This window comes from Vitis riparia, chromosome 19 (assembly GCF_004353265.1).
Source record: "Vitis riparia cultivar Riparia Gloire de Montpellier isolate 1030 chromosome 19, EGFV_Vit.rip_1.0, whole genome shotgun sequence".
Taxonomy (NCBI): Eukaryota; Viridiplantae; Streptophyta; class Magnoliopsida; order Vitales; family Vitaceae; genus Vitis; species Vitis riparia.
In genome coordinates, this window is record NC_048449.1 from 9408901 (window position 1) to 9479192 (window position 70292).

Below are 70292 nucleotides of genomic sequence, written 5' to 3' on the forward strand. Positions count from 1 at the left end.
ACTTTATTTGTAAAAGCACCTCAAAGTGCTATTTGATTTTCTAAAACCATAAAGGGCTTGTTTGACATATGTTTTGAAGAATAGTTTTTTGCTCTTGAGAATAGATTAAAAAAAATGAAAAAAAAATACATTTGATAATCAAAAATAGTTTTTTGTTCTTAAAAACAAAAAATAAGGTGTTTTTAGGAATGTCTTTTAGATATTTTATGTTATTTTCACTTGTTTTCTGAAGATTGTTTTAAAAAATAATTATATAAACATGTAAAATAAGTAAAATAAAGCATTAGAAATAAAAATTAATTTTAAAATATATTTAAAAATATTAAAAATATGTTAAAAACATTTCACGTTCATATTTTTGTTTTATAAAATATTAGAGAATGGTTTTTCAAAATTATTTTAGAAAACAAATATCAATCAGGCCAAAATTTCCAAGGAAAAAAGGGAGAAGAAAAAATAAAGGCAATTGAAAGTGAACGGGGTTGGCTCACTCAACGGATAGTGTCACCGTTTCCGTTTCCGTTACCGTCAGATGTAACGTCGTTTCAACGGTTGGCATCCCACAAAATCTACGTTCACATGGGAGATATTCCCCCACTTCCACCTCCACCGTGAACTCGCAGCGCTGATTGGAGGATCTATGTGGGCCCCACACAGTAGTGAAATCTGACGGTGCAAGTTGCATGGCGGCGAGAAGGAGCGTTCTCTCTCTTCTCTCACTTGTTATTCTCTCTTCTCCTTTATTGACGTGAGTCATCTCTCTCTCCCTCTCTCCTTTTTCCCGGAAAATTCTCTCTCTAGAATTCATGTCGGACAACGGTATGTTCTTTCCCTTTTTGCAACCCTAAATTGCTAACTTTTTCGTTTACTGAATTTGATCTATCAATCCCTTGTTTTATTTCTTTGATTTGATCTTTGCTTGATTATTTATTAGTTTCGCGTATTTGTGGAGGAAAGGATTAAATTTTTTGAATGGGGCTTGTTATTGGGATTGATTTTGAGCTGGGTTCTGCATATCTGTTGTTGAATCAGTTGTTTTTCCGAGTTTAATCCAAGTATTCGTTCTAAAGATTTAAGGTTTTCGGTCTCTTGAATTGGTTGAGCTGTGTGTGATTTTTGATGTGTTAGACGTTCTGGTTTTGTGAGTTTAGTCTACATGATTGTGTTGTACTCCTGAATTTGATAAATTTCCAGGTCTTTATATTGGGGAATTTTTCAATAGGCTTGATTTTTAAAATTGTGTTCCGTGGAATTAGCATTGTTCATCTTTGTTGTTAGGTTAGCAACTTTAATTGCTTGATGATCCCATGATTATTGAGTGCTGATCTTTGCTGCTACTATGATCAATGTGAATAGTGTTGTCTTGGGATGGTGCGCACAGTCATTGTTCTATGTTGATCCGGATTTTATTAGGCATATTCTCTCCACCACTAAGTCTGAGTAGGCAGTGGAAGTTGGGTAATCAGTACAAGCTCAGCTCATAGGTTTTTTAGATATATGGGCACCCTTATATATTGTTGATTTTGTTTTTTTGGGTGGTTGGGGGTGGTTTGAGTTTCAATACTTTTTTTTTTTATTTTATTTTTTATTTTATGACATAGGGTTATTCAAAATCTTGGGAGTTTGAATTGCAAAAACTTGGATTTGTATTGGACAAAGGATCTCCAAAATTCTGTACAAAAGTAAGGTTAAAGGGGTGCTGTCACAAAATTAGGAGAAAACATTTCTTCCTTAATTGCTTTTGGTTTGTTTTGGTTGGAGCTTCATTTATTATAATTTTAATGAACTTGGAGTTTCTCAACCTCTTTTGGACGATATTTAATATTTTAACATTAAGGCTTCCTTTAATGAACATTTAAGGGGATTCAAAGATATTGGTACATGATAATCATTATTCATTTCTTCTTTGCTAATAGATTGTGCTAATCTATATGCTTGGTGAATTTGATGACTAAGGCTTCATCCTAAAGTGTGCACAATTTTTTTCTGATTTTGTCTGGATCAGAAAAATAAGTCATAATTCATTTTACTTTCTGTTTTTTAAAGTTCTCTGAGATTACCCTTTCACTATTGCTTAGTGATAACTTTTGGGATATCCTGAAGGTATTTTAACCTTGGAAAAAGACATGATATTTATGATATCCACCAAAAACATGAATTAATGATTCTGATTATCTAGTAGATTATATCTTTGCCTTTATGATCCTTATTGCTGATGGATAAGATGGTTCTGGACTTGATCATTTTTGTCTATTAATCTGACAAAGTGACTGATCTGAGGCTACCGATTTCAGATTGTTATGTCTTTTGTTTATTGGGTATTTGCCTCATGGTATCCATCTATTTTTCTGTGGTCCAATGAGTCTCCTTTTCAGTAATAGCCTGCTCCATATAGACTTGTTTCATTAGAGCCTGTTTCAGACAGGCATAATTCAATCTCAACATTCCATTATCTTTCATGGATAGATTGGAAATACTATAAATTTATCCTGGAGTTCACATATTGCTGCCTTTTATATAGGAGAGACTTTTTTTAACCCATATTCTTCTATGTCATTGAGTTTTCACTTTTGTGAATGTGCACAACATTTTATCAGATTATCAGCTACTCACTAAATGCTCAGTTTTATCATGTAAAAATTTGAGCAATAAGATCACTTGGAGCGATTTTGCTGATTGGTTAGGATCTCATTGAGAAAGAGAGAGTTGTTTTTATGTTCTCTCTTATGTGGCTTTGCCTTTTTGTACCCATAGTATATGTCATGTGTACTCATTGCTTTTGCCATATGTATACATCTTTTTTTACCTATATATAAAAGAAAAGACCACTAGGCGTGAATTTAAATTATTTCTTCTTGTGAAGTCAGGTTGAGTTATTTCTTTAATCTATTGCTAATTTTCATGGTGAAAGTAGCATTGAGTTGGAAATTGAGTTTCAGGAACCTTGGGAATCCAAATATTTCTGCGATTAATTGAACTTGAAATAGCTCTTAAAATCGTTATGGGATTTTTTTTATATTTTTTGTTTTTAAATTCTTCAACAGGACAACGGTAGACCACTGCCAAAATTTGGTGAATGGGATGTTAATGACCCTGCTTCTGCTGAAGGTTTTACTGTGATCTTTAATAAGGCTAGGGATGAGAAAAGAACTGGTGGCCAACCTGAGTCACCAGCAAATGCGGAAAATAATGTTAAGCAGGGAGTGGAGCCTAGCAAGCCTCAAACTGTAAGTTCTTTGATTAGTTGCTTAAATTTGGTGCTTATTGTTGTGAAAATAGTAGTATGAAAACAATTTAACTTCATCATCTAATTCTGCCTGGACTATCAGTTCAGGGATAATCCTTAAATGGAAAATAAACCAACTCATCCTAAATCACTACGTCTGTTTCAGTAGTTAGGTTCTGTAACTTGGAGAGGAAAATTCTAAAAGAAATGAAATATGGAAGATTTGGCTGTTCTATCTAATATACAGGTTGCCACTTTGGATGCCTCTATGATTGGATCATAAACTCCTTGGTCTATTTTGTCTTGTGAACGTATCTGACCTTAGAGGCCACACTTCATTGACCATCAAAATAAATATGCACCAATTGAAATCACCTGCCAGGTGCAATTTATATGGCTGTTTTATGCATTGGTATGGATGTGGAAAATGTGAAGTTCTTATGCTATTATTCATCAATAATGGTAAATTACTGTCACCAGAGCACAAAAATTGTAGCAGAATTGAGGGGTGGGTAATCATTTCTGCTATTTTTTTTTCTTTGCCAATGTATATTTTTGTTTTCTAACATTAAAATGCATTGATTTGCAGAAAAAATGGTTTTGTTGCTTGCAAGCCCCCCATGCAGAATCTTGACAAGGCGAGTTGGCCTCCTGTCAAGAGTTTCAATACAAAAGGATGTTTATATGTAACAGGCCCCACCATATTTTCCTAAAGATCAGAATTGTAGAGCTTGAGAAGTGTCCTTATGGAATTCTTGTTGTGTGCTGTAGAACTGTGGTGTTGTGGGAAAGAGTAAGAGTATGGATGAAAGAAGACAAACGATATATTGTATCAAATATGTACTGATTTGGTGGCTGTGATTAGAAGCTGAGCTATTTGTTTCTGTCTCTTTCTTCTCTCCTGCTATGAGCTGTAGAGAGATTGTTTGTGACAATTTTTTCCCCATTATTGTATTAGTGGAGTGCTTTTGGCTTTCCCATGTGTTCTGTCATCTTTGCAGCCCTCCACATTGCCTGCCAAGAGCCATCCTCCTACCACTGCTCTTGCACAGCCTCCATTGAGCTAAGTAACAGACAAAACCCAGTTGAGCTAATGTTGTATTCTATAAGACCCAAGTCTTTAACAGCCATCCCACTGTCCTAAAAAAATGCTTTCTAATGTCATTAGCCTCAACACAATTAGACCTTGGAGTCGAGATCACCATATGGGGGCATCTGTCTGGCACATTTTTTAACCATAAGGTCAGCTGGGTCGGGAGTCTTAAATACTATGTTGCCCTCACCTCATTTTGGCAGGAGTTCCTTGGAGCTAATATATAGTTCTATCTGGTATACAGGCTGCCACTTTGGATGCCTCTATGATTGGATCATAAACTCCTTTGTTTATTTTGTCTTGTGGACATATCTGACCTTATGTACCAATTGAAATGAGACGCAAGGAAAAGTTTCCAGTCATTAACCTATTTGGACATGGCTATCCTTGGAGCTAAACAGCATCGAATATCAGAGGTCTCAACAACCATGATACAGACAGCAATTAGCCATGATACAAATAGCAATTCTTCCCATTTTTCCAAAATTCCTGAGAACAATTTAAAATGGGAACCAAGGTACCATCTCCAGCCATAACAGACTTGTATGGTGAGAACATGCAGGTAACCACCTTGATGGCTACTGTATGGTTTTTGCCTTTTCCCTCAAGAGGACTTCTGCAACTTTAACATTTTGTTATGGAAAAGATATAAGCCAAAATTTTACTGCCATGACTTCAATAACGTGTGATGTGTAATATGGGGGGCTATCAATATGAGAAGCCAAGCCGCAGCAACCACAATCATGGGCAAAGTTACTCAAGCAACTATAAAAACCATTATCATTCAACCATCAAATAGGCAAATAGTATCCAAGGCAAGAGCCTAAAATTGCATTTTCGGGCACCAAAATTCTACAATCTATAAATATTCTATGGCAGCACTGAACCTAAACTCTAGATGTTCCAAGCTTCCGTTCAAACAGGCGTCGTAGAAGGTAGACTTGGAGGATACTAGCCCCAATAAGTGCTGCTGATTCATAGAAGGCTTTGTAAACTGCTCTCCGGCTCATTGCATCATTTACTGCAAAACAGTTGGAAGAGTGTCATTAACCTTCAAAATGGTCTGGTTTGGACAAATTCTTTAGGTTGATGGCACAAACAAATTTCATGAACAGTATCTGCGACTAAAATAAACTAAGAAAAAACTTGTACTAGGTTTCTTTAGTGATTTTCTCAAGCTGTTAACTTAAGTTAAATTTCAGCACAGCTTATTTACAGTAAATTTAATCTCAGTTTCTCCCGTGTTGAAACAAAGCTTTGCACTTGCTGAGCTAGTGTCCCTTTGAAAGTTTTGCTTAGGTGGATTTTTTATTTAAATAATATTATTTTTTTAAAACAGCACTTTAGAGAATATTTTGCAAATATTCAAAACCTTTTAAATTGTCTTAAAAAAAAAGGATTTTATATATAGAAATTGTCTTTTCAAAAAATGATTTACATGAAAAAAACAATTTTTTGATAATTGATACTCCATCTTCCATCTTTTATTTTGATCCTATTTCAGGTAAAATTGTCTTTTCAAAATAGAATTTTAGTATGAGCACACTTTAAAAATTTGCATTTTTCAAAAGACAATTTTGGAAATAGATTCATAACAAAAGAGACATGTTTGTGCAAAAAAACCCTGCCTAGGCCCTGGAGGATACCAGTCAGCTCATGTGTAGACTGCAACTCCAAATGATTTGTTCAAAAGATTTTCATATCTGAAATAACAAAGACTAGCACATATTTTTCTGTTTGTATTGCCCTCAAAAGATCTCATCTAAAAGTTTGTTGAGGGGAAAAGGCATCACCCACGAAAGGAGGGAAGCGGACTGTTGGAATTGGGAGCATTACAACTGGACCATGCTTCCCTCAGTTAAAAGTAATATCATATTAAAGCATATAAAGTTATAGCAGACTTAGTAGTACCTCTAGCCTGGCGTTCAGTCTGAGCCTCAAGCCAATGCTGTTCAAACTGAATGTTGTAAAGTGCTTCCTCTAATTTTGATATCTGTTCTAATAAAGGATTAAAATGCTCTGCAGATATGCACAACAGTTATATGAAGTCAACCTCCAATATTTCTCAAGGGCTAAGCAAGGAACAGCGAGATAAAGATCACTAAAGCATCACTCACCATCTTTTGCATGCTGATCATAGTATGCAAAATGACCAGTATATACGTCGAAGTCTATGGTTTCATGATAAGGAGACTTGTTAGTAAAGCAGAACTGATGAAGTCCTTTTTCATGAGCCATGAACTCAAACTTCTCACTTGTCTTGTCACGGTAATCTTGAATTTGATTACCAGAAGGTCCCTTCACCTGATGATTCAAAAAATTTGCAAAATAAATGGTACCTTTTACTGGGAAGACAAAGAAGCATTGAAAAAAGACACGAGGACAGGCTAACATGCTATCTAGAAAACCTCTCTCTCTCTTTCTCTCTCTATTCCCTTTTTGTTTAGTTATCAGAAGAAAACTGTGTGTATGGGACAGATGCAGAAAACTACTCTTTTCAACTATTATGAATAAAATAAAGAAGCTAAATGAATGTTTTTCCTTCCCCTTGCAGACTTATTTTCTTTTCTACTAAGCTTTTCAACGAATAATTTACATAGTGAAGGAAAATAATTATCTATCAAAAATCTGAATAAGGAAACAAATAAAGAACTCAAAGGGCAATGCTAATGAAAACAGCTCAAAAATGCATATTTTTTAGAAGGTTTACCATGCTTTTAAGTCCACAATTGAGTTATTATCATAGCTGTTATATCAAGTTCATTGCTAAGTTTTAGTTTTCTACAATATTGTTTTTTTAGTAATTTCTTTGTAGGTTTAGCTTCATTTAGCGTAAATAAGGATAAAGAAACCATGGAGGGCTCAGTGAACTTTTGGAGCTTATTTGCGAGGCCACAATCACTGAAAGTTGAATAAAGGGATCAAAAGGTGAATGGAGTTGAAAGGTTATGAAAAAGTGTATGACCAACTTCATTTTGCACGGCGAAAGTGCACTTTGCAAGGTGAACAGTGTCTCTGCATGGGGGATACAGTTGCAGGGAGTTTTCAAAATGAGGATACAATTTGCATGTGCATGTGAAAGCATGTTTGGCTCAAACTCCAAGAAATCCAGTTGGTGAAGGTTCCAAAGCAGCCAATAAGCCTAAGTCATGTGTCCCTATTCATGGAAGACTATAAATATTTGTAATTTTTATTTGAAATTTTTTTTTGGGAATTCTCTAGTTAATCTCTACATTTTTATTTCAGCATTTATAGACTAGTTTCTGAGGACTTGTTTGTGCATGGGGGATACAGTTGCAGGGAGTTTTCAAAGTGAGGATACAATTTGCATGTGCATGTGAAAGCATGTTTGGCTCAAACTCCAAGAAATCCAGTTGGTGAAGGTTCCAAAGCAGTCAATAAGCCTAAGTTATGTATCCCTATTCATGGAAGACTATAAATATTTGTAATTTTTATTTGAATTTTTTTTTGGGAATTCTCTAGTTAATCTCTACATTTTTATTTCAGCATTAATAGATTAGTTTCTAAGGACTTGTTTGGCAACTATTCTCAAAAACATATTTTTGTTCTTTAAAACAAAAAACAGTTTTCTAACTTTGAAAATATGTTTGACAAACTTTTGACCGAAAAAAGTTTTTTGAAAATTTGTTCTAAAAATAAGTTGTTTTCTAGAACACATTTGAGGTGTTTTCAATGGTTTTTTTTTGTTGAGTGTTTTGAGTAACAATTAAAAATATAGAGAATAATATGAGAACTTTTGAAATGTATACAAGTATAAAGTACTTCCATGGAGAATAAGTTGAGAAAAGAGTTTTTCATATTTGAGTTTCTAAACATAATTTCTTCTGAAAATAATTGAAAATGATTAAAACTATGAAGAATAATTTGAGAACTTTTGAATTGTATATAAGTATAAAGTATTTCCATGGGGAATAAGTTGAGAAAACAAATTTTCATATTTCAGTTTCTAAACAATTTTTTTTTTGAAATTTTTTTTTTTTGATAGATAAACACACAAGGATAATATTAGATAAAGGGTGCTTCAAAGGCAACCCAGAGCATACAGGGGGTATACAATCGTCACCTAAAAACAGGAAAACAAAAGGGAAAATAATTGAAAATTGTTTTTACAAACTATTCTCAAAAATTGTTTTTTGAGATCTATTTTCGAAAATGTTGTTAAACGAGCCCTAGGTTTTCTACTCTTCATCTTTTCTCTTTTATTCTCCTTCCTTTTCCATCAAACCAAATATGAGTTTTGGAGTAGACACTGTATTTCTGGAGAAAGACTGAGATAGTACACAAGGATCATGGTTTGATTTGGCTCAATTATGGGAATTATTATTTTTTTTTAGGTCAATTTTTGTCCCCATTGGGACTTGAACTTGGAACCTCCCACAAAGCCCCCCCATCCCTTTACCACTTGAGCCAAGCCTCAAGGGTAGCTCAATTATGGTAACTATAGTTGAATGAAATTATATATATTGGTATGATGACTAACTAGTTGGTTCAAGGAATACTTGTTTCACTCACTGATATCAATTTAGAGTTGTCATTAGTGGTATTACTTGTTGATTTGAGATGAAATCAAACTTATTGATTTCGAAGATTGAAACTCAACTTTGATTGATTTGTAATATGATTTTACCGAAAAATCATATATGAATGATTGCTCGAGTTACAGTTTCTCATCACACTTGATGAAAAAATTACTTTTAAAAAAGTCCATGATCACCATGATACTTGTCTGTTGGATTAAACCTGAATATGGAATCTTTTAATTCTGAGAACTGAATCTCTATTTTCTTTACACTAGTGTTCATTTTCCTTCTATTTTTGTACCGACCAAACATTCTAATTCTCCTCTTGGATCACATTCTTCTCAACCCCTCCATACTTTGACTCTCGATACCTGTTTTTCCATGGGATCAACCTGAATCTCTATACTACAATTTAACCTATTTCTTGCTAGCTCGAATTAGAGATTGGCAAAAAGTATAGTTTTAAAAGGTGTAGGGCACACCTAAGGCGCGAAAGTCTCCTACAGCTTAACCGCAAGGCGCAACATAAGGCGCATACTTGAGTGAAGTGAAATGAAACCTAGGATACACATCAATTTTGTAAAATATGATTCAAAATTGAATCTGATCAATAAAAAATTTAAGATTCAAAACATTTAAAAGAAGCATTCAATAAAAAAAGTTATGAAATTATATAAATTTCAGTATATAATTAGAAATTTAAAAAATAAAAGTGTTTAAAAAGGAAGGGTAAAGCTGACAAGGCACACCTTTTCAATAAGGCACATATTTGGGCAAGCAAGGCGCTATAACTAGGGAGTGGTGGTGCCTTGAGCCTTAGCACCTATGGCAACAAGATGTTCATTGACTGACTAGACAGTTGTGACAACTTTGAGTATATAACAAAGATCTGAATAAAAAAGAAAATAAAAGACTGAAAGGAATATTCTTAAGTGACTCTACGGTTATGCTAACTAAACAGTTGGGACAACTTTAGTTATTCTACTTCAATAAAGTTATCAAGCAAGGTGCTGGGGAAACCTTTGCTTGTGTTGCAAAGCAAACCACCACTTAATTAGCACTTTTTCCAACAAGACCTCAAAAACTGTGGGTACATTATTATAATGGATGATTTAATCTCCAATAGTTAATCCTTTCAAGGAAAACTCATGTCACCCCTCCTATGCAATTAGATCTCTATTTCATGTACAGAATGAAATACTTCAGGAGTTCCATCATTTCCACTTCATCAGTCCCTAGTTCCACATGCTTGGAAAACATATAAAAAGAAAAAAAAAAGAAAAAACAATACAAGCCCTCTTCCTAAGATCTATTTGCTTTCTAGAACTTCTGCAAGTATGAATAGCTGACCTTATTGCTTAATGTATTGTCATACTGGAAATGCCACTACCGAAACCATACAAATCCCAATAAACATTATAAACCACTATAATAAACTTCCCTTGGGTTCAAGTTTGATCATTATGCTCCAAAAAGATCATATGTTTACAAAGTAAAATTGAGATAGCACAGGATACATCCCAATGCTTAATGATCAAATGACAGGTTGTATCCAGTCGCTTGCAGACTGAAAATAAATAAATTCAAGGCACCACAAGAGTATGAAGAAGTGAAGAGCTAAAAATAGAAAATCAAAAGTATATAAGCTTAACTTGTGATGCTAGTGACTACTTCCATAATTGATCAGTAGCCGATAAGCTTGCACCTAATGCCCTAAAACAATTTCTGAAGTTTATTTTTCCTTAAGTTGATCGTAGATTAATTTGGGACCCACAGTATGAAAGTCGGATGCAATGCAACACAATAAGCAACAAAAATTTATATTTCCAAATACAGTTATAATATGATTTCTTTAAGAGCAAGAAACCTCACAAAAATCGGTTATCATGCCACCCAATTGACAGAGAAAACATTACCAGCATAGCAGAGAAAAAAATATCAAACAATTAAAATTGGAGAATTCAACAGAATCCGAAAACTCATATGAAGAAAAGTAGGACTTACAACAAGATCAACACCATCTTTACTATAATGCCATGAAGCATCAACCTTAATCACCACAAATGATGCGTGAATTGTATCCCCTTCATATTCAACATTATGGGAGAAGCATTCTTCTCTATCAATCACAAACCTAATCCCACATACCGCTTGCACAGACAAAAGCACCAAAATCACAATGAACCCGAACTCAGGCGCCCAAATTTTCATCTGCACATGGGAATCAATTTGGAACTTTTCATGAATCCAATACAACAAAAAACCTAGTAAAATCAAATAAAATAAACCATAATTCCACAAAAGATCATTAATTAATGTCATATAATCAAAGTCTCTGCGGAAAATGAACACCTTTATATTTTCCCCCAAATCCAACTCAAAAAACGAGAATAAAATTTTCCCTAATCACCCTTAAACAAAACAAATGTCCGCAGGACCTATTTTCATCGGAAACAAACAGAGAAAACTTTCTGACAAGATATTAAAACTCAGGTGTAAAGGGAGCACCTTGTTTATTTTCCCCAAAACAAACGGGGAATTGGGAATATGCAGAAATCGTTCCCCTCAATCAAACTGAAAAAACCAAATACAAAATAAAAAGGAACGAAATTTCCCTAAAGTTTCAACCTTGAACAATAAATTTTCCCCAGAAAAGTATTTTCCTTGGAAACAAACAGAGCATAAAATCGAAAGAAGCAAAGAATTGTGGAAAAGAAGAAGATGGGAAATAGAAACAGAAGGAAATTGAATTCATTTTTATTTTACCTCCGAAGATTTTCCCGAGGAGGAAATGTCCGTTTTGTTTGACTCTCGAGGTCTAGCTTTGCTGTCGGGGAAGGAGGGTTTTACAACTTATAAGTCCAACTGACTGACTTTTCTTGTGGGCCTCAGACCATGATATGGCCCACAGAGATTGGTGGATTCTCGTGGGCTTTTTCATGGGCCTAGTGGCCCATTTCGAGTTCAATAGCTATTCCGAATTAATTACATAATAAATTTGATTCATACTCTCATTTTTAATGAATAATCCAAACATGCCACAATAAATCCAACTTGGAATCATATTCATTACTTATTCCAAATTCAATAAATTATTTTTATATTTTATTTCAAACTCATTCAATTTACGTAACCATTCTTTATAAAAATTAAATAATTTTAAAATATATTTGTTTATTTTTACTAATTTTAATTATATTTTTACTAATTTCAATTATGTTTAACTTTGTTTCTTATTTTCCATAATAAAACCAAGAATAACAAAATCGTTTTCCTGAAATTTTTTTAGTTATATATATATTTTTTCGGAACCAAACATAGTTTAAAAAGTATAAAGATTTTTATCAAATACTTTTTTTTATGAAAAATAAGAAATAATTCATGAAACTCTTTTAGATATTTTATAGAGATTTTAAACAATATTAAATAAATAAATAAAAATCTTCATTTAAATGGACAAGTACAAAACAAGTATACATTCATGAGAAAATGAAATAAATTTCTTGAAATACATTGTTCCATGATCTTGCATTATATCCTACAGCCAGAAAGAGACCTACTGAACTTTATGATAAAAGAAAGTGGAAGAACGTGGAACAGGCACAAGCAACTAAGGCCAGAAGAACTGATTTAACAGTGAGTGAGCATGGCATCTTGCCATTATCCTTCCTCAGGAAGAGGCCTTGGTACAGAGGCCAGTTGATGAGAAGCAGAACCACAGCTAGAAGAATCTGCAGAGCCATTGTTTTGTAGACCTCCATATCCAAGCCCACCTTCTTCACCACCCCAACAATACAAAACAGATTGAACATTGCTAGTGTTGCTAAGATGGTGAACATGGGGGAAGACCCTCCAAACTCCATCATCTCTCCCTCATATCGCTGGGACACATCTTCATCAGCAACTTTGGCTGTCAGTATAAACGATGTTTCAGAGAATCCCAGTAGCCTCAGAATGGTGTCCATGAAGGCGAAGAGGTAAGAGGTTGTTCTCTTAAAGAGCCAGATTCTCTGGTCATTCCACCACCCCAAGAGTGTGCCTCCAGACCAGAGGAACTCTGCCAAGCTGCCACTGTACTTGGCCAATATCACGTATGCAAATGGTAGGAACCATGGGCTTGAGACCTGAACACGTAAAACCCAATTCAGATTGTCACAATTTGGCTTCACAGAGGGCCCAGAAGTGTCAAAATTGGGGTGAAAATATGAAGAAAATGGTGAGAATTTACCTGTGGAAACAAGGGAATGCCATGGAGAAGAAAAAGGGAAGGGACTATACAATAGGACAGTGTTGCCAAGGAGTTGAGAGGCCAGAGGCAGTAGGTGCAATAACCCAGTATAAGGCCTGGGCTAATTCTTCCTAGTCCATACCATGCAGGACTGTACTTGGAAAGCAGAATCTGTAGATCACCTTCAGACCATCTCTTGTGCTGCACAAGAGTCTGCTCCAGTGTCTTGGGAGCAACCCCAAGGAAAGCCTTCTGGGCAGGGTTGAGATACACTGATTTCCATCCTAGGCATTGAATGGACAGCCCTGTTATCACATCTTCAACTGGGCACCCATACTTCAACCCCATCTGCAGAAACAGAAATTTAAACCGTTCAGTATGAGAATGATTCGCGCGGTTTGATATGAGGGAGAGATAGAGAGAACTAGACCTCATTTCCCCATTGTGTATCTCCTTCATATCTGCAGCTTGCTAGATTCTTTAGACTTTCTTGTAACTCATGTGCACTTTCTTCTGTCTTTATGCTTTCTCTCTTCCATTCATTCCTATAGTCCTTGCTGAACTTCCTCCCACATAGAGTATCCCTTCTATGAAAGCAGCCAGTTCCAATATACATAGGACCTCCATAGCCATCCAAACCATGAAATTCCACCTTCATAATCAACCATTCCAACCAAATAAGGATAAGAAAATAAGAACATGTCCCAAAGAGTTTTCACTTCCATGTGTGTCTACTCACCTCGCTAATAACTCTTAATGAGCTACTATATAATTCGTTCTTAGTGATGTTTTCGAAGTTCTGTGGATATTGCACAAAAGCAATCTCTTGACCCTTCTCTTCATCCATGAAGAAGCAAAGAGCATCCCGGATGGAATGTGAATTGTTCGAGTACATATCGCAGTCTACGTTGAGAATGATGGCTCCATTGCTAATTTTTGATGACACCCTTATCTGCAACATTGATCCAGGAATGGAATCACAAAAAACTAGCAGTAGAGTACTTATAAACAGGACAAGAAGACTTAAGTTTGGTCACATTTGGGACTAAATTCACAAGAAAAAATTACTAGAAATTAACATTACTGTTGAGTCTTTTTCCTCTATATATATGCGTGTACATATGCATATTATATGGTTGTAATGTTACCAATGCATTCATAGCTCCAGCCTTGAAGTTGTGGGGATGTTTGGGTCTCTTTTCACGAGCCAAGTATACCAGAGTTGGCAATTTGCTCCCTTCAACATCCATGGCATTTGGGTCTCTCCCATCAATTAGTATCTGGCAAAAAACAGAGAGCACCTTAGAACAAGGTCGAATGCTTGAATATGCTTGTTTATTCATGGAGCTGATATATTTGGGGAAAGTCTTTAGTTCAGCTAGTCCAGAAATATATATACATATAGTCTTAATTAGAGTCTGTCTAGGTGAAGTACTTGAAGGATGGTATCATGGTCATGCCGAGAAGAAAATGAATCCCACTGAGAAAATCCTTTCTGCTGCATGAGTACTTCTTCAGGAATTCGACCTAGCTTGGTAGCAGTTTCAATTCTGTCCTTCATCTCTTCATACAATTTCTGTAAGCATGAATAAGAACACGTGTTTAGGAGAGTCTCAATTCAAATGGGGATGTGACACAACTAATTCAGGTTATCATGTTTATAGTCAAATAGCATTGATGTATCACGTGGGGCATGAAAATATGCAAGTCTAGGTCACTGTATACACACATATATAGGCCATAATAACACATTACAACCACATTTAGTAAGTTGTACTATGGCACATTAATTTGAATAAGTAGTCCAAGACTTATTTTTTTAATAATGCATAAGCTTTCAAAGAATGTCACATTCAAAAAAGGAAGATGACTAAATGAGCACTGAAACTAATATCTAAAAGAAGATAAGCCTTGGATTTCAACCATGTGGGGTGGTCCTCCCACTCAAATTCAGAAGATTATTCAGAGGATGAGTAAAACCCCACACTCTACTAATGGAAGGCAGGAAGTCAAAAGTAACCTGATTACATATCAATTGACCAGGTTCATGCAGATGTTAACAAATGGGCAGCACATTACCCCACTTCTTATTCTAGAATGTGGACAAAAAGACTCTCCAACAGCTCAATCATACCTGGATAAGCTCCAATTCTTTAGCCTGATCAGCATCATGTAGGTGGGATGTCAAGGAAAAATAGACTGCAGGCGACCTTGGCTCGATTTTGAACTTCTTGCAGTAAGGTATCCAGTGCTTGGAGAAATGGGAAGCCTCTAACAGAGCATAGAATGTTAACTCTGAACCAGCATCATCAGATAGGTATACACCAAGTTTTTCCTGCGGATAATCGTATGCCATGACTGATAAAACAGTGTTGATCACCATTATTGGTGGCTCTATCACAGGGTCTGCCGTGCACACAAATATATCAACAGCTGGGAGGTCTTTTTCATACCTGCAGTTTAGCAATAAATCTTGGGGATGAAAACATTTGCAGACGTGAAAAAATGTATATCATTTTAGGATTCCCATCTTAATTAGTATTAGGAAGATCATTGTGTACCTAATCCATAACTTGTCTAACAATTGTATTGATGAATTTGGCATTTTTCATAAGCACAATAAGCTCTTAACAAAAGTTGGTCAGAACAAGAAATGTTTGGTCCAGATGGGGTGCACCAGAGTGTGAGAAAGAGGGAGTGCAGGGAGAGGGATGAACCTTTGTGAGAGCCTGTCCTTGAAAGTGGATCGATAGATGGGGTTCCAGCGAGAAGCTTGAGTGAGAAGCCAGTAAAGGCCAAACCAGAGCTCAGCCAAAAGCAATCCAATCCAACCCCATCTGCCATCTTCCGTTGGGATGTGAATGACCCTGTAAGCCCAAATCAAGCATATCCCCAAAAACATGGATGCTGAAAACATCCTGTATAGGAATCTTCCCTTAGCTCTCCTTGTTTCAAATAGTGGAGCATAACCTTCACTCCCCATCTCTCTCTCTCTCTCTCTCTCTCACTCTTACTTACAGAGAGAACAGTTGTGTATATAGAATATTAAAGCACCCAAGTTTATATAAATTGGGAGCCTCTCTCTATCAAAACTTGAAGTACAGATTGTGAAGGCACTTGTCTATATATAGCATAAGGGTCTCGACATTTTCTGGGCTGCTTCAAATTTTAAGAAGATAACTGTTGTGTGATCAATGAAAACAGCCTAAGAAACAAACAACCCAGAGGCACACATAGTAAGGTCTGAACGAGGGGGTGGAGATGGGATCATGGGGAGGTATTATGCCTCAAAACTATCAAGAGCTTAAAATATAGGAGGAAACACAATATCCATAGAGACAGAAGCAGACAATCCCTCAGGTTGATTGTTTTGAGAAATGAAAATTGGAGACCAATTCCGTCTTGAAATCCCTCAATTTTAGAAGATCTTCAGCCCTTTGTGTGATCAACTTAACATCATGCATATGTGTATAGCACAAGAATATAGAACCTCCAAAAAGAGTTTAGGAGGAGGAGGTGCTGCATCGGAGAAATACTAACTCCACACGATTCTCTCCTCCTTCTCTCCACGTGTAAAGGCACAAACTTACCAGAATCCCACCCTTTTTGTAGTTTTCAACTCTGAAAATCATCATCTTTTCCTTTTCGGCTGACTATAAAAATAGTTGGCGGGTTATGATATTGGACCTAGTCTCTTTGTAGTGTTCCCAAGGTCATAATGTTTTGAGCATACCATAAAAAAATATAAAACATCACACCTTTGAAATTTACATGCCGATGAGTGCTTAATTGTAAAGCAAATAGGGCATTAGACATGCCAGCGAAGCTACAATAATTGACTTGAACATAACAGAGGATGGGATTCGGCCCTTATCGTTGCGGACAAAGAGGGCTTCGTACACAGTCACATGGAGCATAACTGTTACCCCACAAAGAATAACATGTGGGATCAAGCCTGCAGCAACCCTGAATTCGATATCGAAAATGACTTTCTTGATTCCCCCAACTGAACTGAAAAGGTTCAGCAGGGCTAATGTTGATATGATAGTAAACATGAGAGATGAGCTTCCAAATTCAATGATTTCATGTTGGTACCTCTTCAACACATCCTCATCGGCCACCTTGGCTGTAATGACAAATGTTGTTTCAGAAAGTCCAAATAGCATTGTGAGGTTGTCTATGAAGGCAAACAGGTATGAAGTTGCTGATCGCATCATCCACATTCGTTCGAAGTTCCACAAAGTCTTGAATGTTTCTCCACAGCTCACTGTCTCAAGTATGCTGTAAGCATTCTTGGCTACAAAAACATAAGCAAATGGCAAGAACCATGGGATTGAAACCTGAGACATAAATAAAAGCCATTAACTAAATAGTTTGCAAGCTAGAATTGTTAAACCCTTTGAGAAAAGAGGGTGAGGTACCTCTGGGAATAAGGCAATGCCATGAAGCAAGAACAGGGGAGGAACGATCATATAATAGAGCATCGGCAAGAAGGTAGGAGCCCATACGAGATAGACACGGTAACCCAACCGAGCACCCAGTTTTATCTTCCCATAACCATATAATAAGGGGCAGTACTTGGAGAGCAATATCTGAAACAGACCTTCAGACCACCTCTTGTCCTGAATAAGACTTTGATCTAATGTTGTTGGAGCAACACCCAAGAAAGCACTTTTATGGGGACTAAAGTAAACTGGTTTCCAACCCCTACATATGATTGCCAAGCCAGTGATGATATCTTCCACTGCACACCCATAGATCAAGCCCATCTGCAAATTCGTAGAAGCGGTCATCACATAACCAAAATTGCATACTTGTTCGTGTGTGTGTGCCTTTGAGAGGAAGAGGGAGAGGGAGAGGGAGAGAGGGAGAGGGGGAGAGAGGGAGAGAGAGACCTATTCTAACTAAAGCTCTTCCTAGAATAAGATTTTAGTTTCTACGAGAAAGACTTGGAGTTTGTAGCTCCTAAGTCAATGAGCAGTGTTGAGAGTTATGCCTTAGTATCTGCTGAAAGAAAGGCTGCAATCATCAACCACATGCAATTGAAGTCAGCGAGATTACTAAAGTGCTGATGCTATTTTTATGTTTTTAAGTCCGATTCTGATGCTATTTTGTAGGAGGTAGTTGTTTGTTCAACAAGTAGCTTGATTTGCTGTTTTTTTGAGGTCATATCTGTTACAATATCGTGTATAAATTCAGCCTTATGATCCAATAAAAATATAGAGCAGTAGCAGCACAACTCTGTTCTCAGTTGCTTGGTGTCTTAACCTGCCTTGCTACCAACAAAATCCAATAAAATCCGAACCAAAGCTCAACCATGAACAATCCAATCCAAGCCCATCTGTCATGTTCTTCTGCACTTGGTATATGCTTTAGTCTATACACCAAAATCAAACATATTCCCAAAAAGATTGTGGAAGCTAAAACCTTAGATGCAACTCTACCCTTTACTTGTTTTGTCTCAAACAGTGGCTGCATTGGCTTACTGCCTTCCGCACCATACCCACCCATCTCTCTGTAGTTGTGTCTATACACAATGGTGACAAATACAGTAGAGGATATTTTAAGCAAAAAATATAAAAAACAATGAATATGGCGAGTCAAGGTCTCTCACACCGCCCACATTGAGCAAGATGTTGTAGCAGATTGATCATTTGAGTAATTAATTCCATTAACTATAATTTCTTGGCAATGGTTACATTTTTTAACACAATCTATGGTGTCATACGTGCAGTCCAGTCCAAACTGTACATGTGGAGTTGTTGATTTTTGTACTATTATTCTATTAAAATAGATGCTTTATAAATTTTCATAAGGTCCCATGTGCTTCATGCTGCTCCGGTCCAAAAGACCCTTACAACTTTCAAAGAAGATGAGCTTTAAAACTAATATGCCTCGGGGTTCAACCACCTGAACACTCCAATTGAGAAGATAATGCAGCAATTAACTTCATTTCAACGAAATAATAGAGCCCTATCCATGCCGCAACTCTTGTGGGAAAGCTAGGAATCACCCAACAACACAAAAAGCTAGCCTGCTGGTTGTATTTTAGTTTTTCACAAGAGGGAGTGGGTAACAATATTGTTAATTTATGAATAATTGTTATAATGGTGCATGAGCTTTTAACGTAGTTTGACCAATCATGTCTATATCCATAGATGAAAGAGAATCATTTTTACTATAAGAGAATCATTTCACTATATCATATAGAATATTAGAAAGAACCCCCTACGATCCATTGGATATTTCTCATTCTTTTTTATATCTTTATACACCTTATATATTCTTTACAAGTACATCTTCATCTCATAACATTTTCCTTCATAACTTAGAATATTTATAAAGATATTTCAAACGACTTTCTTTTTAAGGAAATCGATCTAATATTATAATAATATATTAATTTTAAAAATATTCTATATAATATTCTTTACAGAAAGAAATCTATAATAATTAGAAATCTTAATAATATTTGAGTCACCTTGTCCTACATGAGATGAATCCCAGTTTTCATGCCCCAAAAGCTTTCTTCCAACTGTGAAATTATACCCTAATTAATAAGCTCCAGATTTGTAGCTGATCATAACCATGTGAGAAGTTGATCCTACTGGATGGTATGAGGCAAACATCTATATTAACATGGTGCCTTTTTTATTTCTTCCACATATTAATTGAAATAAATTAATAAGCATATCAAGGAACCTTATACAATTGGCTTGAATATAATAGTGGATGGTGCGCAATACTCATCATTTTGGATGAAGAGAGCTTGGTCTACGGGCATATTAGGCCACAACCATTACCTTACAAATTAAAATGTGTGTGAGGCCTGTAGTCTCCCAGCTATTTTGACTTCCCCAACTAAACTTTCACATTGGACACTGTTAGGATATTAAGTCTTGTTTATATGTTGGTAATTTTGTTTCAATTTATATTTGATCATAAAAGTCTTTTTAGATAATGATTTGTTTTCCATTAAAGATTAAAAGTTGTTGTTCGTTCAACTAGGAAGTCATAAGTATGTCTAAAAGTGTTTGGCTTGTGGCAAATAAGGCTTCTTTGAGATATAAAAAGGTTTGGTATCATTTTTTTAATTGAAAATGTTTTGAAATGATTTTTCAAAAAAAGTAGGGGCTGCTTAAGCAGTAAGGACCACTCAAGCGGTTAGCCAACTCTAATGGTAAGGAGTGCTCAAATGGAGTGCTTAAATGACCTAAGTTTGTTCAAGTGGTCAAGACAGTCCTCTTGAGTTTAGAAATAGATTTTGAATGAATTTTACTCAAACTCTAATTTGAAAACTTAAAATATCAAAACTCTTTGGACTTTTGCCTGCCTATAAATATCTTTCTTGTAACCCCTTAAGGGTTAGAGATTAGAGACCTCTCATTATTAAAAAGAGTGATTCTTTGAAAGAAAGCTTAAATCGCCACATCATTCCTGATCTCTCATTCAAGAATTTGAATATTTGAATTATGAGTTGAAAACCTTAATCCCTTTGGAGTGACTAAATGATCTATTAGGGAGCAACAAGGAGTTGTTACATCGTGGATGTGGATCAAATTGTAGGTGTTGGAGGGCAAGCTTTTAAGGTAAAATGACTAGGTAAATTTGTGTAACTTGATTTCAAATAATAGATTTTAATTAATAAGTCTTAGACTTGTGTTTTTTATTTCCATAGTTTGCAGGGGGTTTTCATGTAAAAATCTCGTGCCTCATTGTATATTTTTTTATTATTGCTTATATTTTGGTTGATGATTTTGATAATTTTTTTTATTAATTAGTTAGTTGGTTATTGAGATTGTTGGATTGGTTATCTTGTAGGTTATGGTTGTTATACCTATAGCCAGTCATTGTTTCCTAACTCCTCTCAGGCGTATTTCATATATTAACAATTATATTTTATTTTTATCACTAACCAATTGCAGGGTATCTTGAAAATTTAAAATTTTTATTTTTATACACCTAAAGATTCTATGTATAACCATTTATTTATTTGAGACATCCCTAATATCTCTTGAGATAAAAGAATTTGATATAACATATAAATCTTTATTTAATTTTTTTAAATCACTCATTCAACCTGTTCGCTAATGGATTTTTTATTGTTAAGTGACATCAAAACAATACCCATTTTTCATACACAACTCTATCGACTGCCCCAACTAACTTATATGGCTAAAATTATAGACGAGTTTCTAGTATACTTGACCATCAATCACATTTTTTTCTATGATATACCACATAAAATAGAATAAAAAGGGTATTAGATATCCTCGATGAGACTTCCTTAAATATGTAAATACGTTTTAAAGTTATGATAATTTAGCACAAACAATATCTACACAATAGGCGGAGATCCAAAGTAATGTTAAAGCTATAGAATGTAGTGCTATAAACATACAACCCATTTAGGATTAGGTTATGAAACTTGTGGTGATTAAGTTATAGTGTATAAGACCACTAAAAATAAGAATATTCTACTATTATTTATAAGAAAAAGAAAAGGACATAAATGAAAATTAATAAGTAAATAAATTTTATCATGAAAAATTTATGATAGAAAATAGGAGAGGATATAAGAACCCAACCCATAGCGGATGTAATTTTGTAATTTAATTTAAGGAAGTAAAAAAATTAGATTATTTTAATATAATATAGTCTTCGCTTTGATTTAGATGTGAGTTGTCTATAATTTTGGGTCTTTGAATTTAATTATGGATTAAGACTTAATTACATTGGAAAATAAATAAATAAATAAATAGTGGAGGAGAAAATAGTATTTTTCTCCTTATTGGAATTATATACATCTAACCCACTAATTTATATGTTGGGTTTATCGTTTAGGAGATTTGAATCAAGATTTAGAGTAAAAAAATTAATATTTCTTTTAGAAACCAGATTGATAGATAACTGACATTAATTGATAGATAACCTGAAGTTAGCATAGTGGATAAGAGAGAGACACTTCTACTGCTACTACTACTACCAACCACCCTTGGCTCTAAATTTGGATGCTAGTGAATGGTTGAAGCAAGCTAAGTGGGATAGAGAGGGAGACAATAAGTTGGAAAGCTAAATTTGGATGTAGTGAATGGTTGAAGCAAGCTAAGTGGGATAGAGAGAGAGACAATACTACTACTACTACTTAAGTGGGAAAGAGAGAATTACTACTACTACTACCTATCAAAATATTTCTCGTTAATTCTTATTGAGTGTATTCAATCCATACAACAATAAGAGTTCACTAGTGCATTATCTTTGATTCAATCCTAAATTTTATTTGTATCTTAAGAGTTTATCTTGCTGTTAGGATTGTCCTTGAAATGATATTCAAGTGTCAGATTCACATGAAAGAGAAGTGTAAAGGGTTGGTCGGAACTATTATCCAATTATATTGAAATGAAGGCTTGGATTACAGCCTCAATTAGTAGACTCTCAATGTGTTGAAACTTGAGAAGAGTGGGGCATAGGTTAAGACTGGGTCAAATCACCATAAAATCAAGCTTGCATCATTCTTCCCTTATATTTTTTATTTACATCACCATCAATTTATAGGTCTTCTATCTTTTTCTTAGTTAACCGCATCCATTAGAGTTGAATTTTTTAAAATTGACCCCCACCCCCTCTTAGGTGATTACCTTGGATTAGCTAGCTAGACTTTGCAATAATTACTCCATAATTTATTCTTGTCCACTGTCCACTTGCCTTATCCATTATAATTTCCAGCAATAGAAGGGGGTTTAGTTAGTACCAAATCTGAATTTTTAGGTATAAGTTTGTAGAATTTCCGACCATTAGTTCCTTACAAATCTCTTCCCTTCAAACATGGGTAAATGCTTCATCCAAACATTGAAATGGTTCTTCACCCTGTTCTTGAAAACTAGCCTGATCAAGTTACTAGGAATAGAATTCTATATTCCTATCATTTAGGAACAGTAGGATCATTCCTATGAGAGGAGGATCATGCCTATACTTGAAAACTAGCTTGATCATACCTAATGTCTTGACTTATTCTCTTAAGCTCTTTAATATTTACAACAGTCTTCCTCTCTTGGCATGAACATGAATAGAAATGTCACCGAGTCTGTTTTCTCAAGTATTTGGTAATAGGCTGGCAAAGCCACCTTCAAGAGAACAAAAGAGAATCCTTCCTACTCAGACTCATTTAGGTACCACTAGCAAACAAGACATGCTACAAGGTGGTTCCTTGAACCATGTGATCCAACAGATAACAGTCCTTCAAATTCCAACCAAATTGTATTTAATTATCCTCATAGTTTTGTTGGTCATCCAATGTGACCTTCCACCAGCCAACATTTCACAAGTTCATTATTCTCATAAAGAAAGTCTCAAAATTTTCAAGAATTAAAGAATATATATATATATATAACTTTGATATTCTTACCTTGTAATGGGTCATAACTCTCTATTTTAAGGGTTTACAATTCTTATCCTTAATCCTTTGGTTAATATAGGCTATTGATTTTTACAACTCATTCAAGGCATCTTCCCTAGCTCTATCATAGTCTTTCTTCTTATATGTGTCATGTGGCAGACCTCCATATTCACTTTGTCATAAGCATTCTTGCTTCTTTTCCATGCAACCGCCAATTTAAGAAACTTTCACAATATTTCTTGTTGTTGGCCACTTTGCCTCTATCGGAATACACAAACGAGAGGTTTCTAAGCCTTGAAAGAATCTCATGTTTCCACTAGCTCTACTCCATCGAGTGTCCCCCATTCTTCATCATAGGGACCTATGCTATATAATCTTTATAATTTCATCTCAATTTCATAATTATTTTACCCTCATGTCCTATAATATTTATAGAAATATTATTGATAATTTTTTTTCTTTCAAGAAAGCCTATTATTACAACAAAATACCAATTATTTAATATTCTACACAATTTTCTTTTACTGAAATGAATATGTATTAAATAGGAATTTGAGATACTTTCTAAAAACCTTTACTTTGACTCAAATTCTATTAAGGAAATCTTCTATTTTTACACGATGTATGTCTCCATTGTACACACATGCATATGATTTATGCACTTTCTAGAAATATTTCTAATAATGTACTTAAGTGAAAACTTATTTAAATCACATCTACTCGGTTTTGAGAAAAGGAATACTAAACAATATCCATTATATCTAATATTAGGTCCACAATCCTCAATCTTTTAAAGCTTCCTAACATGACTTTCTTCATCGTAAATCTCTCATGCACCACAAATACTCCATGTTTGCCTTCTAATAAATCTCCATGAATTTAAATTGTTTGTTTATTCTATGTATCACATACCAACTAATGAAAGAAAGATTAATACTTTTGTAACCCTCTTATAGATTCAAATTTTTTTATACTTTTACATTCAAATTGCCCTTTCAAAATCTTCAATTTTAGATAGTCTCTTGGATCACTCAAAAATCTTCAACTGGCTTTGATACTACTTAGTCAATTTTTCATCTCTTTATAATACATACTTCCATTGTACATATAACTTTTCTACACGCACGTCTTTATAAGTGCAGATATTCATCTAATACACCATTATGGAGACAATCGTGGGATGTACTTCACTTGCAAACTTGTTTCAATCATATCCACTAAAATTTCAGCTTTGAGTAAAGAAATAGTAAATAATCATTCATTGCCTCTAAGGAGATGGTACTTAATTCTCCAAATCCTTACTCTATGTCATAACTCCATCGCACACCATGACAATTTCATACACTAAAGTTTTGATGTATTAGTAATGCCTCTTGGCTTCTTGTACATCTACCCAAATTTAAATCATTCAACTCGTTTCATTGTTTCCACTTTATATATAATGAAGATTGTAATATCTTAAATAAGTATATAAGAGAAACTACACATATTTTGGATAACAAAGTGCATATTTTATCTATCCCATGTTGATTAAAGGACAATTTACTTCATCTTTAATCAAAACCGTATTTATGTTCAACATTGGATGTTCTTCTTTCTCTTGAAAGGTTTTTACCTTTGACTTCTTTAACAACCTGCTTTGATATCACTTATTATTATAATGGAAGCTTTAATGGCATGGAATTTTTTTAAAAATTAAACAAAATGAAAAACATTCTACTAAGAATAATTCTATAATTATCATAATTTATGCTAAATTGAATTTTATATGGAACTCGTCTTTTGAAAAGACAAATTTATATAAAAGGTTTTGTGAAACCAATGTTTGGTTAATCTTGATTTTGATGATAACAAAACAAGGTTTAGAACTAATGATTATATTTCAAGTGTGATTAGGCAAGACGATTTCCAAAGTAGCAATCACAAAGACAAATCAAGTCAAGGAGAAATCATAAAAAAGAAGACCATCTCAAAAAGAAGTGTTTTTTAAGACCCAAGCTTCATAAGATCTCCTTGTAAGGTTGTTGATGCACTAGGATTTTCATGCATTACATTCTTTACTTATGCACCAAAATCATCAAAGAGTTATTTTGTTTTAAATATTTTAAGAATTGGATGATTTCATGTTTTCAACTAAAACCTTGTATTAAATGTCTTTCAAACTTGTTTTAAAAGGTTTTAAGTTGAAAAAGTTGGTCGTTGAGCCAAAAAAACGGCTCAACCGGTTGAACTGGGTGAGGAATCGGTCGACCGCAAGCTCAACCTATTAAGGTGGTCGACCCCTAGCTCAACCGATCGAGGTCCGGGTCGACCCACAGCTCAACCGGTCGAGGCCCGGGTAGACCCCTAGCTCAATTGGTCGAGGGTGCAAAAAACTTTTTCTTTCTTCTAGAACGGTTGTTCAACCGGTCAAGGTTGAACCTCAACCGGTTGAGGTTCAGTTGAGGCCTAACGGTCACCTGCCAAGCATTAAATGCTAACGGCTAGTCAACCGGTCGACCCCTAGCTCGACCGGACGAACCTCCAAACGGCTAGTTTGGCTTTTCTCTTCTATAAAAATGCTCCAATCTTCATTGTTTTAAAAAGCTTAACCTTCCCAAACCTTTCTTGATTATATTTGAGTCTTGGAAGAGTATTTTTAAGTGCACCATTGTTCTAAAACTTGCATATCCTTAGTGCACCTTTTGATCCTAGTTTTCTTGTATCATTTGAGCTTAAAGTTCTTGTGCTATGATTTTTGTGAGATCATTTATTTGTAAACCTTTGAGAAGAAGTTTCTCAAGAATGTGGTATTTCTTGAGAAGTGTAAAGGGTGCTTGGAACCAAAAGTCCAAGAGAGTGAATTGGAACCATAATCCAATTGTATTGCTTGAAGGCTTGGTTTGGAAGCCTTGAATTAGTGGAACCTCAAGCTCGGGATTGAAGCTAGAGGAGAGTGGATGTAGGCCGGGTTGCGCCGAACCACTATAAACTCTTATGTTTGCATTCTCTCTTCCCTACTCTTTTAATTTATATGCAATTATATTTATATTGCTTATTATATACTTGCATATAATTGTCTCTTCATTCACATAGTTTAAATTTGCGAAAAGAGAACATCACTCTATTCACCCCCCCCCCCCCCCCCCCCCCGCTCTAGGGTGATTACCATAGGTTAGATTAGCCTCATATTTCTAACAGGTTTCAATGTAAAGAATTAACCTTACTTAGAAAAGACAAAAGATATATAAAAATATCCACTATTTCATATAATGAATATCAAACACAAGGAGAAAAGGAACATGACCCTATTACATTTTGTGTGTGAAGATATTGTAGTTGTAAATTAAACACATGGCATCAAAGAATAGGGATGCAATTTTTTTAAAATGTTTCTCTGATGCTATAATCTTTTGAGCATACTATATAAAAATCATAATCCCTAGTATAATTGCATAATCCCTAGTATACAATTAATGTTTCTTGGTTCATACATAACACAACACCTACATTACAATGTGTTAAGAACTATAATAAATAGGGCAGTAGACATGCCAGTGAGGATAAAACAATTGACTTGAACATAACAGAGGATGGGATTCTGCCCTTGTCACTGCGGATAAAGAGGGCATGGTACACTGGAAGATTGAGCATAACAGTCAGCCCACATAGGCTCATATGTGGGATCAAGCCTGCAACACCACCCCTGAACTCCATACTGAAGATGACTCTCGTCATCCCCCCAACTAAACTGAAAAGATTCAGCAGTGCCAACGTTGATATGATGGTAACCATTAGAGATGCATTTCCAAACTCAATAATCTCTTGCTGGTATCTCTTCAACACACCCTCGTCAGCCACCTTGGCTGTGATGACAAAGGTTGTTTCAGACAGCCCCAGTTGCTTGGTGAGGTTATCAATCAAGGCAAAAAGGTATGAAGTTGCTGATCGGATCAGCCATGTTCGTTCTAGGTTCCACCATGCCTTGAATGAATCTCCACACCACACTGCCTCAAGCATGCTGTAAGCGTACTTGGCTGTAAAAACATACGCAAATGGCAGGAACCATAGGCTTGACACCTAAGACAACAGAAGCGTGGATGATAAGTGAATTGAGAACAAGAGTTGGAACAAGAGTTAATAATAATCCGTTACTAATTACTAATCATGTAGATATTGTTCATTTTGAACCTAAAAAACCCTCATGGTTTTAAATCGTGTCTACAATGTGACCTCATATATATAGCTACAAAAACATTTTTCCTATTGTCTTGTTCTCTCCCAGCTTTATTGTGTCCATGAGATGGGGCCAAACAAACAAAGGGGTCCACATTTTTTCCTATTGTCTTGTTCTATCCCAGCTTTATTGTGTCCATGAGATGGGGCCAAACAAACAAAGGGTCCACATTGTCTTGTTGTGTGCCGTAAGATTTCAAGATCAAGCAAACATTAACCTTTTGTAAGGCTATATAAACAAATTAATAGAAGTCTTGGGCCCATATTCTTGTCTTATCCTACAGGATAGTGGGAAAGCAAGCAAGTAGGCACCTCTTGTGGTGCCGAACAAATAAAAATTCACATTGGGGTTTAGCGTAGGTATTATCCGTTTTAGGTTTAAAGAATGCTCATGATCTCAAACACCTCTAAAAGTTTAAAAAGAGTTCATGTGCATATAGTATTAGGAACTTTTTCTCTATCCCTATCCCATGTGAGATGTGAGATATGACAAGAGTTGGTAAAGGAAAAAAGAGTGAGGTACCTCTGGGAATAAGGCAACGCCACGAAGCAAGAACAGGGGAGGAACGATAGTGTAATAGAGCATTGGCAAGGAGTTAGGAGCCCACAGAAGGTAAACACAGTAACCCATCTGGGCTCCCAGTTTTATCTTCCTGTGCCCATAGAAGAAGGGGCAGTACTTGGAGAAAAATATCTGAAACATCCCTTCAGCCCACCTCTTGTATTGAATAAGAGCGTCATCTAATGTAGTTGCGGCAACACCCAAGAAGGCCCTTTTATAGGGACTATAGTAAACTGGTTCCCAACCCTTGCATTGAATTACCAACCCAGTGATGACATCTTCCACTGAACACCCATACATCAAACCCATCTGCAAATTCATACAAACAATCATCACACCACAAAGAAAGAGAGAGAGAGAGAGAGAGAGAGAGAGAGAGAGACCTCTTGCCCCCATAGAGTACCCTTCTCATAGCTACAATTGGCAAGGACTTTGGATGCTTCTTCCAACTCCGGGACAGTTCTTTCAGCATTTTTCCAAGTCCTAGTGCTCCATTCTGCTTTGTAATCCTCAGAATACCTCCTTCCACAAAGACTTTCTCTTCTGTGGAAGCACCCCGTGCCACAATACAGAGTCCCGCCATATCCATCTAGGCCAGCAAGCTCAATCTACACAACCAATATCAGAGAGAGTTCAGCCCATTGAATAGTCCATAAACTACTCAAAATTCTAAAGGACAAATCTCACTTCCCCAAGAATGTTTGTGAAAACCCACCTTATTAACAACCATATTTGAACATGAATAAATATTGCTCTTGTGGACATTATTGTAGTGCTGTGGATACTGCACATAAGAAACCCTGTGGCCTTTCTCTTCATCCAGGAAGAAACATAGTGCATCCATTATCGTATCAGGATCGTTCGAGTACATGTCACAATCCAGGTTTAGGATTATAGGTCCATTGCTCATCTCTGATGACACTCTTGTCTGCAAAATCAAGATTTGATCTCATAATCAACACATTGGAGATGCATTTTTTTTTCTCCTTTCTCTGATTTTTCCTAACATTTTCATTCATTGAGGTATTGATGAATTACCAATGCATTCATGGAACCAGCTTTGAAGTTATGGTGCACTTGCGGTCTCTTCTCTCGTGCTATGTATACCAGTGTTGGCAACCGATTTCCATCACTATCAATTGCATTTGTGTCCCTCCCGTCGATTAAAATCTGGAAAAAAAAAAAGAAACATAAAGATAAATTGAAACAAAAGAACACAAAATTAAACAATAGTGTAGTGCTCCATTGGCATAAATTAAACTAACAAGCACCTGAACAATTGACTGATGATCCTTCTTAGTTATTTTAGAGTCCCATTCTGAGAATCCTTTGTGTTGATCCCTTACTTCCTTTGGAATGCTGCCCACCTCAACAGCTGATTCGATCCGGTTTTTCATCTCTTCATACAATTTCTTCAAAAGAAAAGACACAACTCACAAAATTCAGTCATTAAGAACAAAGTGTTAACAGTTTTACGCCTCATGGGCCTTCAAATAGTTCATAAAGACTAAGTCAATAGTAACAATATCGCATACCAAAACAAGAGAGTCATTCAATTTCTATGGCCTGCTAGAAATTACATTAAATTAAAACCCGCAAAAGATGTAAATTGAAATGACAAGGAGTTACCTTAATGGCCAGCCATTCATTGGCATAAGTGATGTCCTGTGAATCATTATGCTGGACAAAATAGCCCTGTGGAGACCGCGGCTCGACCTTGAATTTCTTGCAGAAGGGAATCCAGTGTTTAGAGAAACGAGAGGCCTCCAAGAGAGCATAGAACGTCAGCTCTGAACCGCCATCATCAGAAAGATAGACACTCAACTTGTCAGTTGGATAGTTATAAGCCATGGCTGACAAGACGGTGTTAACCACCAAAGTTGGTGGCTCTAAGGTTGGATCCGCCGTGCACACAAAGATGTCCACCCCTGGTAACTTCTCCCCATGCCTAAAACCACATGAATAATAATAAATCTTACAATTGAGCATACAGCAAAAGAGAGATGCAGAAGAAGGAGAAGAAGCAGAAAAAGACCTCTGCAAGAGCCTATCCTTGAACGGTACACGATGGATAACATTCCAACGAACAGACTGTGTGATAATCCAATAAAACCCGAACCAAAGCTCAGCTATGAACAATCCAATCCAAGCCCATCTGCCATGTTCTTCTGCACTTGGTATATGCTTCAGTCTATACACCAAAATCAAACATATTCCCACAAAGATTGTGGAAGCAAAACACCTATAAGCAACTCTACCCTTCAATTGTTTGGTCGCAAACAGTGGCTGCACTGCCTCATCCTCTCCACCGCCCATCTCTCAACCACACAATTTTCTGTGCCCATGTATCTTCACGGTACAAATAGCAGCATATATGTAGGAGAAGGACCAATTATTCCTAATGGACATATTTGGTTAGCCAAATATAACATATAACATGGGAGAATAGAAGAAGAGATGAGATATTATATTTTATTATATATTTAACAAACATGGGATATAGTAAGTGATAAAATATATTATTCACAATTTTTTTTTTCCATCCATTTTATATATCTTATATCTTAATCCCATAATAAGATATAAGATATATATATCTCATGTACCAAAAATTTATTTTTTATCAAATTTTAATTTTTAATATACTTATTTTGTAAAATAAATTTTTATATTATAAATTAAATTTATGATTAAAAAAGAAAAACTAAAAAATTATTTATAAAATTATATTAATATATGATATATAAATTATTTTTATATATTAAATAATATAATATAAAAAAATATTTGTAAAATTTAAATATTTTAATTATGAATATTGTTAAACATAACAAAATTTTCATCTTTTTAAATAAAAAATATTTGTATGTAATATAATTTTTATTTTAAACATTGAAAATAATATATATTTCTAATTATTTTTTATTTATTTCATAAATTAAATATAAATATAATATAATATAGTATATTTCATTGGAAATCATATCCTAGGATATATATATCATTTCCAATGGGATATGATATCCTACGATATACATATTTTAACCTATCTTGCCAACCAAACATAGCCTAAGTCACAAGGGGAAAAAAGTTACGAGATAGAGATGAACTTATAAAGCAAAGCAAAGCTCCAAAATTCTCCCACTAATAACACCAAAGCAAAGCTCACAACCCCGGCCATGGCACGCATTCGTTGGCGTGTCAAGGTACATGAAAATGAAAATATGTATATCTATCATTTTCATATCCATGGGAATTAAAAGCAGTTGATTTTTTAGAATCTTTGTTACTACTTGAAGGGTTACATTGAAGAAGATTAAAAGCTAAAATTTATTAGCTCTTTCCCATCACTTTCATGATTTCCATGGGAATTAAAAGCGGCTGATTTTTTAGAATCTTTGTTACATTCTCTTGAAGGGTTACATTGAAGAAGATTAAAAGCTAAATGTATTAGCTCTTTCCCATCATTTTCATGATTTCCTTGGGAGTAGATAAAATTTTGTTGGCTTGCTCTATAATGCAACCACTCGCATTAAATTTGGTATAGCTAGTGGGCTTCTTTCAAAATCACCCATCCTTTTAGCTTAGTTTCTTGTGGGGATACGCTAATAGTTTCCATCTCATATGGACTCATGAAACTTGCAGTAGAACGCAACTATATATACTGATCAACAATATCCAAAGTCTTTTAGTTAAAATTCCACAAGAAGAAAGTTAACCTAAAGTTCCATGAAATATAGGCATGATGGACTGACATTATTCTAAACCCTTTTCTTATTTCGTCTCAGGTAAACATTATTGATTAGAATATAGTTTTTTTTTTTAATAAATGCCCTAACGTGCCATATGGCATGCTTGAGGGTTAAACTAGAAAAAGGGTGGTTAGTGGTACATGTCACACAGTGTACCATATTGTGTGTAAATTTTGGACTGTGTGAGAGTGCACTGACCCACCAAATGCTGATTGGAAGGGATGAAATTTAGTAGATGGATAGAAGTATAGGCACAGTGGGTCAACAAGAATCCGACAAAATTTGATAGACATGTCATGTTTCCATTATATACCATCACTAATGAGACCAAGATAATGTTCAAAGGCAATGTCATTAGATGCAGGCCTCCTGGCTAATGCCTGATTTTTCTTCTCTCTTTCCTTTTGTTTTTTTAAGGCTTGCCATGACCATATAGGTATAAATTATACAAGAGAAGCCAAACGTGGTTTCTCCGACTTCGAGGAAAAATACAAGAGAGTGGCGCATGTCTTCTTCAAGACACATGAGACATTTTGGCTTGGCTTGGCTTTCTGACTTTGTCAAAGTTCCATCCTGTTTCCATGGAATTAAAAAACTTTGTTTGAAATAAAATAGCAGAGGGGCCACCACCAGCCACTTGAATCACAGCCCTAGGCCCTGGGCCTTTTTTTTTTGTCTCGCATAGAACATGCATTTATCATAAGGGCTAAGAAGGCTTGGATTGGGATAACTTCGGCTTTTTTAGTTTTACTTAAAAATTGAAATCAAATTCATAATTTTTAAACGAAAATATTGATATTATTAAATTTTTCTAAAAATAGGAAATGATTTTTTATTTTTTATTTTTGCATAAATCATCAACTATAAAAATTCCTATATAAGGACTTTTTGCGATATCCAAAGCACCTAGAATGAATTTCGAATAATTGAAAACCCTGAATTCCAATCATATCCCTATTTTCAATGTTTTTAAAATCAAATTTGTTATTGAACCGAAATTCCAATAATAACCCATGTTAAGCATGTACTATGGTTTGATCAATTGGTCTTGCTCAGTTTTTAAAACATTTTTGTTTTTAATCTTTTTTTAGGATTGTTATGTAACCTGTAATTTACCCATTTGTATATTATTTACTGTTTTGAAGCTATATTATTATTATTATTAGTATAATAGTATATTATTCATATTATTTTATTAAATATTATTATTTATCTTATGATGACAAATATAGTATATTATATCGTTATTGTAAGTCAACATAGTTACATTGTATTTATTTCATATATTGAGTCTATTTGTGTCATATATTATTTTTATAATAAACCTAAATATATTAAAAATACTAAAAATCTACCTTCTAGGATTGGTCATCGGAGATAGCTTACAAATATAAAACAAAGCTACACACAAATGTTGACTTGCTCTAAAAAAATATAAATAAATTATATTGTCTTGTAATAAGACATCATAAAGTTAATCAATTAATTTGTCTCATACATTCAGAACAAATTTTACGTGGATATCTTTTGTAATAAATCTAATTATCTTAAAGGTGTCTAATTGTACTACATTGAGTCTATGTTGTAAGTCATTATAACGGTGATACAGTTGATCGAAAAGTTTTAGGAGATGGGAAGGGTGACCGGAATGAAACACGGTCACTGAAAGATTTCCCAGAATGGATTCATAGATAAACCGGAAATAATTAGGGTTTTTTTCTCCCTTGGCTCTGATACCATGTGAAAAGAGAAAGAAAAAGGGAGAATCTCTAATTATTGTTATTGAAAAACTGTAAAGAATACACATTGGACTTGGGTATATATATATACATGCTAGTGGGACCCACAATACAGTAAGGAAAGAAAAGGAAAAGGAAAAGTAAATAACCTAAATAACTATACATTATCTAACATTTATATATAGATTGAATCATTTATTTATTTATTAATTTAAAGGGGAGTTTACAGCATGCTAGAATTTGTGTGGAAGACAATGTTCTCTAAAGATATTTGAGTATATGCTTGACATTCGTCCAAAGCTCTAATTATGAAATAGACTATTAAATCTTGACTAATGACAATATCCCTACATCATATCTAATGAGTAGATTGTCATTTACCTACAAGATCTTAGAGCATCACCAAGCTTCCCTGTGTCTTTCTTGTACACGTAAAGCCCTTTGTTATGAAAATGTTTGGTTGCTATATTTCATAAAAGAGATATATTACAATAGATAATAGTACTCTAATGGATTTTATATTATAATATATAAAATGAAGATACACCTCCTACTAGCCTACATAACTAACCTGGCAATTGAAGCTAAGGCAACTACAATCTCATCATTTAACCTTCTCACTTGTCAAATACCTTGTAAGGATTTACAAACAATGGGCCTGGAATCTATCCACCATAAATGGTGAAATCCACCACTAAATATTCAACAATGAGAAAATGATGTAAACTTTTTTTTTTCCTTTAGGTAAATTGGACATTTCTTTTCTAGTGCCTTAAAAGGTCACACAGGACTCATTTGTCCCTAAGCCTGCTCTCTTATTTCGGTTCCTGAACTTTCCTTCTTTGATATTATTATTCTTCTTTTTAGTAGAAGAATTTGAAAAACCCTTGACTCCCATTTGAACACCCCTATAATCTTTGAGAATCCTTTTTGGCAGAGAAGATATAAGTGATGATGGTGAGGTGACATGTGGTGTAGTGGTCTCCTCGAGAGAAGGTAGAGATGATGGTAGACTAGTAGATAGTGGGTTAGTCTCTGGTATAGTGACATCAGGTATAGTGGCCTCTGTGGTAGGAAATACAGGTGATGGTAGAGTGGTATCTGATACGACATGCCCTAAGAGAGGAGGTCTAGGTGAAGGTAATGGTAGGGGTGAAGGGGGAAGTGTGGAAACCTCAGGTGCAAATGGGGTAGATGATGTGGATGGTGCTAACATGGTCTCAAGTGGATGCATAGATCATCAAGGTTGTCGACCAGCTCGCCCATCATCTCATTTACTACCTCTCCCTCGGCCTCGAATAGGCTGCATCCTAACTATAATGGTTGACACAGGTGAGCTCATGGATGGGTATGATGATGTAGGCGACTGACGGAGTGAATGTATGTGATGCTCCTCTCCAATAACATGCAAAATATCAATAGCAATCCGATGAATGTCGCCTAATGCACCTGAAGTAGGCCCAATAGATCGACTAGCAATCTCAACCATACCAGTGATCTAAAATAAATAAAAAATAAAAAAAGTTAAACAAACAAAAATGATTTTTAATTAATTATAATTTAATAAACCATTTATAAATTAAAAAATCTTACCAATAACTGACTAACTGATGTTATACTATGATACCTTATCTGATCTCTATGGAGAGGGGGTGTGATCAAACGTCGTGTAATACGTCGGTACCACTCCATATATGGATCATGAAACTGCATAACACCCACCATAGGTGGTGCCGTCGCAATACGCTCCTCACGACTACCCCATAAGGGAATATACAGTGCATGGAATGCTCTTCAATCATACTTATGTCATCCTCGCCTATCCACGGAATGGAGGTCTAGCTCTATGGAACAAGATGGAGGTATCCCTTGTTGAAGGCCAAACTATCGCAGTACTCGCTCCAGTCGATGCCACTCGACAATGTCAAAGCAAATAAGAGGTGACATCGTCCACCAAATCTCCTAGTCTGCTAGAGATATCGCCGGAAAATGGGCAACTAAGTCTCCCATGTAAGGCTCCCATAAAACCTGTTAAAATCAATATTTGACATTAATATTGAGTATAAGTTTATATGGTTAACAATAGCACATTACATCTTATATGTACCTGGACATGGGTATGTGCATCTAACTGGTCTCGATAAAATGTCAACATACGTGATGGGTTTTGAGCCCATGATAAAGGTACTCTCCACCTACATCCTAATGGATCAACTGGTAAACCCTCGTGTAACAATGTCTCATCCTATAATCCGTGGTCTAACTGCTCAGCTAGTAAATCATCGGCTACATCATGCTCTAAATGCTGGGCTGGTGGAGGGGCTAATGGTCGACCAAAATCGGGGCAACCCACGTGGAGTCTCTCCCAAGACCACAACTAGAAAAAAATGTAATATTAAAATTTTACTTAAATTATAAACTTGAAGCAACTAGAAATTTTAATCTAATGTGAATAATTAATTATACCTGTAATAGTGTGACACATCTAGCAATATCGGTGGCACCATCCAAACTCGCTCGACACAACTCCCTATATAAGTGTGCTAATATTGCACTGCCCCAACTATAGATAGATGTCTGAGTCAAGTCTCTAAGCAGTGGGAGATAACACATATGGATGTGGGTACCCTTCTTGTCTGTAAATAGCGCTGAACCTATGAGTCCTAATATGAAAGCTCGTGCATACCGCTCTAATGTGGCATCATCTAAATCAACTGGTGGATGAGAGAACTGGTGACATAGCCATCGTGTCGATATCGCTGATCCTCTAATCTCATATGTAGGGGGGGTCACTCCTAAAAGTTCATAACATAGCAGTGACCAATCTATGTCACATGTGCCAGTGATGGGAAGCCCATGAATACGAAGTCCTAATATGACAGCAACATCCTATAAAGTAATGGTCATCTCCCCAACAGGTAAGTGAAATGTGTGTGTCTCAGGACACCATCTCTCAACTAGACTAGTGATCAATCACCAATCTAGTGTAATGTGTCCAATACGGTATACACCATAAAATCCAGATTGAATAATATAATGTCGAAGACGAGAATCCATCTCCCACTCCTGCATAAACCTAGATATATGTTGTCGACAAGTCAAGACTGAAGCAAACTGTAAAAATACAAATATATCAGTTAGATAATAAACTGCAAATGTTTCCATTATTTAATGAGATATTTTGTGTTTTCATATACATACCTGGCCAGAGTCAACTAATGAGACCTGTGTCTATCCTGTAGAACCAAAACAGACGTATCTAATGGATCTGGATCAGAACTATGTCCTCTATACTCCATATCTATAACAAAATTGTGAAGATAAATAAACAATACTTATTGTTTTAAAAAAAAAATATTTCGAATGGAAAATTTTTTTAAATTTATGGAGTTTTCCCTATATTAAGTATATATCAATTTTATAAATTTAAGTACATCAATTTATTTATGACCAATAAACAAGTCATACTAGTCTAAATTAAAAATAGAGATATAAATACAATTGAGCATTTTGTTAACATTTTTAATAGAAATTTTCAAAATTTTGACAAAGTATCCCATATAATATTGACATTATTCCAAATACAAATAACCCGATTATGCAAATAACATCAATATTTATAATCAAACCAAAGTCAATAATTGCATAAAGGTAGTATCAAAGTAGCTTACATCACAATATCCAAGAAAATTACATGCATACATCACATAGTCTAATCAATTCTATTATTGTTTTGATAAGAACGACGATTGTGGCCACTTTGTTTGCATAACCCACATGTAATAGAAGTCTTGCCCTCTCTAACATCCATTTCATTATGCAAACGACTCGATTTAGGTCGTCCACTTGATGCACGTTTTATCGACTCAAAAGGCACAATAATCGGACCATCATAAGGAGGCCACTCATATACATTGAAAATAGGATGGAACAAAGGTGCCCAAGAATTATAGTATGATTGTGTACTGTAGTAGTGTTGAACAAGTGATCTAAAATCAACTTAATGAAAATGACATGCTGCTAGAATATGGCTACATGGGAATCCATATATGAGTGTTTTACCACATGTGCATGCATACTCCTGTAAGTTGATGCGATATGTTCGACCACGAGTTGAGCTACTCTTAGTACCCTTATTAGTCTTCACATGGAATTGTCCTCGGATGTGATCATATAAAACACTCTCATGAGATCCCGCCTTAACCACATTTGCCTTAATCTTAGCATCGGCATATGGAGTGTATTCCTCATTTGAAGCAAGTCGATTAGCACCTTGTTCCCTTTTGACAACAAAGTAACTATTTAGCCGAAAAAATGTCAATTGAACCAAAGCAGTTATGGGTAAGCTACGAGCCCCTTTAAGCACACTATTGAACACCTCCGACATGTTTGTAGTCATGATGTCATACATTTGACCTTCGTCATGAGAGAGCGTCCATTTCTCAAAAGGGATTGCTTCCAACCATTGTTGTGCGGCTGCATTAATCCTCCCAATTGTGTTCATATGTTTATTGAATTTTTCAATCTTGGTTGCTAAGGCTGTTCTGCACATCAGATTTTTCAATATTTTATCCTTGAATCGAGTCATAAAATTACTGGCAAAATGACGCATACAAACCTTATGATATACGTATGGCTCAGACCGACCAAGATGAACATCACTCATTGCAGCCATAATGCCTGGATGTCGAACTAATATAACACAAAGTCCCTTCCTATGAGTTACTCTGGTTCTAATACATGTCAAAAGCCAGGTCCAACTATCAATATTCTCACCCTCTGTTAGGGCAAAAGCCAATGGGAATAACTGATTATTTCCATCACAACCCATAACAATCATTAAAGTGCCTTTATAGTTGCCATACAAATGTGTACCATCAATACTAAGTACAGGCCGACAATGCTTGAATCCTTCCATTGCTTCATGAAGAGCTAAGAAAGATGAAACAACATTAACATTATTGTTTTTCTCATCAATAAATTCAAACACCCCATTGCCATCATGTTGAATATCTTCTGCTCTCTCACTTTGATCATCACCTTCTTGGGATTCACATTCTTCTTCATCTTCATCTGTTCTACACTCATAAGTCATTGCAACAGGGGCACTACTAGGTCCACAACCATACTCAAATTCCTCAACATTATCATTTTGTCCGAGTAATAATTGTGTGAAGTTGCCCAATAATTGTCCTCTCACCCGTGGTTGTATAGGCACTTATTCAATATACAATTCAATTTTGTCCATTCCAAATGTGTTAACCAATTTCAACATTTGAGATAAACTACTATCATCCCATATTGGACAAGGTTGGAACCTATTTTCCCTTTTTAAAGGATACCGACAGTTGAGGACTAATTGAAATTGTTTTTTGTCAATGCTAGTTCTCGAGTATATCATAGATAACAAGCAAGTGTTCGTAGGTTGAACTAACAAGCACATCCAAAGGCACAAATTACAGCTTCATCCCCAATATACTTTACATCTGTTTATGTCCTCAACATTTTTCCTTTATAAAAGCAAATCACAGGAACAATAGATTCAGACATGATTTACCTACAAAAAATACAATATCAAATGGTTTAATAATTAATGAAAATAATAGCAAGAGAAATTGCATATAATCTTTTAACATGTGAATACACAAGTATATAATAAAACACCTTCTTACACATTGGGAGGAAAAATATAAATCACTTAATAATAATAAATTTTTTATTTAAATAGCTATCTATGATATAAATATAATCATAGATAAATGTTTTATAGAAGTTAAATTTAAAACTTAGATAATGGGTTATAAATCAATAAATTTTGAGTTAAAAAATTACAATAATCTTAAAATTAAATAAAAAATAATCCACCAAATTTTTTTAATAAAATATCATATATTAAAATAAAATTGAATATTATCAAGTATTAAATAATATATAATTTAAATAATTATGTTATTATTCATGAATCACTTGATATTTGATTAAAAATAAAAGTAAAAAAAAATTAAAAACTCAAAATCAAATAAAAGTAACCCACCACAGAAAAATATATTAATAAAATATCAAATACACAATTATTAAAAAAAATCATTTATATATATATATATATATATAAACATTATTTGAATATTAAAAATGCAAACAAATAAACATTTTATAAATCTATTTAATATTAATTATAAATATAGGGAAAAAATCATTTATAAATTAATATTAAATTTAATTTTAATTTATAAATCTATTGAATATTAATTTTAATTTTAATAAAATAGATGCCAACATAAAAGTCGATATTTGATTAATGAAAAAATGAAATTAATAAAAAAATATAGCAAAATATATTAATGAAAAAAATACTCGGATTTCGAATTCACTAGAAATCAATTTCGACATTAAAAAATCAATAAGATCTATAATTTATCAAGTTAGGTTGAAGACCTTAAAATTTCATCTAAATTGATATTTAATTTTACTTTAAATTTAAATCCATTAAAATCTCAAATTATGAATCTTAATTCCTTTGATCAATTTTAAGAAATTTGAAAATATAAATAAATTAATTAAAATCAAATTACTTGCTTTAAAGCAAAATAGGAGTATCATATAAGGATCTCATACCAACACTCATATAATGTCATGTCTATACAAATACAATGGATGAAACTAGAAGATGCAGGTACCAAAGGAGCACCATATGCAACTTGCTTAGCTTGATTAAGACATCTGAACTTTGCATGTCCTTTACTTGGGCTGGGTGTTTTGGCCACATAAGACTAAGAGATGGCAAAATTAACAGGGCATGGAGTTCCAAACCCTTCAAGAACACATCCAAAGGGGTAGCTGAAGTTTGAATATATATATATATATATATATATATATATATATATATATATATATATATATATATATATATATATATATATATATATATATATATATATATATAATTTGAGTATTTAATGCAGTCATGACACAAGAAAGTGAATTTTTTAGGGTGTTGAACCACCTGGAAAGGTCTAGCTCTCTATTAAGGAAGCTTGAATTCAACCCAAATATTCATAAGTAGATAATGAACATTTGGATACAACAAAATAGAAGGAAAAACTATAGAATATTTAATTAAACATCATTAAAAAAAAAAAAAAAAACAAAAATGTTTTTAATGAGAACTCTGTTTTTGTTTTTATTTTTTTTTATTTTATCTTTATCCTTTGTTTCTTATTCCCAAATATTTTCATAAAAATACACTACCAACAAAATCAAAATTTTAATATAATTATCTTCTAAGGTTAATTTCACTCACATCCCCCCAAGATTTGGCTAAATACACTTTATCCCCATTGATTTGAAATTTCATTAAATAAGAGGAGAGGTGACTGAAAATAATACTTATTTTTTAATAAGAGAGGAGGTGACAAAAAATAACAAATGAGAAAAATAAGGGAGATATTTGATCAAATTTTAAACCAATAAGGATTAAGTGTACTTAACTAAAACTTCTAAGAAAACGAATGAAATTAACCCTTATCTTTTAAGATAGTGGAAAATATAAATAAATTAATTAAAATCAAATGTCTTGCTTTAAAGCAAAATAGGAGTATCATATAAGGATCTCATACCAACACTCATATCATGCCATGTCCATACAAATACAATGGATGAAACTAGAAGATGTAGGTACCAAAGGAGCACCATATGCAACTTGCTTAGCTTGATTAAGACATTTGAACTTTGCATGTCCTTTACTTGGGTTGGGTGTTTTGGCCACATAAGACTAAGAGAGGGCAAAATTAACAGGGCATGGAGTTCCAAACCCTTCAAGAACACATCCAAAGGGGTAGCTGAAGTTTGAATATATATATATATATATATATATATATATATATATATATATATATATAATTTGAGTATTTAATGCAGCCATGGCACACGAAAGTGAATTTTTTTAAGGTGTTGAACCACTTGGAAAAGTTTAGCTCTCTATTAAGGAAGGTTGAATTCAACCCAAATATTCATCAGTAGATCCCAACTTAGAGAAAATACAAATCCATTCTTAATTTTATTTTTGGTTATTTAGGATAAATATTCTCCTATTTTATTTTCAAGTGGTCCGAAATTTACAGTAAGATTAAATATCTTTTGTAGGAAGCATTGCAATACAATCAACTCATCTGTGGGAAGTCCTATAACTACTTAATTTCTATTCAATTCTTTACGTGGTTACTTTACTTTGAAGCTCATGTTGTTGGATTGGGGTGTCAGGTTCTGAGAACCCGGTGCAAGAAGAAGAGTCTTCCAAAATTCAAGCCTTCATAGAAATCCTTTTCATCACTAGGTTCACAAAAATGCCCAATTGTGAGGAATAAGAAATCTTCTAGCTTAAGATAAATCTAACCCTTGAAAAGTGGAGTACTCCTATTTTTTCTATTCCTATAACAAAAATCACTGCTCCTCTCGTTCATTTTTGGAGTTTTTTATAGTGGTCCCCTCCATTTTTGGTATCTTTAACAAAAAAAAAAAAAAAAAAAATCCATGCTAGCCCCCATTCCATATCCGTTTTCTTACCAAAAAACCCTTTTTTTATTTCTGATGAGCTCACAATCAATATATATATATATATATATATATATATATATATATATATCAAACACATCTTTACCAAATAGAACCCAAACACATCTATAACAACAACAACAACGTGAAAACCAAACAGATTTACAAAAAAAAAAATTAAAATTTACAATAAACTGAAAAACTCATAAATCTTACTTGACCAATGACTTCCAAACTTTGAATTTGAGCCAAGGATGCAATGGGAAGGATGAAACCTTAAAGAGACGAAACCTTAAAGGGAAGAAAGGTAAAGGAAAGTTAAAGCCGTAGTTAGTGACTACGGCTTTGACTATTTTTAAAAAATAAAACCATAGTTACCAACTACGGTTTTATGACGTGGCAATCTACGTGGTGCAGACACATTAGATTGGGCATTGTTTTAGAAATTGGGGTACTTTATGGATTTTTTTTAAAAAATACGTAGTCTTTTGGGTCAAAGCTCAAAACCTTGGCTCTCTCTCTTTCTCTCTAAAGGTGGAAGATGATCAATTAAAGTCATTAAGAAACCTTAACCCATAAAGAGGTATTTATAGGGTTGCCCACTAGGCTTAAGCAACTTAAGTCTATCAAGGCTTAAATCACTTAATCTAACCCAAAACGAGTCCTAATTGATTAACTAACCACATAAGATCATCTAATTAATCAATGAGCCCAATCCAAGGACCATGTTCATTATCCCCTATGCAATCATATGTAATTACCAAAATGCCCTTTTGCACAAGAACAAACCTAGAGTTAATCTAATCATCATAAACTATGTCATCATGGTATATGAGCTTAGAATAAAGACCATTGGGACCCATAGGAGTAATAGCTCCTTCAAAATTTTATTTTAAAATTGATTCAACATTCCACTAAAGAGAATCAACTGCACTCTAATATACCTTACGTAAATAACAATGAGACAAAACTCGGGATTCATGATCTATTATCCACTACATGTAGACTCCCCATGATCAAGTGTTCATAATTTAACAAGATAGTGTTATCACTTATCTAATTTACCTATCTAATTCTTGAGTTACAGATTTCGCTTATTATGTGATCAATTGACATACTCTAACTCTAATGAGCATATGTCAAATTCCACTAAAGGAATTACTATGGCTACAAATTTCATTATCACATGCCCTTTGAATCACCCAAGGGGACTCACTATCTCAATCCCATGATATATCATGGTGCCTCTACTAAGAATACCTATTGTCATCGGTCTCCATCAATAGTGACCTAATCCATAGATATGACCACTTTAAGATCTCACTTATAGGTCAAAGTTTCATTTTGATTTTGACACAGACTTAATATCCTCTCAAAGTTAAGAGTCCAAGCAGTATAATAACTTGGTGGATTATGAAAATTGATAACCTTGCATTATGATTCACTGTAGGTATTGTACAATGTGCATCACATACACTAGCGCACTCACCACAGGAAACTCATCCCAACAACCAAGATAAGTCATCTCTCCAATTAGGAGACGGTGCACTATAGTCGCTACAAGATTGCCCAAATCGATGAATCGAATGTGAACAACTTATCTACTTACAAGAAACCCATGACTTATACATTCTATGCAACTCCTAATACACCCAAGTCATGTACAATGTAAGAGACATGGGTTGAATGTTCAAATTAATGTCAATACACCAAAGGGATAGTAAGGGGACAATTAAGTCTAACTTTGTTACATCATGGCTTGCTTTTAGGCGCTCAATCCCAATAGTTATTCTCTTCTTATATTCTAGAGAGAAAACCTTGGCCTTAACCTTGAGATCTCCATCATCTCATTGCCTAGACTTAAAAATGAGTCATCGGGTGGAAAATCCTTGTGTTTACGAGATTTACTACGTCTTTAAAGTATTCTACACTGATAGGATTCGATTTGGGAACATTCGAATCACAGGTACAACAATAATCTCTACATTTATAATATATATTTAGTTTTTAAATGCAATATTTTTTTGCTGCAATAGTTCTAAAGAAGCCTAGGATAAGATTTCCTGTACCCTAACAATCCAAACCTTGGGAATTAAGCAATTCAAGACTTCCTAACACAAGACCCAAAAAAGAATCTAACCATTAGCAACCTAAGATGCATCAAAATGGTAAAGGGTAGAGAGCTTGATATCCAAACAATATCTAAAAAAACTACCCAAATATTAGGAACCTAAGATATACAAAAAAAATGTAACTATAAATTTAGAAGTTTAGAATCAAGGGTGAATAAGTCAATAAATTCAAGAATAATCCTTAAATTTATGGTTAATAAATTTTAAAGTATTAGCCAGTTACCTTCTCTCATATTTTCTCAAAAACTAGACAAGAAAAAAAAACACATACACCTCAATCAAATGTATGAACTTTCTTAATCTTTTCTGTGAAAGAATAAAAAAAGAAATAAAAATATGAAAAACAAAGGTAAGATTTGAGAATTGGATTTAGCTTTGAAAAGAGAATAACATTTCTCTATTTTTTTGTTCTATTCTTCTACTTCATTTCTTGTTTTGAATTTAAAAGGTTTCTCTTTTACTTTTTATTTTGAGTAATTTGGTCTAAAAATAGTCGTTTTTCATGTTTCAAAAAGACAAAGGTTATTTTTATAAATAAAAGGTTATTTTTGTTATGATAAAGGTCTTAAAAGTATAACATGATGTAATAAATTTGGAATTTGTTATTTATTTAATAATGTTTCAATTTCACTTTTATCTATATTTACTCCATGTATTATACTTTATGATTATTCTTGTTTGCATTTTTTGCATTGTACATGACTTAGATGCATTAGAAGTTGCACATAAGATCTAAGTCATGGGTTCTTTACAAATAGATGATTTGTTCACAACCAGTTCATGGGTCTAAGCAACCCATTAGAGGTTGTAGTACACCACCTCCTAATTGGAGGGATGGTTGGTCTTGGCTATCGGGATGGGTTTTCCATGGTGAGTGCACTAGTGTGTATGATTACACATTGGACATGATCTACGATGAGTCATGACTGAAGGCTGTCAAGTAGTCATGACCTCATCAAGTTGCTTCATTGTGTTGTTTCTCAACCTTAAGAGAATATTGAATTTGTGCTAAAGTTAGCAATGGTTTTGACCTATGGGTGATATCATAAGTTGATCATATATTCCCTATGGATTGGGTCACTATTGATGAAAGTCGATAGCAATAAGTATTCTCAATAAAGGCACTATGATATCTCATGGGATTGAGACAGTGTATCCTCTTAGGTGGTCCTAAGGATATGTGTTCATGAAAACTGTGGTCATTGTGGTTCCTTAAGTGGAACTTTACATAGGCTCTTTGAGAGTTAAGACATGTCAATTGAATACATAATAGGAGGATCTGTAACTCAATTATAGTAGAGGTAGTCTTGAAAGGTTGAACACAATGGATAGCAGGTCACAGACCCTAACATGTAGTGTCTCATTGTTATTTACATAGAATACTAGAGTTTAATTGATTATCTGCAGTGGGATGTTGAATCAACTTCAAAATTGGATTCTGAGGGAGCCAGTACTCCTATGAGTCCTAGTGGTCCCCACTCTGAGCTCATATAACTTGTCGGCATGGATTATGAGGGTCAGATTAGCTCTAGGTTCACTTTTGTGCATAAAGGCATTTTGGTAATTACGCAAGGTTGCATAAGGGTAAGTAACAAGGTCTCTAGATTAGGCTAATTAATTAATTAGTAGGCCCTATTGGGTTAATTAATCAATTAGGACCCATTTTGGGCTAGATTAAATTACTCAAGCCTATGCGAACTACAGTCATTTAAGCCCAATTAGGAACCCTATAAATACCCCCCCTAAGAGTTAGGGTTTCCATAACTTTTGTCTTCCACCATCCAAATAAAAAGAGAGTCATAACCTCTACCCTCATTTCCTTCTTACCAGAAGTGTGTCAAGAACAAGGTTGAGTCATCAGGCGGAAGATCATGAGTTTACGAGACTTCCAATAACTTAAAGGCGTTCTTCAACAATTGGAATTTAAGGTTTGGGAACATCCAAACCTAAAGGCTAGTACTTTAATCCTAAAAAATCAATTTAAAAAAAAAAATTGGTATTGCTTCCGTTGGTTAGATTTAAGATGCCAACAATTTTTCCCATTTTAACCAAGTGTCTCAAAATATCATTTGCATAATTGAATGTATGTCACCTTCATATTTTTCATATTTTCACATTATGTGCAAGACATTGGTACTAATTATATAATGCGGTTGTGCTAATGATACAAGGTTTGTTTAAGACACCATGTTGTGAATCTTTTTGTTCTTTATTTCTTGACATTTTCTTTGATCTTAGAATAAACTAATGAAAAATATTGTTTGCATACTTGCATACATATCAACTTCATTTTCTTTTTCACATTTGCACATTATATTCAAAGAATTTATACTAATTACATAAAACAATTGTGTTGATATTACAAAACATGTACAAGGTACCTATTTTGAATATCTTTCAATCCCTTTTTTTCTTGACATTTGATTATATTTTATAATAAATTAGTGAAAAACATTGTTGTGGCATAATTGTACACATATCAACTTCCTTTTTATTTACATTTACAAATTGTATATAAACATTTATAATTATTGTAAAAGATGGTTGTATTGATTGTATAAAACCTATATAATAAGGCATTTTGTTATGAAAATCTTTCACCATTTTTTATCTTGATATTTTATTATATTTTAGAATGGATCAATAAAAATATATATATATTTGCACACTTGGACATGTATCACATTCATTTTTTCACAATTTTCTAGTTGTTTTTTTTCTTAGTAGTGATTGGATTTCATAATAGACTAGTGAAAAACATTGTGTACAAGACATGCATAATTGAATGCATGTCGCCTTCATTTTCTTTGCATTTACAAATTGTGTACAAGATATTTACACTAATTGTATAAGACAATTATATTGATTATATCGAGTTTGTACAAAGCACCCTCTTGTGAATATCCTTCACTACATTCCTTCTTGGCATTTTATTGGGCACCATAATAGATCAAGGAAAAACATTATTTACACACTTGCATACATGTCATTTCTTTTTCACATTCCTATGTTATGTACAAGGCATGTGTATTAATTAGACAAGATTGTTGTACCGATGGTACAAAGCTTATACAAAGGCACCATATTGTGAATATTCTCTAGTCTTTTCCTTCTTTAGTTGATTAAATCTCAAAATAAATCAATGAGAAACATTATTTGGATAATTGAATGCATGTAACCTTCATTTTCTTCATATTTTGACATTTTTATAAGACATTTATACTAATTGTATAAGATAATTGTAGTAATGATAAAAACTTGTATAAGACATCCTATTGTAAATATCCTTAAGTGTTTTCTTTCTTAGCATTTGATTTGATTTTATAATAAAGCAATGAAAAACATTGTTTATATAATGGAACCCATTTCAACTTTATTTGCTTTAATTTGCACATTATGTATAAGAAATTAGTACTAATCCACAAACTTGTAGTCATGGAAGAAAATATCGCGATATATCGTGTATCGGTGATATATCGTGTATCGGCGATATATCGTGTATCAAAGGGTATAGAAATGATATTTGGTGAAGAACTATCATTCTAACGAAATTTCGAGAGAAATCGCCAAAAATCGATGATATGACGATAAATCGTCGATTTTTCACAATATATCAAATGGTCAACGCGGGTCAACGCACTACAATGCATTATCAAAAATGCTTTTTTTTTTCTATTAAGGGGACTCAAACCCCAAACAAAAAGTTTGGGGTTTAGTTCATCTTACCACTAGGGAAAGTTTGCCCCTTGTTAATATAATGCACTAAAAATATATATTCAAAGTCATCATATAAAGAAAATATTAAAAGAATATTTTAGAGAGCAAATTAATTATAATTATTTTATAATTTAATACAAAAATTTCTTTTAATTGATTATCAAAAATATAAAAATTATCATAATAATTTTCTTCATAGTGTTTTTAATATCATTAATAAATTAATTAAATATTAAAAAATTGTGCATATATCGTAATTTATTTTATATCATTTAATAAAATTGAATTAAATGGATCATAATTTAAATATTAATATATATTTTAAAATTAGACATATTATAATCAAATATCATAATATTATTATGAAATAATATTTGATGTAATTTAATAATAAATGTACACTTATAAAATTCATATTTGTATTGATGCATATGATATTATTATTAAATATGATAAATCATATTATACATATATCAAATTCTTTAATAAAACAACTTTAAAATATTTATTATACTTCTAATTACATTTTTATGAAGTTTTTATTATATTTTTTTATAAATTTTGATCAATTTTACGTCTATCAATATTTTTTTCCAAAATATCCGTTGATATATCTCCGATATATTCGTAAAATCGAAGTACCAATATATTCGTGATTTTCGATATTTTCATCCTTGCTTATAGTATTGATGGTACAAGACCTATATAAGGCACTCTATTGTTAGTGTCCTCCAATACTTTCCTTCTTGGCATTTGATTTGATTTTATAATAGATAAATGAAAAACATTGTTTAAATAAATTATCTTTTTTTTTTCTTTATATTTTCACATTATGTACATGGAATTTGTACTAATTGTACAAGTTAGTTGTACTGATAGTGCAAGACTTGTATAAGGCATCCTGTTGTGAATATTTTCTAGTCTTTTTCTTAACATTTGATTAGATTTCATAATAGGTTAATAAAAACATTATTTGCATAATTAAACATGTGCTACCTTTATTTTCTTCAACTTTACATATTATGTATAAAACATTTATATTGATTGTACATAATATCATGTTGTGAGTTTCTTTACTTCTTTCCTTATTGGCATTATAATATACCAACAAAAAGCATTATTTGCATATTTGCACATGAATCACATTCATTTTTTGACATTTCCACATTATTATAAGACACTTGTACTAAATGTATAAAATAGTTGTGTTAATAGTATAAGGTTTATACAATGCATATATGATAACTTATACAGTGTTGTGAATTCATATCAGACCAATTATGTGTTTCTAGTTGCCGCAAAGCACAATTTTCCTTTTTAAAATTATTTTTATTTATATAATAACTTATTAAAATAAAAAAGAAATTTTGAAAACAAGTTAATTAAATTAAATGTACACTCAAGAAGAGGGATGAATTAGGTGTTAAACTATTGTTCAAAAATAATCAATTTTAGGAAAGATATGAAAAAATAATGAATAACTAAAGAGTAATAGTAAAAAATTGAAAGAAGAAAGTGCAAACTCTCTTATAGTGGTTTAACACGCCATCTTTGTCCACTCTCCTCACATTTCTAATCAAGTAAGGGTTTCACTAGCTTTACAACTTGAATCACAAGTCTTCAATGAATATACTGGGATTCCAAGGTTCCAATGGACCTCTACAAAATTTTCAAGTAATCTACCTCATAGAATAACTTTGCTCACAAGAGTAAATGAAGGTGAATTTATAAACTCCAGTCCTAGTAGCAAGTTATGCTCTCAATACAAAAGAAAACTAGGAAGGATTTTAAGGTGCATAAAAGAAAATTTGCAAGTTTAGAATTGAATGCATTTTTAAGTACTTTGAATGAGAAGAAAGATGGTTTTTTAAGTGAATGAAGTAAATCTCATGTTAATAAATGCTCTTAAACACTTCAATTTATAGTTTTTCCAACTCAAAAACCTCGAAATCCTCATAAAGAGCTCGATCGATTGAGCAATCGGTTCAATCATTTCACTAACCATTGTGCATTTAATGCACCACCAAGTGACCCCTTGGGGTTCAAACCCTCAACCTAGTTGGATCGGTCTTTAACTAATTCTAAAAGAGAGAATATGTGTAAAGTGCACCTCAATTGATCAAGTCCAACCAATTTAACCAATTCCTTCTTACCTCAACCAATTGCATTGTGAAGCATATAAGAAGCCTATTTTGAGACCTAAAACCTCTAGCAACTGATGAACACTTCACAAACCTTTAAAATAAGTTTAGGAAGAATTATGCTCTTAAGTTTTATTAAAAACATGAAATCATCCAATTTTTTTTTAATGAAATTTGATCTATTTAAGTTGAGAGATGGATGATTTTAAAACTTTAAGTGCCTAAAAATGTTTTGACTCAAGTGCATTGACAAGTAACATTCTTACAATAAGTCTTAGGTCTCTTTAAGTCTTCATATTCTTTGAACCTTTTTTTATAAATAAAAAAAAAAATCAAAAGTGAATATGACATGATAACTTAGCTTGAATTGTTAGCAACATTAACCTTATTTTATGATATTAAAACTCAATTAGAGGACCTTTGGACTAACAAAAATTTAAAACTATAATTTTATATATATAATATTATATGTTTTATCTAATATTAAATAATTTATACAAAACTAAAATATTTTTATTATTTAAATAAATAATTATGGATTTTCTAAACTAAAACTTTTAAATGATATTAGAATATATAATAGATATGCTATTTCTTGATTTGAGAAGACATAATTTTAAATTAATTTTTTATAAGTATTTATATACTAATGATATTGAATATACATTACGATTAATTACATTACATGCCATTAAATAAATTTTATTCATATGTTTTTAATAATAAGTAATTATTTTCAATAATAAAAATATTAAATAATAATAATAATAAATAGTATTTAAAAATACTAATATTAATTTAAAAAATACTAAAAAGTTCTAAATCATACTAAAAATAGTGTCTAACTAATAATAAATAAAAAAAAAGTAAGGCAAATTAATATATAAATAATAATAATAAAATGACAAAATAATTAAATAAAAAATCAAAAGAATGATATTTTTGTCTTTCAAAATACATAATATCTATACCAAAGGAAGTAGATCATTATATTATAGTCAATTCTTGACCTTTTTCTAGCCTTGTCAAGGGTGAGGCACCATGGCTTGTTTCAGGGTGTGACTGCGGCAGGACCTTGCCATGGACTTCCGGCTCATTTTGCTCCCCACCTTTCGGTTCAGGATGATGTGGTTCTTTCCTGCTCGCCATCTTTTTTGTTCTTTCTAAACATGGATAATTTATTATATGTGGCCATTGTATCATATAAAGTGCCGGGTGTGTATTTTTTTATGACGTGTCCGACTCAGACTGAGTAACGTGGCAATGAAGGTGACACTTGGCATGCATGCTAAAGTTGAACAATTGTTGTAAAAAACTTATCCTCATGCCATCTCTGGACACAGCCCAAACCTAGAAATAAAGGCCCATTGTGTGAACATGCGTGGATGTAAGGAGAGGGCATTGCATTGATGAATTCACCTAAAAAATTTGGAGCATTCTCATTATTTTAGTAACGTGTGTCAATAAATAATATAGGTCAGCAGCTCATAGATTGAAATAAATATAATAATGCCATGTTTGGTGTCCGAGAAACCGAGGAGAATCGTCTTGTTGGTGATAAGAATGTTTGGAAGACACGAAAATTTTTATGAAGGGTTTCCATCACCCATCACTGAGAGTACAGCGATGGAATGAAACCATAAACAATTCTTTACATCTTGAATAGTCTCATTTTATTTTTCATTTTATATGATTGGAGTATGTTATTGTATATAATAGCAAAATAATTGAGAGAGTTGAGGCTCGTTTGGGAAATATTTTCAAAAATAGTTTTGAAAAACATGTTTCTATGTTTTTAACTATACTTTGAAAATAGTTTTATATGTAATATTTTATATTTTTTAATAATCATTTTTAAAACAATTTTGAAAAAACAAATAAAAATAATTGAAAAATGTTTTCCAAAAATACCATATTTTCTTTTTTCTTTCTTTCTTTTTTTTGTTATCAAACGTATTTTTTTATTTTATTTTTGGATAGTTACCAAATTGGGCTTTAAGTTCCATTTTTTTTTTAGAAAGTTGAAAAAAAAATAATAACATAAATTTAAAAAATGTAAGAAAAGGAAAAATATAGAAAAATAATAAGTTGTTATATTTAAAAAAAAATCATGTTTTTTTATTAAAATAAAATTATTATTATTATTATTATTTTAAAGAGGATGTGAAGCAAAGTATGATAAGTGAGAATGAAAAATAAGGTCACATTTGACTTCTAAAAAATTTGGAGAAAAATGTAACAAAAAGAAAATAGGGAAAAATGTAAAAAAAATATATAAGAAAATAAAAAATAAATTTAAATCCAATTAATTATTTTTATATATTACTATCAACTGGTTGTATTTATTTCTTTTTAACAGTATATAAAGTTTAAAATAATTTTAATTATATTTAATTTTTTCTTTTTTTTCATAATAAAATCAAATATATAATATAAAAATTTTTCTTAATATGTTTTTTTTTTAATTTCTTTCATAGTATAAGAATATGTTTGGTTCCTATGGGACCATGCATTCCTCTAGGTATAAATTTATTTTTTGTCTAAGTATTAGATGAGCAAAGGGCTATCTGACAATATCCATATTCATTATATAAGAAATAAATGTTTCAAATCGTTACAATAGAAACAATCATAAACATAAACTTCTGACTTTAAACCCGTTATTTGCAAGGTCAATAATTATGGATCTATTTAAAGTATTAAAGAGACAAAACACAATTCTCCCTAATATTTTATGTGTCTCTTTAAATTAAATTAAATAAAAGTATTTTTTTAAAATATTAAATTACATAAAAGTATTTTTTTAAATATTAAATTAAATCAAAAATATTTTTTAAAAATATTAAATTAAATAAAAGTATTTTTCAAAAATATTAATTTTTTTCTCAAAATCAACAAAGGGCATTTTTGGAAATACTGAACGATAATATCCTTCAACTCAATTTCCATACTTTCATTGAGTCTTGGGCTCAATTTAAAGAGTTATACGGACCTTTAGTTAATTTGGGGCTCATCTACCCCTAAAACATAATTCTCCCAAAATATTACAACTTTATCAAAATAAAAAGTTAACAAACATCAAATTCGAATATGAACTAAACTCTAACAAAATTATTACCTGTTTATTTCAAAAACTAACTTAAATTTTAGAATGGTATACCCAGAAAAAGTCATTAGTCGTTTCTTTCAAAAACTAATTTTAGTTTTGAAGGAGTGTGTCCAGAAAAACCATTTAAACATATCTTATCTTGTTTTAGATACATTTGTTTGTTGTGCGAAGGAAGCTAGTTGGTCAAAAAAAGTATTGTTGGTTGTCTACCAACAACTCCTCAAAGTCTTAAAAAAAGAAAAAAAATATTAACCAAAATGATTTTTTTCCTATTCGATTGAATATATATATATATATATATATATGATTTAAATTAATTATAAACATATATATATTTTTTCAAATTATATAATTTTTTATTAAAGAGTTAAAATAAATTAAATAAGCTTTACATAAGATATAAAAATAATTTATTAAATTTAAATTTCTTTTTTATTTTCTTTCACTTTTTATTTGTTTTTATTTTCTTTTCTATTTTTGTTCCTTTATATTTTCCCTCAAATTTTTCGATAACCAAACAAAACATTAACAATTTTTATATTTTCTTGAATTAAATAAACATTGAATTTCTATATTTTCTTTTTTTTTTATACTTTTCCTTAGAAGCAAACAAGTTTCAAAAGAATATTTCAAATTAATTCATCAAAAGGGAAAAATAAGTGAATGTACCATTATTGTCACAATGACATAATTGGAAAAAAGATAAATAAATGGGAACATAATAAAGAATTTGAATAATTGAAGATCAAAAAGGGATATGTACAAATAAAGTCCACCTAATAAAATAAAATAAAAACAAAAGAAGGTGGGCCCCACAAGTGAAGAGGATGCTATTTTAAAAAAGGATAAGAGGTTTTGAAATTTGATTTATAGGCAAAGGAGGCTTGGGAGAGTGACAGGATGCACATGTGAGTGGGGGTGTGGGAACAGCAAAAGGCTCAATTCCACCCAAGCCCTATTTTACTTTTTCCTTGGGACTTGTCATCACTCACACCATCCCCCTTGGCCGGTGCCTCTATTTCCTCGTCTGTCACTTTCTCTCTCTCCAAACACCCTTCTCTCCCCACAACTTTCCTACACAAAAAAACAAAAGAATGTCATCAAATAAGAAATATGTCAAATCCTTATCAATTTACACTAGTCCCCCCTTTGTTTTATTTTTCCCAAGTCTCTATCAAATTTTTATAAAATATTTTTTAAAATTTTAAAAATATTTTAGGTTTTTAAATTGATTTTTATTTTATAAAATAATTTTAAAAAACTGTTTTTTAAAATTATTTTTTGAGAACAAATTACCAAAATTCTATTGATTTCATTTCTATAAAGGTAAATATTATATGTCTTGAAAAATTATTTAGAAGGATAGTTTTTAATTCCCATTTTGTGAAGACTCTCCTTGCTTTCTTCAACCTTTCAACCCTATTTTTCCTCTCAAGAATTTTAGGGTTAAGTTCAAGGAGATTTCGACGATTGTGATTGGTCAAAATGTAACAAACTCCTATTTAAAAGAAATTGGTGTTATTTTGGGTTTTTTTTTTCTGTCCGGATTAATAATTTTCCAAGCATTTTTGTAGGAAAAAGGGGGGAAAAAGAAAAAAAATCATTCCATTCAATCCAAAATTTTCTCCTCTACAACTTCCAACTTTCCCACTCAGCCTAAAATTTTCTCTTTCTACAAGGGGTCTCTTTCTAAAACTTTCTCTCTCTTCCTTTCTCTCTCTCTAGCTGTTTTGTTTCTCTCTCTACAGTCACACGGTGATATAAAATTTGTCTCCGCTTTCGAACTTTCAAACCCCTATTTCTCTTTATCTCTGCAATCCTGGTACCCTTTTTTCGATTCTGTTGCCCTCTTCGATTCAAACCTAAAGATTATCTCCTTCTAAAAATTCATTTTCTCGGGTGGGAAAGTTGTTTTCTCGAGAAAGTTGTGGTCAAATTTTCTTGGAGATTCCGTCGCCATCTGGGGCTTTTTTCTTGGTGGGGTTTTTGGTTTGGTCCGACTGGTTTTTTGAGTTTTGGATTTTGATGAGTATGAAGATCGGAGATGTTGATCGCGAGTTGTTGCTGGTGGTGAGACTTCGTGGAAATTTCAAAAAGTGTTTGTATGCGGTTCTTTGATGTTGACCTTTGATGGTTTCTAGGTTTTATGGGCTTTGATTAGGGTTTTGAAGTGTGCTATCATAAGGTTTGTCCTTTGTTTCTTTTCTACTTTTTCGTGTTCTTTTTTATTTTCTTTTTTGTTTTTTTGAATCATGTTTTTGCTTTTGAATCTGTTTGGCTGCTAAGAAAATTTTGGAAAAGGAAGGAAAAGTAAGTTGCTTAAGCCAAGTGAAATAACTGTTTTAGGCCCGGCTGAGGGTGGAAGTTTTGTCTTCTTGGGTTCCAAATATAGAGAAAAATGTATGTTTAGGATTTAGTTTCTTTCAATTTCCTTCGTTTTCTCGGGAACCTAATGGAACATGTAGTCTTAAAAAATGGAAATTTAAATAGTTGTTTAAATTTTCTAATAATCTGATTTTGTAGGATGACATACTAGGGTTCAGGGTTTCTTGGTGATCTTATGATCTTGAAATTCATATGCATGATTGGTTGAGAATCATATTACTGGATATAACTGAGTCGGTTTTGTATTAGTAGGGCAAGGATTAATTAGGTACAGGGTCTTTTTCTTTCTTTCTTTTCTTAAATAACTGCTTCACTGGCTTGGTACTGGTGATTAGGCAGTTGTATGGTGTTTTGCTTAATTGTGACCTGTTGGAAATTTAATTTTGACTCCTCATGAATGGTAGTTATCTAGGAATTCGTTGTAAGAATTATGATTTCAAGTTGTAGGATGAGTGTAAGATGAACAGAAGTTGATTTGCACGAGAGCATTTTCACTTTCTTGTTTTGGTGGATGAAAGTTTTGAGGGTGGGTGCTGCATAATGGCACCGGAACAGGTCCACTTTAGAACGTGTGATGTGGGGTTGAAGTTATGTTGATTACTAAATCAGTATGCTATAAGAGAGTTTTATAAGTAGTTGGAGGAAAAAGAGCATTGAGGTGTAGATCAAGATATAGTACTGAAGAAAAGTTAGTGTTGCAAGGTCACGAAGGAAATATATAAAGATGAACTATGGATTGCGGTGGATGTCCTCAAAATATATTTTATATAACCCTAGCCATTTTGTTGATCAATTCATATTCTAGGGTTGATTATGTCTGAGAAATTTTAGCAGGTTTGTATTGGTCTCTAGACTAGACAAGGGCAAGGCAAATCACCAAGATTCTTCTTCTCGTGTGAACTGTCTACCTCAAGGTAAAAGGTTTTGACTGCAGAATGCCAGCTAATGTGGAAATTTTCACTTTTCCATGCTTGATTATCTGGAAATGGAAGGATAAGAGGACTGTTTTAGGTAATTAGGTCGCTGGACAAGGAGTTGATAGTTTCATTTTCGTAACTGTTTGGTTTTACTTTAGATATCTTTTTAGAGGGTTTCAGTTGCAAAATTTTCACAGAGCCTGGTAATTGAACTCTTAATAATCTTCATAGTTTTGGGTTATTATGTGGATAGTGACCTGTTCATAGCTAGTAATGAAGGTATGCCACTCATTGTGCTCATTCTTCTTTAATAGTCTCTATAGCATCTGAAGAAGAAGAAGAAAAGGAGAAAAAGAAGAAGAAAGAACCTTCTTAAATTTATTTTCTGATGATATAAAAGACCATAAACATTATAAATGGAGAAAAAAGTGATGGATTGCATTCACCAAAAATCTTTAAAATGGTAGTATTTAGTAGAAAATTGGGCAGCTAAAATATACCTATTGTGTTTTGTTTGAGTTTCCACTACACCAAAATTAAATCTTTATAGCTCATATGATCCCCAGTATTGCAGTGTATCATTCTGGAGTTGGTGTTCTTGATCTTAATTGCTCAGAGAAGGCTTGATAGAAGCAGGGAATTTATGGAAAGCTGTTCTGTGATTTATGGGACTAAATGGGAAGAGAAGACGAGGTGGATAGGGTTGATTGTCTTGTTTCTATAACTTGGTTCTCAATAGTTGTAGTTTTATCTTTTAATCATCTACTGCACAATGATTTTTCAGTTTGGGAAAGTCCTTGGACCTCACATTTCTTCCCTTTTGTTTAACTATAATTTTGCATTATTTTTTAGTAACCCTGGATGATTGGAGTGTTTAGTGGGAATTTTAAACTGTAAAATGTTTGTTGTTAACACCTTTTGGAGTGTATGCACCCAAACTTGATGCTCAGTTTCGCATCTTTGCCTGCATCTATTAATTGTCATTAGTATTACAATTACCTATATTTTGTTGTTCATTTGAAAACTTATTGAATTCAATTTCTACTGATATGTTAACTTAGATACTTGAAATAAATGAAATATAAAACTTAAAATCCACCACTATGATGCATTTTCACTGAGTTATCTTCTATCTTCTGGGGCATCCTTTCTTTTGTCTTCCACTTCTAATCCACTTGAGGGCTCTTCTATCTTTCATTGTTATCAGAGAGAGAACAGATAAATAAGCAATATGGGCACGAAAGACCGTCAAAATGCTACTGACAATTCTAAAGTGGAGGTTGGAGAGATAGACACAAGTGCACCATTTCAATCTGTTAAAGATGCTGTCAGCTTATTTGGTGAATTTTCTGGAGAAAAGCCTTCCATTAGGAAGGCAAAGCCTCATTCTGCAGAGGTATTTTTTATACTTGTTTTAGAAGTTGTAATCTCATTAAGGAGGCAAACCATTAAAGCCCTGTCCCTAGTTCCTGATAACTTTGATGGTCACGAATAATAGAATGTGTTTTTTATTGAAGTAATTTTTTTTCCTATAATTTTTTAGATGCTCAGATAATATATCTTGTTGAAACTATATCAGATGTCTGACCTGTCCAAATTTCCTAAACTAAAAGTACTGACTGTACAGTGGTCTATGGTAGTTCTCTTCTAAAAAGCTGTATTTGTTGTCATGTTTTTTTCAATTTTCAGGGGATGTTAATTGTTATCGTTAAGGCATGTTCTGAAATTTTTTTCCCCTCTTCTTTTGATCAGATTTTGTAAATTTGGGAAGGATTCCTCATCCTTCACTTGTACTTTTAAATCCATATTAATGGGCATGTTTGTTTCTGATTAAAAAAATGTTCTGAAAATTTTTCTCGCTGCACAGTCATCTTCCAATGAAGGTAAATTTTGAAGATAAAAATCAATATTAATTAGAAGTCCAACCAAGGGCTTTTAATGATGTTGAGCAGTCCATCCAAGCAATCAAATCCAATTTTATGTATACTTTTGCAAATTGGGCTATGGTATATAGAGGACTAGACAACAACGTCTATGTTAGATTTTATAGAATGGTTGAGCTTAAAGTAAGGAGAACGGTTTTTTGTTTCTTAACCTTCTAGATATTGGGCTTTTTTTGTATACTTGTGTGTACTGTAAATGTTCTCTTTTGCCTATCAATATATATATATCAATTAGAAGTTATGTAATAAACGAAATTGAGAATAGAATGATAGTGTTACCTGAAAATTGTTTGATATGTTTACATATTCTGCTTTTCTGGTATATTTATTTTCAATTGCTTTTTTATTATCAAGATTCAAGGTTTTTTTTTTTTTTTGGGTGGGGGGGATAGGCAATATTCAAGTGAACATCGCAAATTATGATCTGCAGATGCTATTTTCTCTAACATGAGTTATAGTATAGGTTTTCCTTTAATTGGATGAGTTATATTATAGTTTCTGTGGAATTAAGAGGCTTCCATATATCTGGAAAATTTTCTGGGAAACATATTTCTGCAGTTGTAGATGAACCATTTTTGGTGACAGTCACTGCTTTCCTACTAATTAATGAAGCCCCAGAGAAGTCCAATTCCATTGAATGCAATTTAGGTTATTCTTTTTTGGAAACAAGGGATCAATGGAATAATTATTTAATTTTGTGCTTGTATTCAGTTTCATGATGCTGATCACAATTTTTTCGTTATATTATGTTAGAGAGTATTGGCCAAGGAGACACAGCTCCACCTGGCACAGAAAGAGCTAAACAAGTTAAAAGAACAATTAAAGAATGCGGAAACTACTAAAGCCCAGGCACTTGTAGAGCTTGACAAGGCTAAGAGAACAGTTGAGGATCTAAATCAGAAGCTCACTACTGTCAGTGAATCAAAGGAATCTGCAGTTAAGGCAACAGAAGCTGCAAAGAATCAAGCAAAGCAACTTGTAGAAGCAAACACAGGCAACCCTGCAGAAACTGATGGTGCATGGAAACAGGACATGGAAACTGGCAAACAGCAGTACACAACCATAATTGTTGAACTTGATGCTGTAAAACAAGAAGTAATTAAAACCCGTCAGGATTGTGATGCATCCTTGGAAGGAAAAGCTGCTGCCTTTAAACAAGCAGACGAAGCTGAGCAGGTAGCCAAAGCAAACATGGAGAGAGCTAGTGAGCTTTCTAAGGAAATCTCAGCTGTACAGGAATCAATTGGACAAGTGAAGCTTGCATCTGAGCAAGCCCAGCAAGAGCAAGCAAAGTTATATGCTGAGAAGGATGTTCAAAGGCAGTCATATAGAGCTACCTTGGAAGAGTCAGCAAAGAAATTGTTTGCTTTGAAGGAAGCCTTTGATCCTGAACTCACCAGAAATCTTGAGGCGCAACTAGCTGAAACAGTGAGTGAGATTGGGGCTGTGAAAAAGGAGATGGAAAATGCTAGGGCTTCAGATCTTGATTCTGTGAAAACAGTAACTTTAGAGCTGGATGATGCTAAAGAGTCATTGCATAAAGTAGCTGAAGAGGAAAGCTCTCTCCGAAACTTGGTTGAATCCCTTAAGAGGGAGCTTGAGAACGTGAAGAAAGAGCATTCTGAAATGAAGGAGAAGGAAGCAGAAACAGAATCCATTGCTGGGAATCTGCATGTGAAGCTCCGGAAAAGCAAATCTGAGCTTGAAGCATGCCTTGCAGAAGAATCCAAAGCTAGAGGTGCTTCTGATGAAATGATTTCAACACTCCACCAGCTATCCCTGGAAACTGAAACTGCTAGACAAGAAGCAGAAGAGATGATGAAAAAGGCTGAAGAGCTAAAGAAGGAAGCTCAAGCGACCAAAAGTGCACTGGAAGAAGCAGAGAAGAAGCTGAGGGTTGCACTTGAAGAAGCTGAAGAAGCGAAAGTGGCAGAGACAAAGGCCCTTGACCAGATCAAGATCTTGGCTGAGAGAACTAATGCTGCACGTGCCTCAACATCCGAGTCTGGCGCCAATATCACAATCTCTACAGAAGAGTTTGAGGCTTTGAGCCGAAAGGTGGAGGAATCCGACACATTAGCCGAAATGAAAGTGGCTGCTGCAATGGCTCAGGTGGAAGCTGTGAAGGCTAGTGAGCAAGAGGCCACCAAAAGATTGGAGGCAACTCAGAAGGAGATCGAGGAAATGAAGGCCGCAACAGAGGCTGCTCTGAAGAGGGCAGAGACTGCTGAGGCAGCCAAGAGAGCAGTGGAGGGAGAGCTCCGAAAATGGCGGGAACGAGATCAAAAGAAGGCAGCTGAAGCTGCATCTCGGATTCTGGCAGAATCGGAGATGTCATCAGAATCATCCCCGCGCCAATATAGGATTCAAAAGCAGAACCCACCTCAGAAAATCAATGAGGGGGGTCGGAAGATGGAGAAGGAGAAAAGTTCAGTGTCGAAAAAAGCACTTCTGCCCAATTTCAGCGGTATCTTCCACAGAAAGAAGAACCAGATCGAGGGCGGGTCCCCTTCCTATCTCCCAGGAGAGAAGCCTATTTGATTCGTTTGTGTTTACCAGATCAGACCTTTGGTGCAAGTATGAATATATGGTTGAGAGAGAGAGAGAGAGAAACATGTTTATGCCTTTGGTGGTGGTTGTGTGTACATTTTGAGACCAGTGGAATCCAAGTTTCTATTATTTCCTCCCATCTGTTGAGTGAGAAGTGAGAAGCAAAAAATGAGTTTGAAAGCAGCTTTCAGAGAGAAAAGAGTGTGTTTGTATATAGCCTAGGGTGCAAGTTTCTTCTTGGTGAGTGATTACTGATTAGTGATTGAAGATTGGCGTAGAAGTGAATTTTTATGGTGGGCCCAAGTCCATTGGAATTTCTTTGTAATCATATCAAATTCAAATCCCCCACCCCCCATCCGCAGCATTTTTGATGATCTCATATTTCATGGTGTATTCCTCCCCCACCCGCTAGTTAGTAAATAAATGATGGTATGTAATTGGAACTTGAGTAACCCTTTGGTTATTTATCTATTTATTTCCTTCTATATCATTGAAGGGCCTACCTCTACACGCCACACATCATTTGGGTTGAACCCTATCCCTGTAATAGGGCTACTTGCTTAACACGCATCAATTATTAAGGAAAGGAAATATTTGAATTCGACAAAATAGCTTTATATCAATTTTAACCAAATTAAAAATAAATAAATAAATAGCACCAAAATCCAAAATAAGTCCGACTGCATGTCACGTGGCTAAAATTTTCACTGTCCAAAGCATGGTCGCGCTTAGCATCTCAGTTCCAGTATGAGTGGAAGTAACAAGAAAGAAGCCTCCCTCTGGGCCTCTCCCTCCCCTCCTTCCTCCTCCCCCCCACCAAAACACACCCTTTTTGTCCCTCTCTACTAATTCCTGTTTGAATGGCAAGTAACAGAGACGAGCCTCTCACATTTATAAACCTATCGTCCTCTCCAATCACAGTCTCTTCAGCAGAGGGAGATAGCTTTCTCTTAGAACCCGCTTCCCAAATCGGGAGCGCTTCTGGAAGCTTCCAGAACGAGGGTTTGCTCTCCGGCGGCGACGGCACCAGCGACGCTGAGTTCGGTTTCTCCCGCCCCGATTTCCGCCAGAGTCCACTCGCCGGCACCGTCCAGTTGTACGACCGCCATGTGTTCCTCTGCTACAAGCACCCTCAGGTCTGGCCTCCCAGGATTGAGGCTGCAGAGTTCGATCGCCTCCCGAGACTTCTCTCCGCTGCTCTCATGGCCAGGAAGAGTGAGATGAAGAAACAGGTTTGTGAATCGGTGTTCTCTGTTTTGAGATTTTCAAGTGGGTCGGCTTGATTTTTGGTGGTTTAAAGTGGGTTTGTGGTAGTTTGTGGTTTTGAGGTTATTTGGGAGGTGGAGTCGTGGAGATTTTTGAAGATTGCTCAGTGGGTTTTGTGGTAAAGCTAAGGTTTTGAAGATGACTGATGTTTCTTCGTTGCTGAAGATTTTGATGTGGTTTTTTGGGTTGTTAGTTTTTGATGATCTGAACTGGGTTTACGGTGTTTCGGTGGATTGCATGCTTTTTGGAGTGGTTTCAGAGGTATGGGTGAAGGAGATCTCTGGAGATTAATTAGTGGGTTTTGATGGCTTTAGAAGATAATTACAGACGATCGATTCCCATTTTCCATTTTTAGAAGATTGTGTTTTGAATTTGGATGATCATAGAGTAGCTTTTTATGGATATTTTCTTTTCTTTTCTAATATTCCTTTTTAGGATTTTTAGTTTTGTAAATTTTAGGGCTTAGTTGGAGGAGGACTGGCAATTGAAGTGAATAAATTGGCGACCGTGAATAGTTATTATGATCGATGGCTGATTGCATCTGATCTGGCTTTTAGTTTCTGACTAATTTCTCCTTCATTTTGTTCCTCACCTCCATGTAGTATTGATTTCTATCTATCCGATTCATGCAAGTTAAGCAATTTAAGGAATCATGTCTAGGGTTTTCTCGAATGTCTATACAATCAATTTGGTACCTCATTTTTGAGAAAGGTGTTTGGGTGATGAAGATATTCTTCTGCTATTGTTAGTAGCCGTTGTCGTCTAGTTGACACCAGCATGAGTTTGTGGAGTCCAGATCTTGGGGAAATTTTGCCAACTTTTATTTTTGTTGACTCCAGTCAGATTAGAGAACTTAGCTGTGGCTATCTTAGTCAAACCTGCATAGCATTCATATGCTGCATATATTTCCTAATACCCCATGAAGGAAGGGTTTGTTTAGTGAGTATGGTAGAGCAGTATTTGGGTTTATGTCAGCATATTCATGTCATCAATTTGGTGTACATATTTATCAAGTAATTGTGGAGATGAGGAATGTTTTGGCAATAATGGTTGGCAAAATGTTTCTTATGTTGTCTATCATCAATATGAAATCATGACTTATATCAAGGAAGTCCAAAGATTTTCTAGTTTCTGTTCGTTCAGAAAGCTAAACCATTATTGTCCTAGTTTGAACAATTTTTTTTGGTTAGGGCAATTTGACCTAGAACTCTTTATGTTCTTCAGCATTGGTTCATTTTATTTGCCCCATTTTACAATTCTTGAACCCATTTGACTTATTTCATGAATTGATTTTCTTAATCAATTATTATATTTGGTGCCCTTTAACTCATTAAATATTAATAATTCATCCTGGTATTTCTTTAAGGAAGAAAATAGAATAAATTAGGATACTGTATGTCCATGCCCACATGCATTCGTGCAGAAAGGCATATTATCTTCTATGCGAGTTCTCTATTTATGATGGCCATGATTCGTGGAAAATAAAATAAAAAATAAAAATTGAACTTTCATTGAGTCTATAGATAATGATATATGTTTTTGATGTATCACCAAATTATATGCAGTTTTAGCTGAATGGGAAAAATGATGTGCAAAAGCTACTAGTAATTACTAAGCAAATAAACAGAGGATGTCTTTGCATTTCATAGAAGGACTTTTTGTTTATCCGTATTTGACAAACTAGTTTGTGGTTTCACATCTGTACATAAATGAAGTTTCCACCAGCAAATGAGTTATTTTAGCAATGAATGATATGAAAATGGTTTAGTTGGTCGATGAAGCCTTTTATTTACCATCTATATTTGCTGGATTATCAGTTCTTCATTTTTGTGTTTAAAAAAGCATTCATGAATATTGCCAGATCTGCAGTTTATTTTTCCTTCCTGTTGTAGTGACTGAGGGTTAATGGTATGATTTTGCCGTTTTCTATTTTTCTTCTCAAGACCCGCTTAACAATATGTGAAGGACATGATGGAACTGAGACATCAAATGGAGATGTATTAATATTTCCAGACATGATCAGATACAGGTCAAATTACAATTCTGTTTGAATTTGTTATGGATGCTCTTGTAGAATACTTTTTCCCCTGCTTAACACTAATTATGGTTTTAGTAAAGAAATGCAGGAGATTGACGCATTTTGATGTTGACACATTTGTTGAAGAAGTGCTCGTGAAGGATGGTGAGTGGCAGCCTGTAACTCCTGAAAAACTAAATGGGTCATGCATTTTTGTTTGTTCTCATGGGTCACGGGATCGCCGTTGTGGTGTATGTGGACCCGCTGTTGTTGCTAGGTTCAAAGAAGAGATAGAATCGCATGGCCTTCAAGGTAAAGTGTCTGTGAGCCCATGCTCACACATTGGAGGCCATAAATATGCAGGAAATGTGATCATATTTGGATCAAATATTGATGGAAAAGTCAGTGGGCACTGGTAAGGGGGAGACTTCCTGCTAATTGATGTTTCTTACCAAACCAATGCTTTCCTCTTTTACTTGAATTGTACATTTAGTAGCTTTGCTTTTTCTTCCTGGCCAAAATATATCATTTAATTGATTGATAATGGGTCTATTTCTTTTCCACAGGTATGGGTATGTTACTCCAGATGATGTACCTATTTTGCTTGAGCAGCATATTGAGAAGGGAGAAATTGTCTATGGACTGTGGAGGTAGTTTTTCATTTCTTTATATCATTTTGTTTGTTATGTGCATACATGATAAACCCTCTCACCATTATATCACCTTCACAACCATTGACATGTCACTAGATTATCCCATGTGACCTCACATTCTATTTTCCCAACAAACTGTAAGTGTTGAGAGAGAACTTGAACAATAGACTAGCATATGTTTAGGTGATTATGGTAAGGGAATTTCTGATATCCTGCCTCGCAATCTGTATAATCTTTACTCCAAAAAGCTATTACTAGTGTTGACAAGGGCTCATTACTGGCTATGCATCCCTGTTTGTGTCAGTTGTGTTGACAGAATTGGAGAGGTAACCACCATTAAGATTTCCTAGTGTGATGAACTGTTTCATCTTTTATATGGAAATCCCCATTTCAAAAGTTCAAAGAATTATAGGATGGTCAGACACAATTGATAGGATGAAGGAGACTATTTATTCTTCTGTCTATAATGTACTTGATTATTTTTGTATCTGCTTGAGCACATAACTCTGAGATATATGTGCTAGTGACTGCCTTTGAGTCCTCCAAGATGACTTGCCTGCCAGTAATCAATATCACTGATGTTCTTCATGTTATCATGACATTAGGAAAATTGTGTTGCCCGGTTCTGAATAATAATAATGATTAATAACAAGAAGCTTGAGAAATATATTGAAAATTTCTGAAGTTCAAGGACTACAGACTAGGCTTTCATAAAAAATTCTGAAATGGGGTTGTTGTCGAGTAGAATAGTAGGCCCCTTGGTTATATGGCCTAAGGGAAATAGTATTTGACAGCTGAGAATATTGGATTTGGTCCATTCTGCCCCTTGGGAAATTAATTTGTTCTATAAACTTGTTAACCCTGTTTCCTCTGTGTTCATGTGTGTATTTGAGTAAAAATCCATTACTAGGTTTTGATAGAACATTTGAACTCAAATGCAGGGGTCAGATGGGTTTATCCGAAGAAGAACAGACGAAATCCCAAGAGCTAAGGGTCCAATTAAATGGTGGGACAGGTGATGGAAAGCCCACAAAGGAGACTCTGCAAACACAAACAAATGAAATGGATACTGCTGCATGTGGATCTCAAATCGAGGTTATGGCCTGCTGCCAAGAAAACGGAAACTCTTCCTGTTGCCAGAACCCTGTGTTGTCAGGAAAGATGGAAAAACTATTTGAGAGGGAGGCAAAAGTTACACCTGAAAAGAATAAAAGTAGCAAAATGACTATTTCCAGGAGTAGTAGTAACAAAAGTGCTTGCACACGAAAAGTATGTGCAATGCCTACATGGTTTGAGAGCTGGGAGCGTGAAGATACATATGCTGCTCTTGCTGTTGTTTGTGCTGCTGCCTCAGTTGCCATCGCCTGTCACTGCTACAAACAGTTGACGTAAAAACTTCCAGTTGTGAACTGCATGTTGTTCTAAAGTCTTTGAATCCTTCCCCATTCTGTCGCCGCTGTGTATTGGTTATCCTCGTCACTGCATGCCATAATGCATCTTTGGAAAGAGGGTAGATGGATTCTAAGTGGGGAAGGTAATTAACCTTAGGGTCGCTGAATGATTCTTTTTCTCATGTGTGCTTGGTGTCTAAACAATGGATTTTTTACTCAAATTTATGTGAATATATTGGTCCTGAATTCAAATCTAATGTGGACAGCATCTTCATTTTGTTGTAGGAGATTCGCATTTGTAATATTCCCACTTTTGAATCAATGCATGGAAGATTACCTGCTTCTCAACTCAACAAAGCCTTTGGCCTAGCCATGGCAGCTCCATTACATATTCACTTACGCCCTTCCAACACACTGAAGTGCAAATTGGGCTGCCTATGATTATCTTTTGTTGTGAAGAGATTTTAAAGAGCAGCATGACAAGGCAAAATTACATAAGACATCAAGTGCCAATTCAGGGGCAACCCTCTGTTCCATTTCTCCCATTCCCTTTGCAGTTAAATATTCTGGGGGAAGGAGAGGGTGTTGGTAGATGTAGGAGAAAGGACCCATTTTGAGGCCAAATGCCCTTTGCTTCAATGATATATTTGGTTGGACAATACTTCTTTTAGTTGATTTATACATGTGGGCACAGAAGTTTTGGCATGTTTTCTTCAATGATATATTTGGTTGGACACCCATGCAATGAATGTCATCTGATGTAAAACCTGTGAATTAGTCTTGGGCTTAGTATAAGGTAATTGAGGCTTATGCCCCAATCTGTTGAGGCATGTAGCCTTGTCATTAGGACTCTTAACTCAGGTGGGATTGGGTTGGATTCATAGCCGAACCTAACATAATCCAAATTAAGAAACAGACAACTCAAGTCTAACCCAATTTGATCTCTAATCTGGGATTAATCAGACTGTGCGGATCAAATTGGGTTGGGTTGAACATGTCCATAATGTTTGTTAAAACTTCTCTACATGTCCACAACTTGACTTTTTTTTTTTCTTAAAAATTGAAAGAATAAATATTATTTTATAAGATAATATAAATTATAAATATTATAAAAATATTTATCTAGATTTAGGTTAGGTTTTGGTTGCAACAACTTTACTCAAAAGTCAAAGCCATCCAAGGGTTGTTTCAGTTGCACCTAGACTTCTATGATTGTTGAAAGATATGATATACATGGTGGGTTGCAATTCTAATCGTCTAATCTTTTAGGAATATGAGGTTATTTTATTCCAAACTTTACCCCAATTTATTAATAATCCCTTGCAAGGCTTAAAGTCAAATATTTAATGGGTCTAATTTAATTCTAAAATATATTTTACAAGAGATATAAATCTTAATATTGAACGAGCTCTAATGGGTTTAGGCTTTTACGGACTTTTGGCATAAGTCTGTTGTTCTTGAGTCTTGGACTTTTCGTTGGATCAAAGTTTTGAATTGAACCTCTTCACAATATAGGTTAAGGTAGGCTTCCATTTGATGTTCTAAAAGAAAAATTAATTAGAAATGCAATTTAAACTAAAAAAAAATTAAAACTAATAATTTAAGAATGGTGGATTTGTTTTCATTTATAAATTTTTATTTTTTTATCTCGTTTTTTATTTTATTTTTTCTACTACGTGCTAGATCATCCATCAAAAGATAACCAAATAATTGAAAAAAAAAAAACTCAAATATTTTGAATTATGGAATTTTCAGCTTTAGTTAATTATTTTCGAAAAATAATTTTAAAAAAAAATTAAAAATAGTTTTTTAAAATTGTTCTGTGATACTTTTTGAACAAGAAGTCCATTTGAGAACCTGAAATGTTTTTAAATATATTTTAATAAAAACTTACCTATAGTGTCGTATTTTTAATTATGTTTCATATTTTATTATTACTTTTTTAGAACAAAAACACCAAGTGAAAACAACCAAAAACTTTATGCTATATTTTTCAATTGTCAAACATTTTTTTTTTTCTTTTTTTTTTTGGAGAACAAAAAGCTGCTTTCAAAAACAACTACCAAGCAGGGCGTAACACACTTGCTTCACACTTGCTTTGATGGTTGGTAGATGATGGAGGAAGAATGATATAAGTATCCACTCAATGGTGGTAACATTGAGATTAAGAAGTTACATCAAATTACCTTTCGTCCTACCAACATTGCTGCATTGAGATGATGCAAGCAAACAAACAAACTACAACCCCACTCTCCCTTCATCTCATACTTGTCATCAAAGTGATTCTCATCACCACTGGGATCTCTCACTCTCGTATACATATCTATTTTTCCCGCAGATTCAAAGTTTCAATCGTCATTGACTTTAAGGTTAGACATAGAGTTGGAAAGGCCGTTCTTATGATCTCCAATCTTGTGGAACTCTGATTCTATGGTCTTGGCAATCTTTTTACCTTCTGGGTCTGGCTCAGGGAAGGCCACATGGAATGACCCTTGTTTCCATGGCCCTACTGACTCCACAAGGGCTGCCTGCTGGTTTACGTAATTGTAAATGTGTTGATGGAACACATGATCCAAGCAGAAACAATTATCGGTTGTTCCATTTTCGGAATGATGGGATGATCCTGACCCTTCTCTTCTACAAAAATGTGGGAGGGATGCATAATCCATTATCTGCATGAAATTTTCATGTCAACAATAAGCATCAATTCCTAGCCTTTCTTTGACTGCACTATAACTTGTCATAGTACACGAAAACCGCCATCACTAAAATGTGGTTATGGTCAGCAACAACTTGAAAAAGAAGAAAAAAAAAATAGAGAGAAAGAAACTACATTTTCAGAAATATGAGAATGTCATTTCAGACAGTGACGTTCCTTTTTTTCCACAGGGGTTTGGGTTTCATAAGCATGGAGGCCATATAGACATGTACTTGCAATATATCAGCAAAGGTGAAACTTTCAACATACACATGCGAAAGATGTATCTAACAGGGTAAAAGGAGCTAAAATCTGATATTTCCAAAAAGAAAACATGCATATAAGAGAGGAAGGTTCAAATATACCATAAGGGGTAGGTCACCTTACCTTCAGCAACTCATCTCTCCCACATCCTTGTAGCACTTGAACTTTCCTCCTTGTCCTTTCTTGCAAAAGAGGCTTTACAACCTGCAGATGGTTGAAGTTTTAGGCCTTTTCCTTTTGGGGTAAACTATTTTGGGCTGGTAATAGAAATTTACACTCAAATCTCCTTCATGAAAATGGAGACAAACCTTCCAACATGCTGAAAATATGTAAGGGACATTAACAATGTAGTATGTATCTGTCTTCTCTGGATAATTCAGATCATCGATTGTCGATATCACAGTCAACAGCTGCATTGGCAGATTGAACAGAATGTGTGAATGATATGTGTTAAACAGTTTATAGAAGGAGGATTAGGAGTGGAAGGAGCTAGCTGGAGTCCAAACATCCTCATCTTCTAAAGAGAGCAGAAGAAGGAAAGTTGTAATGGTATGGGGACTGGAGAATGAGGTAATCCATAATCACCCAAATGCATGCATAAAAAGAAGCCTATCCCAAATTATATCCCAGAATCACCAAACTGCACCTATACAAAGATAGGTGCAGTTTTATTCAGACCTTCTGGATGTCCAGACTATATTGAGTATGAAGTATAAGGTAACCACCTTATGGTTTCTGATGCTGGTAAAAGAGATGGTGCTTGAAGCCAAAAAGGGAAAATGACTTCTCATATTTCTTATATGCCAA

General features: G+C 33.9%; 8 protein-coding genes across 12 annotated transcripts in view; 3 read left to right on the forward strand and 5 right to left on the reverse strand.

Moving 5' to 3' along the window:
* The first annotated feature begins 717 nt into the window (after positions 1–717).
* On the forward strand, positions 718–4204 carry LOC117909661 (protein NOI4). Its single transcript, XM_034823759.1, has 3 exons — positions 718–823; positions 3056–3227; positions 3816–4204. Exons 1-3 carry the CDS (start codon positions 807–809, stop codon positions 3858–3860), a joined length of 234 nt encoding a protein of 77 aa, XP_034679650.1. The 5' UTR covers positions 718–806; the 3' UTR covers positions 3861–4204.
* Positions 4205–4996: 792 nt separating this feature from the next.
* Positions 4997–11704, reverse strand: LOC117909660 (transmembrane emp24 domain-containing protein p24beta2-like). 2 transcript variants are annotated; one of them, XM_034823757.1, is made up of 6 exons: positions 11627–11644; positions 11369–11434; positions 10865–11071; positions 6437–6623; positions 6231–6338; positions 4997–5340 (listed from the first exon to the last, which is right to left on the reverse strand). In XM_034823757.1, exons 3-6 carry the CDS (start codon positions 11069–11071, stop codon positions 5207–5209), a joined length of 636 nt encoding a protein of 211 aa, XP_034679648.1. In that variant the 5' UTR covers positions 11369–11434; positions 11627–11644; the 3' UTR covers positions 4997–5206. The 2 variants fall into 2 exon arrangements, with proteins under 2 accessions (XP_034679648.1, XP_034679647.1); XM_034823756.1 differs by lacking the exon at positions 11369–11434 and having other exon boundaries at positions 11627–11704.
* A 583-nt stretch (positions 11705–12287) lies between these two features.
* On the reverse strand, positions 12288–16730 carry LOC117909658 (cellulose synthase-like protein E1). Its single transcript, XM_034823753.1, has 8 exons — positions 15806–16730; positions 15223–15541; positions 14524–14664; positions 14237–14368; positions 13828–14040; positions 13519–13740; positions 13089–13436; positions 12288–12984 (listed from the first exon to the last, which is right to left on the reverse strand). The coding sequence occupies exons 1-8, from the start codon at positions 16069–16071 to the stop codon at positions 12427–12429; spliced, it is 2199 nt and encodes a 732-aa protein (XP_034679644.1). The 5' UTR covers positions 16072–16730; the 3' UTR covers positions 12288–12426.
* Positions 16731–16823: 93 nt separating this feature from the next.
* Positions 16824–18118, reverse strand: LOC117909659 (cellulose synthase-like protein E6). 2 transcript variants are annotated; one of them, XM_034823755.1, is made up of 3 exons: positions 17984–18118; positions 17510–17857; positions 16824–17428 (listed from the first exon to the last, which is right to left on the reverse strand). In XM_034823755.1, the coding sequence occupies exons 2-3, from the start codon at positions 17855–17857 to the stop codon at positions 16874–16876; spliced, it is 903 nt and encodes a 300-aa protein (XP_034679646.1). In that variant the 5' UTR covers positions 17984–18118; the 3' UTR covers positions 16824–16873. The 2 variants fall into 2 exon arrangements, with proteins under 2 accessions (XP_034679646.1, XP_034679645.1); XM_034823754.1 differs by lacking the exon at positions 17984–18118 and having other exon boundaries at positions 17510–17947.
* An 8765-nt stretch (positions 18119–26883) lies between these two features.
* On the reverse strand, positions 26884–30631 carry LOC117909572 (cellulose synthase-like protein E6). Its single transcript, XM_034823630.1, has 8 exons — positions 30297–30631; positions 29891–30209; positions 29533–29673; positions 29300–29431; positions 28977–29189; positions 28645–28869; positions 28223–28570; positions 26884–27543 (listed from the first exon to the last, which is right to left on the reverse strand). Exons 1-8 carry the CDS (start codon positions 30575–30577, stop codon positions 26992–26994), a joined length of 2211 nt encoding a protein of 736 aa, XP_034679521.1. The 5' UTR covers positions 30578–30631; the 3' UTR covers positions 26884–26991.
* Positions 30632–54823: 24192 nt separating this feature from the next.
* On the forward strand, positions 54824–61560 carry LOC117908738 (WEB family protein At5g55860). Its single transcript, XM_034822430.1, has 3 exons — positions 54824–55586; positions 57911–58099; positions 59400–61560. Exons 2-3 carry the CDS (start codon positions 57935–57937, stop codon positions 61185–61187), a joined length of 1953 nt encoding a protein of 650 aa, XP_034678321.1. The 5' UTR covers positions 54824–55586; positions 57911–57934; the 3' UTR covers positions 61188–61560.
* Positions 61561–61917: 357 nt separating this feature from the next.
* Positions 61918–67233, forward strand: LOC117908739. Of its 2 annotated transcripts, XR_004650243.1 has the most exons (6): positions 61918–62428; positions 64406–64491; positions 64589–64894; positions 65046–65129; positions 66074–66666; positions 66809–67233. XR_004650243.1 is itself a non-coding variant. In XM_034822431.1 (5 exons), the coding sequence occupies exons 1-5, from the start codon at positions 62057–62059 to the stop codon at positions 66522–66524; spliced, it is 1299 nt and encodes a 432-aa protein (XP_034678322.1). In that variant the 5' UTR covers positions 61918–62056; the 3' UTR covers positions 66525–66801. The 2 variants fall into 2 exon arrangements, 1 of the variants encoding a protein (XP_034678322.1); XM_034822431.1 differs by lacking the exon at positions 66809–67233 and having other exon boundaries at positions 66074–66801.
* Positions 67234–68641: 1408 nt separating this feature from the next.
* Positions 68642–70292, reverse strand: part of LOC117908740 (SEC14 cytosolic factor-like) — a 6547-nt gene continuing 4896 nt past the window's right edge. For both annotated transcript variants that reach the window (XM_034822432.1, XM_034822433.1), the window contains 3 exons: positions 69794–69895; positions 69609–69689; positions 68642–69195 (listed from right to left, as the gene is read on the reverse strand). In XM_034822432.1, the coding sequence (XP_034678323.1) occupies positions 68872–69195; positions 69609–69689; positions 69794–69895 (507 nt within the window). In that variant the 3' untranslated portion in view covers positions 68642–68871. The remainder of the gene's footprint in view (positions 69196–69608; positions 69690–69793; positions 69896–70292) is intronic.

What these genes read in the sequence shown, in the direction of transcription:
- LOC117909658 (XM_034823753.1), bottom strand. Translation starts at nt 16,071, where the DNA reads ATGGGGAGTGAAGGTTATGCTCCACTATTTGAAACAAGGAGAGCTAAG. An exon ending in ACCATGATACCATCCTTCAA is followed by an intron (nt 14,369 to 14,523) that starts GTACTTCACCTA and finishes GTTTTTTGCCAG; the next exon opens with ATACTAATTGATGGGAGAGA. An exon ending in ATACACAATGGGGAAATGAG is followed by an intron (nt 13,437 to 13,518) that starts GTCTAGTTCTCT and finishes CTGTTTCTGCAG; the next exon opens with ATGGGGTTGAAGTATGGGTG.
- LOC117909659 (XM_034823754.1), bottom strand. Translation starts at nt 17,881, where the DNA reads ATGACCGCTTCTACGAATTTGCAGATGGGCTTGATCTATGGGTGTGCA. An exon ending in GCATTGCCTTATTCCCAGAG is followed by an intron (nt 17,429 to 17,509) that starts GTACCTCACCCT and finishes TTTATGTCTCAG; the next exon opens with GTTTCAATCCCATGGTTCTT.
- LOC117909660 (XM_034823756.1), bottom strand. Translation starts at nt 11,071, where the DNA reads ATGAAAATTTGGGCGCCTGAGTTCGGGTTCATTGTGATTTTGGTGCTT. An exon ending in TGATCAGCATGCAAAAGATG is followed by an intron (nt 6,339 to 6,436) that starts GTGAGTGATGCT and finishes GCATATCTGCAG; the next exon opens with AGCATTTTAATCCTTTATTA. An exon ending in GACTGAACGCCAGGCTAGAG is followed by an intron (nt 5,341 to 6,230) that starts GTACTACTAAGT and finishes ACTGTTTTGCAG; the next exon opens with TAAATGATGCAATGAGCCGG.
- LOC117909572 (XM_034823630.1), bottom strand. Translation starts at nt 30,577, where the DNA reads ATGGGCGGTGGAGAGGATGAGGCAGTGCAGCCACTGTTTGCGACCAAA. An exon ending in ATGAATGGCTGGCCATTAAG is followed by an intron (nt 29,674 to 29,890) that starts GTAACTCCTTGT and finishes TTTCTTTTGAAG; the next exon opens with AAATTGTATGAAGAGATGAA. An exon ending in GTACTCTATGGGGGCAAGAG is followed by an intron (nt 28,571 to 28,644) that starts GTCTCTCTCTCT and finishes ATGAATTTGCAG; the next exon opens with ATGGGTTTGATGTATGGGTG.
- LOC117909661 (XM_034823759.1), top strand. An exon ending in AGCCTAGCAAGCCTCAAACT is followed by an intron (nt 3,228 to 3,815) that starts GTAAGTTCTTTG and finishes ATTGATTTGCAG; the next exon opens with AAAAAATGGTTTTGTTGCTT.
- LOC117908739 (XM_034822431.1), top strand. Translation starts at nt 62,057, where the DNA reads ATGGCAAGTAACAGAGACGAGCCTCTCACATTTATAAACCTATCGTCC. An exon ending in GGAAAAGTCAGTGGGCACTG is followed by an intron (nt 64,895 to 65,045) that starts GTAAGGGGGAGA and finishes TCTTTTCCACAG; the next exon opens with GTATGGGTATGTTACTCCAG. An exon ending in ATTGTCTATGGACTGTGGAG is followed by an intron (nt 65,130 to 66,073) that starts GTAGTTTTTCAT and finishes ACTCAAATGCAG; the next exon opens with GGGTCAGATGGGTTTATCCG.
- LOC117908738 (XM_034822430.1), top strand. Translation starts at nt 57,935, where the DNA reads ATGGGCACGAAAGACCGTCAAAATGCTACTGACAATTCTAAAGTGGAG. An exon ending in CAAAGCCTCATTCTGCAGAG is followed by an intron (nt 58,100 to 59,399) that starts GTATTTTTTATA and finishes ATATTATGTTAG; the next exon opens with AGAGTATTGGCCAAGGAGAC.